Source organism: Cricetulus griseus, chromosome 2 (genome assembly GCF_003668045.3).
Source record: "Cricetulus griseus strain 17A/GY chromosome 2, alternate assembly CriGri-PICRH-1.0, whole genome shotgun sequence".
In the NCBI taxonomy this organism is placed as follows: Eukaryota; Metazoa; Chordata; class Mammalia; order Rodentia; family Cricetidae; genus Cricetulus; species Cricetulus griseus.
Window position 1 is genome coordinate 23,540,037 of NC_048595.1, and position 66,734 is coordinate 23,606,770.

A 66,734-nucleotide genomic window follows, 5' to 3' on the forward strand; every position below is an offset into this window, starting at 1 on the left:
AGCACTTTCCAATACAGCTGACTCAACTCTTTCTTTTCTTTCTTTTCTCTTTCTTTCTTACCTTGTTGTAATTTTTTCGAGATAGGGTTTCTCTGTGTAGCCCAGGCTGTCCTGGAACTAACGTTTTAGACCAGGCTGACCTCAAACTCACGGAGATCTGCCTACCTCTGCTGGGATTAAAGGTGTCCACCACCACCACCTGGCTAACTTTTGCTTGTTCAGTGTTGGGGATGGAACCCATTTATCTGAGATAGCCCAAACCCATCCTTAAAATATATGCTCCAGCACTGAGGTACAACCCAGCCCACTGAGATATACCCCAGCCCAGCAAGATACACCCCAGCCCACTGAGCTACACCAGTGTCCACTGAACTATACACCAGCCCACTGAGCTACACCCCTGACCAATTTTTGTTGAATAATTAAGAGAAAGAATGAAGGGCTTAATGAGATGTATCCAAGCCTCATGATGTATGCCAATAATCCCAGCACTCAGCAGGCAGAGGCAGGAGGATCTCTGTAGGTGTGAGGCTAGCTGGCCTACAGTGAGTTCCAGGAAAGCCAGAACTACAGAGAGAGACTCTTTCTCAAAACAAACAAAAAACCAACCCCCAAACAAAAGGCAACCAATCAACCAACAACAAAACAAACAAACATGCCCCACTTGGCTTTGTCACTCTCAGTGGCCCTCTGTTTCTCTTAGGACACTGTCTGTACCTAACAATTAAGATCTGCACTGTCTGGTCCCTGTCACATGCTCTGGCTTCCAGCCCAGCCGTATCCCCTCTTTCCTGCCTTTGCTCTGTGACCCCCTCTGCCTGATTATTTTTCTGTGCTGTGTCTTGAAAGGAACAGGGTGTCGGGAGAGGTAACCAACACCAGCCAACACTGGCACTCCCTGAGCCCCGAGTTCTCACTGTCTAAGGACTGGAACTCAGGGCATAGCCTTGGAGCTGAACTTGAAGACAACCAGAGAAGTCCATGGAGAGAGCAGGCTGGCAGTTACTGGATAGAGGAGTCTGAGCTGAAAATGCCCTTTTCTCAAAGTAACACCTGGGGACAATGCCACATTTGCAGCTACAGGGCACAGTGGGACCCTTTGGAGACAAAGTATGGCCACAGAAGGCAGAACAGGAACTCCAAGCATGGCACCTGGAGGAGAGCCAGTGGTGGCCAGCAAAGAGGGAGGGAGTGACCCTGGAGCAGGGGTGTCCTCAAGGCTGAGGACAGAAACAGTTTCTGGAAAGAATGATCTGTTCACTTGGCAAATGCAAAGACAAGCCATGGAAAAGGACAGAAGAGGAAGGCTGAGGGAGGCCCTGAGGCTTGGGTCAGTAGGTAAGGGTTGCAATGTGACCTATCAAAGCCTAGAGCAGAGCAGGGGGCTGTGTGTGGAAGCAGGATAGTTTGGGTCAGGATGACTTGAAGTACCTTTGGGATGTCACTAGGATCTGCGAGTTAGGAGTAAAAATACGTATTGCAGAAAGGGAGAAATAATCTGTTGGTCTGTCTGTGTCTCCTCTCCCCTTCTCACACGTCTATGAGAGACTATATGGTGGTGACTGAGATCTCTCTCCCCAGTCCAGACCTGTTCTGGCCCCAGCTGCCTTTAGAGATCACTCTGGATTTTCCCACAGGGACCTATAGGACACAGACAAACAGGTCCAGGTAATCAGAGATCGGAAGGGACACTTCGAAGCAAGACGTCCAGAGCAGAATCAGTTGCACTGGTCTAAAGAAAGGGAGTGGTGGGTGACAGCTCTGGGTGAGAGCGGTTGTAAAGTCTAGACCACAGGGGACTAGTTGGTGACAAGTAGCTGAAACATACTGGGGTCTGCTGGTCTCAGGAGTTGGGCACTGTCACTGTCATTACTTTTTTTTTTAATTTAGTGATGGGGTCTCACTGTGTAGTCTTGGCCAGCCTGGAACGTGCCTATTTGGACCAGACTGGCCTCAGACACACATAGATCTGCCTGCCTCTGCCTCCTGAGTGCTGGAATTAAAGACGTGTCACCCCCCCCCATGTCTTTATCAGGATGGCAACTCATGGGCACTTTTGACCACACCTTTTAGGGAGGTAAGGGTAGGACCACTAGTACCACATAGAACCTGTGTATGAGAAAGCACAGAGAGTTATCTTTTTTTGTTTTTTGCGGGGGTGGGGGGTTGGGGTGGGTTTGAGACAGGGTTTCTCTGTGGCTTTGGAGGCTGTCCTGGAACTAGCTCTTGTACACCAGGCTGGTCTCAAACTCAGAGATCCGCCTGCCTCTGCCTCCCGAGTGCTGGGATTAAAGGCTTGGGACACCAACGCCCAGCAGGAGAGTTATCTTAAGACCATGGACTAAACTGACATTCGTGCACCATGGCCCTCCCCACTTTAAACCTGTTCATGGCTCTCAGTTTCCTCCTACGCCATGTTCATCCCTGTGTTCTTTAGAGCTCTGACCCTCAGCTGACGGTAACTGGCAGGCAAACCTAGTTAGTTGCACTTCTGGTGGCCCCTCACTGAGTGGGCCCAGTCTGTCCTCCCCACTTTGCCCTCCTACCTGGAATGGAATGCTCCTGCTCTCAGTGCTCACCCCTGGCGGGGGTGGGGGGGGTTGTCACAGATGGGACATGTTGAGTCGGGGGGCCATGGGGTAGACTTCCTCCCACACAAACACACAAAGTAGAGACAGCTCAAGGGAAACACAAGCTGTTTAACTGGGGCATGAGGTGCAGAAACTCACACTCCTGACGGAGGGAGGGAGGGAGGGAGGGAGGGAGGGAGGGAGGGAGGGAGGGAGGGAGGGAGGGAGGGAGGGAGTCGGATAGTCATCATACAGAGGGGACACCTGATGGATTGTGCAGGGCTCCCAGGCCACCTTTGCTCATCTTTGGCTTGGCACAGGCCAGCCTGGGGACCATCATGCAAACAGCCTGAGGTCTGTATCCCCACAGGAAAACAGACACCTGTGACATGCCTCTGGAACCGCAAGGCACAGGGAGTCTAGTTGAGCATTCCAGGTGACCTGCACTCCAACAGCCCTGCCACAGAAGAGCTGATGTCTTTGGATGAGTCATTCAGTGTCTGTGGGTGGGCCTCAGGCTCCTCATCAGAGGACAACTTAGGTGTTGATGGTTCCCTTCTACAGGTGGAGATATGCTGAGAACAGAAACTGGTGAAAAGCAAAACTGATCCTCTGTCTTGGTTGTTATCCCCTCCCCTCTGTGCCTTGCCAAGTTCCCACCCATACAGTGAGGTCTTTAGATGCAATGGATGTTTGTACGATCGATCGGTCACTTCTGTCCTTCGAGATTTACCTCCCAGGAGTTTCAGGCAGTTGTCGCTCCCACACTTGTCAGGTCTTCCCTGAACTTTCTGTCTAGACCGAGCCTGCTACTGCAGACCAGCCCATCTCCTCCCCTTTGCCCACAAGGCAACATGACAGGAAAGGCTGGGGTTGCCTCAGCAAGGGCTGTGGTTAAACAGGACGAAGGACTTCCTTCAGGGCTTCAGTATGCTACTCTGGAAAGCAGCCAAAGTCCTGGAACCGTGCACTTCTGGGAAGGGCTGCTTCCGGGAAAAGTTAAGTATACTTCCGGGAAGGGCTACCTCCAGGGAAAAGCCAGGTCTGTCTAACTAGGCAGTCTTTTGCTGGAGTAAATCATCTGGGCAGTTGTCCTAGGGACCCTCTGGGGCCTTTTAAAACCCAATCCATGTTCCCTAAGATCACAGAGAAGGCAGACAGGAGCACAGCCACAAGATACGGGCTATACAGCAGGTATGTCACCAGCCAGACATATGTTGTTGCGTCCATCTAGAACACTCCCTAAGGGCTAGAAATGGCTGATCCCCTCAGCCTTCGTGCTGATGCAACTCCTTGACCAACCGATGCACTCATTCAACATTACTGAGTCGAATATGTTTCAGGCACTGTCTAGACCTGTGGGCAAGATGGTCCCTGCCCCTCCTGCATGAAGCAGCACCTAGCCCATCCCTGTTCTCAAACACCACACAGGCTGCTTATCTCTCATACCTTTTTATGGCCTGTTTCCCAGAGGAGCATAAGCTCTAGGGGAATAGGGGCCTCACCAGTGTGATGACCAAGAACTTAGTGGGGAAAAACAAAACAAAACCTGGTGGACTGCCAAAACAGTACTGATATATAAATGGACATAGAGACCAAGGGCAGTTCAGATACACAGACTTCAGAGCTGCACGGGAATATAAAGCAAAGACAGACAGACAGACAGACAGACAGACAGACAGACAGACAGACACACACACACACACACACACACAAGGATCGCCTCCACAGGGTCCTTCAACTCTGAGCTACTCTTTTCTTTGGCCATTTATCGTGCCTACTAGGCCCTGGGCTGAAATCACTTGCTCTGGGCCTACCTAGGTAATGATTCAGGGTATCTTGGTGCCTAAATTCCTTGTGCTGGGCATACAGCTGGCATTATGTTTGGGACTCTTATTTTTGCAGACAGTACTTCTATGTAGCCATGGCTCTCCTGGAACTCACTCAGTAGACCAGGCTGGCCTGGAACTCAGAAATATGCCTGCCTCTGTCTCAAGGTGTGCATAGGATTAAGAGTTTATGCCACCACGCTGGGCTCTTGTTTTTTAAAAAATGGGTATATGTGTATCAGTGTGTGTGTATCACTGGAGTAATGACGCTCCCAGAGGTCAGAAGAGAGTGTAGGATCCTTTAGAGCTAGAGTTACAAGAGGTTATGATCAGCAAACACACTCATTGGGAACTAAACTCAGATCCTCTAGAAGAGCAGCAAGTTCTGTTAACTGCCGAGCCATCTCTCAGCCCGTTAACTGTTTTGAGCCCCTTTTTTGGTGAACAGATATTTCAGTGTAGCCATGTTTGCCAACCTTTAAAGTAAAACGTTCGTGTGCAGGAAAGATGGCTCAGAAGGTAAGGGCATTTGCCGACAAGTCTGACGATTTAAATTCAATCCCCAAAATCCACATAGCGGAAGGAGAGAACAGATTCCCGCAGATCAGGTTGTCCTTTGACCTCCACACACAGGATGTGGCTCACACCTACTTCTCAAAAAAAAAAAAGAAAAAGTGACCTCTGCCTCCCGAGTGCTGGGATTAAAGGCGAATGCCCGGGTGAAGCTACTTTTTAAATCTCGGTGCGGTGGCGGCCAAAGCTACAGAGGCTGGAATTTCTTTTCTGCCGCGCCCTTCCCCACCCCCACTTTGGCCACGCCCAAGTCCCCGCCCTGGCGGGCGCGGGGAAACCCGATGTCTTCCTCCTGCCTAGGAACCGGTAGTTAAGGTTTCTCCACCGATTTTTCCATCTGGAGGGGCCTGGAGCTGGGCAGCCACGGTGGGGACCAGGCTGCCCGCCCTCCTCTCTCGGCCCCGCCCCCTAATCTGGCCCCACCCCTTTTCCCCGAGAACCCTTAGCCTGCTCAGGCCGCGCCCTTCCCCAAGAGCTCGAATCCCGGGAGGGGCCCCGCTCCCGGCCCCGAGGGCCCCAGCTCCCTGCCCAGGCCCCGCGACTTCCTCGAGGGCTCCGCCCCGGTCCGGCCCCGCCCAGGCCTGGGCTGCCCCCGCCCTGGTGCCTCCTGGGCTTGGGCACCGTAGCCAGGGCCCCGGTGCACCGACGGCGGGTGGCCCTGGCAGAGCAGCCTCTTGCGCTCGCCGCAGCGCCAGGCGTCACCCGGCGGGCGGTGGCGCTGCGGGCTCAGTCGGTAGTTGCACCACGGGCTGAGACGGGCTCTAGAAATACACTTCAGGTCCAGGCATTGCGGGATTGGTCACTTCGGGAGAGTGCAACCCAGAAATTCTTCTTTCACCAGCCGAAACCACTGTAGTCGACCTAGAGAGATAGGGACTCAGGGGCATTGGAAGCCCTAACCTGGGCACCTCATTCCACCCCCCAGACTTTTACCAGGTCAGGGTGTTTTATCCAGCAGCACTTCCCTCAGTCCTCATCCGGACAAGAAAATTCACCACGAAGCAGTGTTCAGTTCTCTTGACCCAGCGTTGGACTAGTTAATACCCACCTAGATGTGGAGGCGGGAGATTGAAAACCCATAGTTCCCTGGGCTCGCTGCTTTGGGCAGAGGGACTTGGGTCTGAGTTGATCTTTGGTGGGACCTAATCCCCACCAGTCTCTTCAAATTCCCCCAAGATACGACCACCAGCCCCTTAGGCCCAGGGCCTAAAGGAAGGGCGGGTGGGGTGCTGGAAAGAGAGAACCCCTCACTCTACCCAGGGGTCTCCAGTCTCTATTCCCACACCCCAGTTGCCATGCTCACAGGGACCCACATCGCAAAGGCCTTTTCTGTCCGCATAGTCACAAACACATGAGGTTAAAGAAGAGGTGGACTCCGTGATACCTCCCTCACCGCTACTCAAATCATTATTAAAAATTCTCCATCTGTTCTAATTCATTCTTTTAGCTGAAGAAGAAACTGAGGTTTGCAGAAGGACCGTAAAAAAACAGAAGGGTGAGAGATGTCTGTGTGCCTTTGTCCTGGTCGAAGCATGGTGCTCAGGGCTCTGTGCCCGGGCTGGGCCCTGCTCCCTGACCTGAGATCCCGAGGAATGTCCTGGCCTAGCTCCCTTCCCCACACTGCCAGTTTGGGCTACTATTTACCCCGTAGTGACTCACACAGGCTTGGGGAGAGAGTGGGCCGCTGTATTGAGGCCCTAGAGTCCAGGACAGGCCCTGACTTGCCCCTCCCCAATCGTGCAGCCATATTTAGAGAGCCCTTCCCACCCCACCCCGCCCCCACCCCACCCCGTTCTCCCTCTACCAGTCCCTACTGCATGCCCCTTCCTTCCGCCTCTCCCTCCAGGACGGTGCCTTCCCATCTGCAAATAGGCTCTGGTCTTGCCTATCTCTGAGAGAACAGAGAGCCTTCCTGTCTCCCTTCTCCAGCTCCCTACAGGCCAGCACTCTTGAAGAAGTGGACTTGGCTATGCCCCCCTGATGCAATCTGGTTTCCTCCCCTACCATTCCATGGGAACAGCTCCTCAAGGTCATCACTGACCTCCTTGTTGCTAAATCCAAGGGATGCACAGAGTCTTTATCTGACTTGACCCCACAGTGGAGGCTGACTCGACACTCACACAGTTAGAATCTGCCTCCCACTTGAGATACCTTGGAGCCCTTGTTTTGGGGACACTGGGCCCTCCTTTTCTTGCTGTCCGTGGCAGTCCTGGGCATGGGAAAGCCGGAGCCTAGGTCCCCATGCTTTGTGTGTGTGTCACAGACCCCGCTGTTTTTGAAGCTGGCCTCTTCCCCACCCCTACCTGCCTCCTGGAGCCTCCCAGGGGAGTGTGACCCCATCAGCCTCCCATAGAAATACTTGCTTGAACCAGAAGCCTAGGCGTGGTTCTTTTTTTTCTTCTGTTTTAGCTGAGGGGGACATTTGATGTTTCTCTGTGTAACAGCTCTGGCCTTTCCTGGAACTCACTCTATAGACCAGGCTCACCTGGAACTCACAAAGATCTGCCTGCCTCTGCCTCCCATGTGTTGGGATTAAAGGCGTGCGCCACCACTGGCTGGCTTCTTTTTTAAAAAATAATTTACTTTTAGTGCATTGGTGTTTTGCCTGCTCATGTGTGTTTGTGGAAGGGTGCCAGATCTTGGAGTTACAAGTTGTTACCTGTTATGTGGGTGCTGGGAATTGAACCCAGGTCTTCTGGAAGAGTAGTTAGTGTACTTAACATCTGAGCCATCTCTCCAGTTCTTTTTTTTTCTTCTTATTTATATGCTGTATGTGGTGTTTTTCCCGCATGCATGTCTGTGCTCTACTCATTTGCCTGGTGCCCAAGGAGGCTAGAAGAAGGCTTTGGGTCCCCTGTAACTGGGACTTCTGTGTGGGTGCTGGGAATTAAACCTGGGATCTCTGGAAGAGCAGCCAGTGTTCTTAACTGTCAAGTCATCTCTCCAGGCAAGCATCTTAAGAGAAATGTATAAAGCACAGGTGACTGGTTTATATCTATCTATCTATCTATCTATCTATCTATCTATCTATCTATCTAGAGACAGGCTCTGGAGATTAACAATGTGTACATCACACTTATCTTTTAAAAAGTATTTATATCTATGTATGTATACACACTCTAGGTAGAAGCTAGAGGAGGGACATTGTGAGACAAGAGCCCCTCACTGCCAGCAAATCTCAGTGATCCTGTCACTTATTCCAGGGCTAGGGTTAAAGGCAGGTTTAAAAAAAAATCACAGCCAGGCAGTGATGCTGGCCTTTAAATCCAGAACTCAGGAGGCAGAGACAGGTCAGTCTCTGAGTTCCAGGCCATCCTGGTCTACAGATCCAGTTCCAGGACAGCCATGGCTACACAGAGAAACCCTGTCACACCCCCCCCCAAAGAAATTTCAACCAGCTTTTCTTGTGGGTGCTGGGGATTTGAGCTTAGGTTCTCATGCTTGTACAGCAGTCACTCTTAAGCTGCTGAGCCATCTCCCCAGCCTCCAGGTTTTCTTTTTTTGTCTTAGTCTGCCTTGTCTCTCCCTTTTCAGAGTCAAGCAACTAGAAAGACTTGGGTCTCTGGCTTCTTCTTATGCTATGTACACTTGACTCAAGGACCCTCCACCTCGTGGGAGGGGCCTCAACAGTCTCCCATCTCTGCTGTCACCCTTCAGCCCTTATATGATCTGTCCCCATAGGATAGCCAGCATTGTTCTTCCAAAACGTGATTACATCCCGTGTTTCTTCTTCTCCTTCTCCTTCTCCTTCATCTTCCTCGTCTTCTTTGTCTTCTTCATCTTCTTCTTCTTCTTTTCTTTTTTCCTTTTGGTTTTTCGAGACAGGGTTTCTCTGTGTAGCCTTGGCTACCCTGGCACTCACTCTGAGACCAGGCTGGCCTCGAACTTACAGTGATCCACCTGCCTCTGCTGGGATTAAAGGCTTGCGCCACCAACACCCAGCACACCCGGTGTTTCTTAACCATCACCCATGGTAGTCTCTTCAGCAATAAATTCACACACAATGCTAGTGCCTGGGCATTTCCCACCCCCATGACTGGCTTGTTCAAGTGTACTTTCCTTTTGTGACTCATTCCCGACTCCCAGCTAGGCCATTCAGCTGTGTTAGTCCACCTGCTCACTACATCAGGGCTTTGCTTGCTTCTATGGCTGTATCAAGCTGTCATTCTCTATCTAACCTAAAGACTTATGAGCGTCCCTCCACCCCTTCCAGGCCCAGCAATGTTAGGGTGAACTGGGCAGCTCTACGCTTCAGTGAGTGCACAGACAGGCACCACACAGATAAGAAAGTGGTGGTGGTCAGGGTACCTTTTCCTGACAAGCAAAATCTGGTAAAGACCTGAGATGGAAGTGGGATCTGAGAGAAGCCATTACAAGCATAAGGCACACATGCCTGGAAGATTAAACAAACAAACAGAAAATACAAAGTAGGTTGGGCACGGTGGTGTACACCTTTTATTAACCCTAGCACTCAGGAGGCAAAGGCAGGTGGATCTCTGAGTTCAAGGCCATCCTGGTCTACAGAGTGAGTTCCAGGACAGCCAGGGCTTCATAGAGAAACCCCGTCTTGGGGTGGGGGGCGTGGAGAAAGAAAGAAAGGAGAAAAAGAAAAAGAAAAAAAGATAGGAATATTGCTTCGTGAGATATCTGATATGGCTGGACAAGTGACATAAAGTCACTGATGAGATTTAAGGAGGAGTGTCTGCTGGGGCTGTAGACTAGAACAACCAGGCAAGGAGGAGGTTGTAAGTGCTTGGGGGGCTGACTGAAGAGTCTGGATGGTTGGTGACAAGAGTCTCACTCAGAATGGCACTGGGGAAACTTGAACAGGACGTGTTTGCCTGGAATGGGGGTTGAGGGAAGGGGCAGGAACAGAGTACCTCTGAGGCTCAGTCCCCAGTGGTGTGTGGGGAAAGGGGAGTGGGCGTGGAACACCATTTCCCCGAGCTGTCAATTTGTTCTACCCATCGTCTCCCATTCATCTTTTTTTGCCTATAGGAGCTGACGGAGGCTCAGGGAGTTGAAGGCTACAGACAAAGCTTAGTACAGGGCATAGGGGAGCGGGACAAAGAGGAAGCTGGGTCAGAGCCCGGATGTGATGGGCTTCAGGGAAAGTGACATCTGTGGTTTCCTCAGAGCCTGGAAATTCCACTGGCACTGCCTGCGTCAAGAGCACACATCCTGGGGTCTGGTCCATGATCATCCTGGGGCCCCCTCTAGGGGTTGGTTGAGTCTGTATCTGCAAGGCCACCACTCCCTGACAGATCCCAAGACAGAAGCTATCACGCACACTTCCCGTGGCCTAGTCCCAATGTGTGACCTGCACCTCCTACAACCCTCAGACAGAGGCTGGCAAATCCCTGGTTGTACCTATCAGGCTGGAAGGGGTTAAGGAATCTGCTCAAGAGTTACACAGCCAAGATGAGGCAGAGCGAGGATTTGAACTGAGGTTTGACTGACATCAGAGCCTGTGCTTTTTACCTCCTGTGCTATATTAAGTCTGTCCACCCTTCAGTCGATTGGCTCAGCAAGGGGAGGAGGCTTTGTGGGGGATCTGCTCGTGGTTGGGGTGGCTGCCCCCCTCTCATATCAAGAGATGGGAAATAGTGCTGACGTCAATTGTTGCCATGGTGACACAGCAACCCTTTCCCTGCCGTCTCCATGGAAACATGGGGGGTCCATCTGTACTTCAATTCGCCCCCTCCTTCTAAAAGGGGGTCCCTTAGGGAGGGGCTGGCTAATAAGGTATCTGAGAGAGAAGTCAAGGAAGGCAGCAATTCAAACATCTTTTTCTGGTCCCTTGTCATTGCTCAGGCCCAGAGGCTAAGGCTTGGGAGCAGGAGGTCTTGTACCATAGTCTCTGGGCAGCTCTACCCTTGAGAATGAAGCACGTAGCACTGCCTTTCTAACTAGGGATTTTTCTAGAAGCTGTCTCTCCCCTAGGCTCCAGATCCAACCCTCCACAGACTGGTGACAGTATCCTTGGCTGCCTGGCTCTATGCTGCCCCTTGAAATCAAAGGTCAGAGGACCAGCAATGGCAGCCTCACTTTTTCAAAGGTTAGCTGAGTCCAGCCTCCTGTCTGGCACTATATAGATATGACCTTACCAAAGCCTCGCAGGGCGAACATAACCCCCGGCCCTTTCCAGATATGGACACGGAAATTCAGAGAGGCTTAGATATCGGCCCAAGGTCACACAGTGAGTGGCACAGACAGGACTTGAATGAAGGATTAGAGTGGAAGCTGGAGGCTTTTCTGCATAGGAGGAAGGAACAGAGCAGAATGGAGCCCTGCTTAGTCTGTTGTCTGCAGAACAAAGTTCAAACTCCTCTGCTTGGGCCTCAAGGCTTCCTTGATGTACCTTTTCTTCTGTTGACCTGTTCCTTGAGCAGTAGTGTGGACTCCCAGCATGCAGCATGGTCTGGGCTTGAGGGGGTGAAAACTTAAATTCCTGAACTTGCTTTCCACCATCCTGCCTTAGAGCCTTTGCCCACAGTGTTTTACCTGGAATGTCCCTTTCTCTGGCTCACTGGCGTTCTAGAGCTAGTTAGCCACATGGTCTGTCTTGGCAAGGTCAGTGCCAGAAGGCAGCGTCCCTTACGAACCAAGTATATAGGAGGTGATAGGAAATGCTTATGTTATAGGGTATTTTGTTGTTACTGTTCTTGTTTTTTAGCATTGTTTATTTAGTATTTTTATGGTCTTTTTAAAAGAAGGTTGAGACAAGGGCAGGACAGGGAAGGATGTACCAGAGATGAGAGAAAAAAAAGGGAGAATGAGAAGGATTTGGCCTTTCAGGGCTGGATGAGTCTACAGAGCCTAGCATTTAAGGACCACCTGGGAGAGCCTGCGTGGAAATCAACAAGGGTACTTTAGTTGGGTGTGGTGGTGCACTGTAATCCCAGCTCTTAGGAGGTGGTCGAGTGCCAGGCTCAAAACCTGCATAGAAAATCTGTCTTAAAAAAACAAAAAGGGAGGGCTGGAGAGAAGGCTCAGAGGTTGGGGGCACTGGCTGCTCTTCCAGAGGTCCTGAGTTCAATTCCCAGTCAAATGTATACATAATAAATAAATAAATAATCTTAAAACAAAACAAAACAAAACAAAAAGGGGTTGGAAAGATGACTCAGCAGTTAGAGCACTGGCTACTCTCTCAAGGTCCTGGGCTTGACCCTCCCTCCGCACAGCATACAATGGCTCACAACTGCCTGGAACTCAGGTTCTATGGGATCTAAGATGCTCTTCTGAACCCTGCTGACAGCGCCTGCAGCAGATATGCATGGTGGAAAACATCCGTACATATATACTTAAAAACAAATCAGTTTTTTGAAAAGTGAATAAACAAACAACCATTTAACAGCAATCAGGAGGCAGAGGCAGGCAGATCTCTGAGTTTGAGGCTAACCTGGCATACAGAGCAAGTTCCAGGAGAGCAAGAAAAACCCTGTCTTGAAAAAAATTTTTTTAAAGGATGGGTTGGTAGAGTGTTTCCTTAACAGGTGTACCGCACTGGCTGGATCCCCAGCAACAAATCAAACTGGTAGTGGCACAAGCTGACAGCTAGCCTTGTCTACCTAGTGAATTATTTATTATTATTATTATTATTATTATTATTATTATTATTGGTTTTTTGAAACAGGGTATCCCTGTATTGCTTTGGAGGCTATTCTGGAACTCGCTCTGTAGACCAGGCTGGCCTCGAACTCACAGAGATCTGCCTGCCTCTGACTTCCGAGTGCTGGAATTAAAGGCATGTGCCACCAACACCAGGCTATTATTATTTTTTTATAAACAAACAAGCCAACAAAAAATTAAATTGCCTTTTTCAGATGACCATGGGGTCTGAAATATTCTATCAAGGGGGCTGACCCCACCTTGTGTGGGTCAGGGGAAAGATACTTTAGAAATTTACTCAAGATCTCAAGGGGCTGCTGATCCAGCTAGATCTTTGGGTTGCATATCTTTGTTTGTTTTTTAGATTTATTTATTCTGTATAGTATTTGTCTGCATGTATTCCTGAAGGCCAAAAGAGGGCATCAGATCTCACTACAGATGATTGTGAGCCACTATATGGTTGCTGGGAATTGAACTCAGGTCCTCTGGAAGAGCAGCCAGTGCTCTTTTTTTTTTTTTTAAGATTTTTAAGATTTCATTTATTTATTATGTATACAACATTCTGCTTCCATGTATATCTGCACACCAGAAGAGGGCACCAGATCTCATAACGGATGATGGTTGTGAGCCACCATGTGGTTGCTGGGAATTGAATTCAGGACCTCTGGAAGAGCAGTCGGCGCTCTTAACCTCTGAGCTCCAGCCCGCAGCCAGTGCTCTTAACCACTGAGTTATCTCTCCAGCCCCACATATCTTCATATTTATTATTTATTTATTTATTCCTTGGTTTTTCCAGACAGGGTTTCTCTGTGACTTTGGAAGCTGTCCTGGAACTAGCTCTTGTAAACCAGGCTGGTCTTGAACTCACAGAGATCCGCCTGCTTCTGCCTCCCCAGTGTTGGGATTAAAGGCGTGTACCACCAACTTCCGGCCCCATATCTTCATATTTAAAGAGAAAAAAATACCCCAACAAATTATAGGGACTGATGTAGTGGCATATACCTGTCATTTACTTGGGAGGTTGAGTCAGGGAAATCAAAGTTAAAGGCCAGCCTGGGCTACAAAGTAAGATTCTGTCAAAAACAAAACCTAAACTAAAAATCCAAAATAATTACCATCACTACCATCATTTCTATAGAATGACAACAGCAAAGTTGGCATGTGTTCCACTTAAATGGGCTCCTTTCTTGGGAACCTTTCTGTCATGGCTCCTGCTGTGGAGTGGGGGTTTCATGGCATTTAGTGTGAGATGGAATAAATAGTTGTATGTTCCAGCATTACCCATTATTCGGGAAACCTTGGGCAAGTCCTTTAATTCCTCATCTATAAAACAGGCAATTAAGAAATTTGTGGGGGAGGGGCTGGAGAGATGGCTCGGTGGTTAAGAGCACTGACTGTTCTTCCAGAGGACCTGGGTTCAGTTCCAAGCAACCACATGGCAGCTCACAACTGTCTCCAATTCCACTTCCGGGGGACCTGATACCTATGACAAAACACCAATGTACATAATAAAAACAGAAAAAATTGGGGGGACAGGAAGGATGGTGCACACCTTTAATTTCAGCACCCAGGGAGCAGAGCAATGTGCATCTCGGGTTCAGAAACAACTTCATCAGCAAAGCTAGCTCTAGGCCCTGTCCAAAAAAAAAAAAAAAAAAAAAAAAAAAAAAGCCTTGGGCAAAGCAGGTGGGGTCATCCCCTGACTCCTACCTATAGCAGGTCAAGAGACAGCAGAGAGCTGAATCTAATTCTAGCTTGGGAGAATTACATAGACTTGCTGTGGTCAGTCTTTTGCTTATTTATTTTCTACATTGTCCACTCAAATTTCCATCCCTTGCTTCAGTCCTGAACTGCTGTGAACAGCCAGTGTCCCGCAGAGAAACCCAGGCCAGGGAAGGGGAGACTGACAACTGGAGTATTCTGCGGCCGAAGGGGGAAAAGAGTAGCAACCTCCTTGGAAGAGGGTGACAACCCCCTAGAGCCATGGTTCTCAACCTTCCTAGTGCTGTGACCCTTTAATACATTTCCTCATTTTATGGTGACCCGCAATCATAAAATTATTATTATTAATATTTGGTTTTTCGAGACAGGGTTTCTCTGTGTAGCTTTGGAGCCCGTCTTAGAACTTGCACTGTAGACCAGGCTGGTCTCAAACTCACAGAGATCCGCCTGCCTCTGCCTCCCGAGTGCTGGCATTGAAGGCGTGCGCCACCAACGCCCGGCTTTCCAATGGTCTTAAGCGACCTCCTGTGAAAGGATCCTTCGCCCTCAAAGGGTGGAGACCCACAGGTTGAGAGGGAAGCTGGCTGGGAAGTGGAGATGGGTGGAGGGCTGGTCTGAGGGAGGAGGCAGCCCGAGGGACAGTCGGGTGATACTGGGTAGGGCAGAGCAGCCCGTGGGCCCAATCCGACGGATACACATACACGGCCAGCCCGGAGTGGAAAGAACAGTTTATGCTGTGCTTTATTAAAATGTGCATCATTCTTTTATTTTAAAATGTGCATCATTGTCTCGTGCTCGGCGCGTGCGACCTCAGCGTGGTGGCCCGCGGCTGGCCTCGTCCTGCCCGGCTCCTGCGGAGCTGCCGTGCGCAGGCGCACTCAGGTGGCACGGGCCCGAGGGCTCCCGCCCATGGCCAGGTAGACGTCGATGGGCACGTGCAGCAGCGTCAGACAGTGGCAGCCCGGGCAGCGTCGGAGCGGCCTGGCGAAAGCGGCAGGCGACAGGGGGCGCATAGTGTTGGAGCGTGCCCGGGGGGCGCGCCTGGGGTCCTCTAGGGTAGGGCCGGGGGATGGCGATGGGGCGGGGCCGAGGGGCAGGGCATCGGCCTCACCTGACAGGGTTATGATCCGTAGCTACAGGCTCCGGGCTGTCCTGGGACTCGGGGGCGGAGGCAAGGCCAGGGGAGTCTCCGGCCTCAATGGGGAATCTTCGACCCTGTGGGGTCTCCTGGGCACTCATGTCCAGGCCCCGGGGCACTCTGCGCGGGGAGTGGCGGTCAGGCGCCTGGGGGCCCCGGGCGCTCCCTGCCCGTGCCGCCTCCTGTGTGTGGCTTACCTGCCGGAGGCCGAGGCCGGTCCCAGGCTGGAAGCAACTGCCCGAGCCCTGGCCGCGGGAGGACGCTCCGGTCCAGGCGGAGCCTGGCAGGTGTCTGCTGCTCGCTGGGGCCCCGGCGTCGAAGGGGAGGGCTGCATTGTGACCCCGGTCTGTGGGTGCTGACCTCACACAGCCTGTTCTCGCTGGAATTCTAGGCTGTCCCAGGCCATTCGGGCATTTAGTGAGGGCCTGAAGCCGGAGGGCTCTGGCGACTGCATCTTGGTGACCGGTTTGCACTATCCCCCAACAGCTCGATGAAGACTTCGGAGATGAGGGTGACCGAGCCCACATGGAGAAGCCCCGCATCCCTGCTCTACACAGCCACCCAGGCCCCTGCTCTGACACTGTTACCACTCGGTGCCTTACTCATGAATGACTTAAATGAGGCTGGGTTTCCTGGTGGTGGTGAGGGAAAGTAGGGACACTGCCCATGTTGTCTGAGGGTCACACAGCATTTACATCACAATTGGGCAGGAGTTTAAAAATGTCTGGTCCTCTCCCTCCCCACCACCTGTGGCTGTGTCCAGACGGAGAATGTTCTAGCCCTGGAGGCGGCTGTGGATGAAGTCCTTGGGGGGAAAAGAAGCAGGCCAAGGGCGATGGTGGAGTAGAGCTGCCTCGAAGAGGCAGCATGAGCTGAGAGGGTGACAAGAAGGAGGCGCTACACAGCATGGAGGACTTTCTACTCTCCAATGGGTACCAGCTGGGCAAGACCATTGGGGAAGGGACCTACTCAAAAGTCAAAGAAGCATTTTCCAAAAAACATCAAAGAAAAGTGGCAATTAAAATTATAGACAAGATGGGAGGGCCAGAAGGTGAGCTGGGGCCCTTTGGAGGGTGGGCTAGCCAATGTTGGCAGGTGCTTTTCTCAAACAGTTCTTCTTTCCTTCTAGTCAGAATGACAGTAAACAGATTACTGCCCTGAGGTCTGTAGTAGCCCTAGGCACGTGGAAAATCCAGGATCATTGCATCTTCCCACGTCCACAAAGCACAAAGCAAAGGGGCCTCAGTTTTTCCTTTCCCAGAAGGTGTTGGCTAGAAGATGACAGGAGCCTGTGCCAAGAGGTGGGAAAGGGACAGGAAGACAGGGCTTCTGGGAAGAACCCTGGGATTCGATAGCTTTGTCTGGTTTTCAAGCACCCCTTCATCTGTGGTCTCATGGGTTGCAGGGAGGAGGTTCCAAGGGTGAGTTAACCCTGAGATAATAAAAGGTCATACTTGCCGCTAGAACATCTGAGACTATTCAGGCAGTCAAGGAGGGACAGACAGAAATGGTGAGTGTCCAGAAGCCAGAAGACGGGAGTCAGGAGGGAGGAAATTAGACCCTTCTGATTTTGATAGCCCCCTTTGTCTCCCCGCTTCCCCCAAAGAGTTTATCCAGAGATTCCTGCCTCGGGAGCTCCAGATCGTCCGCACCCTTGACCACAAAAACATCATCCGGGTGTATGAGATGCTGGAGTCGGCAGACGGAAAAATCTACCTGGTGATGGAACTGGCTGAGGGAGGGGATGTCTTTGACTGTGTGCTGAACGGAGGGCCACTTCCCGAGAGCCGGGCCAAGGCCCTCTTCCGCCAGATGGTTGAGGCTATTCGCTACTGCCATGGCTGTGGCGTGGCCCACCGGGACCTTAAGTGTGAGAACGCCTTGTTGCAGGGCTTCAACCTGAAGCTGACCGACTTTGGCTTTGCCAAGGTGCTACCCAAGTCACGCAGGGAGTTGAGCCAGACCTTCTGTGGCAGCACAGCCTATGCCGCTCCCGAGGTACTACAGGGCATACCCCATGATAGCAAGAAAGGTGATGTCTGGAGCATGGGTGTGGTCCTGTATGTAATGCTCTGTGCAAGCCTACCTTTTGATGACACAGATATCCCCAAGATGCTGTGGCAGCAGCAGAAGGGGGTATCCTTCCCCACTCATCTGGGCATCTCAACCGAATGCCAGGACCTGCTCAAGCGGCTCCTGGAACCAGACATGATACTCCGGCCTTCAATCGAAGAAGTTAGTTGGCACCCATGGCTAGCAAGCACTTGATAAAAGCAATGGCAAGTCCTCCCCAATAAAGTAGGGGGAGAAAGCAAACCCAAAAACCTGCTTCTAAAATGGTGATATATATCTTACCCTTTAAGTTCACTTACTCCATAGCTTACTCCCACCTCCCCAAGGCGGCCCAATAGGCCCCTTACCAAGACATCTTTTCCTCGAACAATCCTCCTGGAACCAAGGGCCTTACACCCAGACTTTTATTAATTGTTCTCTATGTTTATAGATGTTTAAAGTTCATTAAGTTAGACCCTAAAATCATCATGGGCAGGGAGAAGAGAGAAGGAACATGACCCACTGGAACCACTCAGGTGCTACAACTTGCTTCCCAAATAAAAGCATTTGGGATGCAGAGATTGAGAGGCTGGTTCTCATCCCGTTCTCAGACTAAAGGCCTCAGGAGACGGGCTATATCCCACCTGTGCTGCCAAGGTCAGGCTCATCCCATTCTCAGACCAGAGCCTCAGGAGCCAGGCTATACCCCACCTGTGCTCCCAGCTCCAGGCAGGGAGTCACAGCTGCAGCTGTAGAAGCCTTTCCAGTATGGGTCCAGTATGGCTGCAAAGGGGACAGAAACATCCCCAGACACTTCTGGCTTCTGTTCAATCACTTTAATGCTGTTATGTCAAATCTGTAAAAGGTTCAGGACAAACTTTTTTTGTTCCTTTTTAATTATAAAACTAACAGCTGTTAGAATTTTTCTTTTTCCTTTTTTTTTTTTCCCTTTTCTTTTCCCAGCTACAAAATACTCTGGGGAGATGCATTATAATTTAAAATATATAATATTGCACAAACAACCAAAAGGTTAATTAAACTAAAATAATTACAAAGAGAAAACCCCATCCCATCAAAAAAAAAAAAAAAAAAAAGAATTTAGCATTCTTTCCGTCCTATCCCCTTCACTGAAGGTTTGAAGTGAAGTGCCAACCATTCATGGTGCCCCTGACAAGATCCCTTTAAGTAAGTCACTGGTGTATGCACTAGCGCATAGAATCATCAGAGTGACCTCTGTGGAGCACCGCTTCTCTGTGTGGCCTTCACTGAGCCCCAGGCTGAATGTCTTCAGGAAGGAGGACCTCTGTCTGAGACAGCCAAGTCTCAGGAGGCTTGCCCAGCACACCCCTTCAGGAGCAGAGGACTGAGGAGGAGCCGGCCTGCTGATGGATTGTGAGTACTCGCCTCTGCTCACAGCTGGCTTGTGTCCTAAGCTATAGGAGTCAAGGTAGGCAGCTGCTCAGAGCAGGTATCCAACCAGGCAACACACAGAAGGGCCTGAATGTGGCTTCCTCCTTTCTTGGGGAAGGGAAAAAATACAAGAGCAGACTCTTGCAGTGGCACAGCTGGGCTAAGGACTTGGGTGCATGTGACATGAAAAAGCCCTGGGAAGATGTAGGGATATCCCAGTGTGGTCTAAAGGAGAATCAAGGTATGGTCTTCAGATTCTGAACCCATAGAATTTTTCCAGGAGTGGAAAACGCTTGGGAGGGAGATTCCAGAGAGAGGCAAATTTCCCAGAGACGATTGCCTCTTACTCACTGGGACAGGAACCAAAACACTCTCAAGGGCAGGTGCCATAGCCTTCCTTGTTAGTTTACTAGCTTATGGGGCCTCCTCCGAGACCAGTGCTTCAGCAGCTGTCTGTGCAGAAGATTGCTACCCCAGGAGGTTTCCCAGAAGGAATCCCTAGAACAGCAGAGAAATGCAGGCTCTCCGGTGATGGGGTACAGGTCCTCCCTTTAGGTCATCCTAAGGTTGGCACAAGTCAGACTTCTGGATTTGTATTTAGAAAGGCTCTTCCAAGGTGTGAGCAGAAGGCCAGCAGGGAGCCACCAGAATCTGTACCAAGTTCTGGATGGCAGAGGCCTTTTGGGGGGACATTCTCAGTGTCTTCCAAGGCTGGCTGAGATTAGCGAGCGAGGGAGGTGGGATGTGCGGTGAGAGGGGGAGCTGCTTGTTCTGGCTCCCCTCATTCCCAGTCCTCCCACTCAGCATCTTCCAGCTGCAAAGGTGAGGAGATAATGAGAGCACAAACACACTTACTCCTCTGAGTCAAGCCCAGAGCCCACCTCCCCCTGCTGAGCAAAGCTACCACTGGAAAGGGCCCATCCCTACAACTAATCCCTAGCTTTAGGGATACACTGGGGAACACAGATGCATACTGCCTGAAGGAGAGGCTTGCTGCTTTCATTGCTCCAGATTAACTAAAGCCAGCTCTGGGATGGCCTGCCTGAGGAGTGAGCAGTAAGGCAGCCGCCTAAAGGAGATCCTGCTTCCTGCAGAGCAAAGGCTATGCATGTTAAAAGCCAAGCACTGAGCCGGGCATTGGTGGTGCACGCCTTTAATCCCAGCACTGGGAGGCAGAGGCAGGCAGATCTCTCTGAGTTTGAGGCCAGCCTGGTCTCCAGAGCGAGTGCCAGGATAGGCTCCAAAGCTACACAGAGAAACCCCGTGTTTCTCTGAGAGGGGCACGTGACTGTGAACAGGGCAGCAGCGTGCTGCAAATGCTAACACAGATAAAACTTTGCTCTTCTCTCAACTTTAAAGGAGTCATACAAGCTTTAGGGAGTCTTAACTTGGATCCATCTGTCACAGGTCAAATGGACTCTTTCCTCCTCCTGTTAGATGTATGTTCTCTTTGACAAGGTCTTCTCCAGGGGCTCTGCATCCTGACTTACAGCTCAAGTATCATACCTAGTAGGTTTTGTTGTATGTTTGCTTATTCTTTCAGAGCTGGTGATCAAGCTCAAACCTCCCAAATGCTTTGGGGAGTGCTCGAGCACAGAGCCACATTCCCAGCCAAGCATATCAAGTTCTAAAGAGAGCTAAAAGACAAACTAGCAAATCCTTAAGGCCTAACAGGACATGGGGTCTTCTGTAATAGTGAGAAATAAGTCATTAATTGCCCAGCTTTTCAATATGAAAAAGCAGGTCCCTGTCATTGAGCATGGTTGTTCATGCCTAAGGTAAGAGGATTGATGCAAATTTATGACCAACCTGGGATACAGTGAGTCACTGATAACCCCCACTCCCACTATAGAGGGAAAAAGGAAAGAAATGGAGATCAGGGAGGGAGGAAGCAGGGAGAGAGAGAAAGAGGAGAAAAGGTAACAGACTCAGACACTATGTCTCTCTAATTCTCTAAACTGCCCACTTCTTTTTTGTTTTGAGACAGAACCTCTTGTATAGTCTTAGTTGTTCTAGAACTCGATACGTAACCAGGCTGTCCTTGAACTCAAGCTCAGAGATCTGTCTGCCTCTGTCTCCTGAGTGGTGGGATTAAAGGTATTTGCCATCATTTCTGACCTAAACTGGGCCAATTCTTGATTTGGGGAGGCAGCAAGGAATGAAAACAACAAATGGCTCATTTAAACTGAATAGCAGGAATGGGTTTTGTCTACTGGATGCCATCATATGACAGGCACCAGACTTACAGGGTTTACATGATTTACCTTGGTAAAGCTTCAAAGCCAGCTAGTTTCAATCTTATTATTTTAGATGAGGAAAGAGGTTAAATGACTTGATCTCAAGGGTCTTCTGTCTCCAAGGCCAGGAACCCGCTAAGGTCCTGTAAGTCACAGGACCAGGGTCAGGCTTTAGTATCTAAATATCTTTCTCTGTTTTAGCCCAGGCCCAAGTCAGCCTGAATTTGCTGTGCACTCCAGGCAGTAACCTCTGTGTCTTCCTGAGCACTGTGCTTACACCGGCAATGTGTCAGCATGCCCGGCTCAGCATCTGTTTTCTTCTTGATCCTTGGGCGACTGTGAAACAGACCTAAGGTCAAGAATTCATTCACGCGCACAGCGTAGGACTGAGCAGTGGCAACCCTTTCTGCAGGCATCAGCTCAGCTGGATGCAGGGAGCAACATCAAGGCAGCAGGTTTGTTGGGAAAGGGCTTCCACCCTGACATCACTGGACCAGCTTGCTCTGGCTGACCAGACCACTTACCTCATCTGAGGCATCCACTTTGGAAAGTGCCATCTGCACTTCTTCTTCAGTCATGTCCAAGTCAAAGTCCTTCTCCCAATCCTCACTGATGTCTGTGCTTGAGCCTGGAATCATAAGTCACATGCAATAAGCATTGCATGACAAGGAGGGAGTGTCTAAAGACGCTTATTATGCACACTTGCGTGTGTGTGTGTGTGTGTGTGTGTGTGTGTGTGTGTGTGTACTAGCAATCTTTTTTGTTTGCTTTTTGAGACAGAAACTCTGTGCAATAGCTCTGGCTGTTCTGGAATGTGTTTTGTAGACCAGGCTGGCCTTGAACTCACAGAGATCTGCCTGACTCTGTCTGTTCTGGAATGTGTTTTGTAGACCAGGCTGGCCTTGAACTCACAGAGATCTGCCTGACTCTGTCTCGTGAGTGCTGGGATCACAGGTGTTCACTACTGCTATCTGGCATGCTGGCAGTCTTTGAGGGGATGACATGAATCATTTTCAATTGGGCTCAGTGATCTTACCTGTAGAACTGTAAGGGGAAACCCTGAGGCAATAGAAAATTTAGCATTCCAAGGGATATAACTCAGTAGTAACACACTTATACAATAAACCAAGGTCTATTCAGATCTCTAGTAACATACACACTCTTACACTTAGGGCTGGGGATAGCGCAGTGTTTGCCTATATGTACAAGGCCATGGGTTCTGTCCCTAGCACTGCTAGGGACATCAAACCAGTGTGGTGACATCTGCTGTGCTCTCTAGCACTTGGGAGACAGAGGCAGGAAGGTCAAGAGTCCAGATCAGCTTTGATTACATAGATTTTTCCAGGCCAACCTGGGGCACATGAACACTTATCTTTTTTTTGAGGCAGGATCAACTATATAGCCCTGGTTGTCCTGGAACTTGCTATATAGACACTGGCCTTGAACTCACAGAGATCCATTTATTCCTCTGACCCTTGAGTGCTAGGATTAAAAACACATGCCACCAAGCTCAGCCCCTCCCTGAAGATTTATAGGAATCTAACAACTGCTAGGAGGGAAGGGCTCATGAGTCCCCATCTCTCCCCAGATATGTTCACAGTTAACAGTTGTGGGGGAAGAGAGGCGGTTTCTGGTACTGTAAACTGCCCATGATCCTGTAAATAGCTCCTTACCTAGGCTCTGGTAAGTAATCCTAACTTAACTCATGGATTCACATGAAGAACACAGAGGATGATGGGAGGCGAGTATGTATAAAACACATTGTACATACGCATAAAATGCTGTAACAGCATCGGAGTCTCCTACCTCTTCCAAGTGCTAGGACTAGATACATGATATTTGCTCATTTTTTTTTTTTTTTAAAACAGGTCTTACTATGTAACCCAGGCTGGTCTCAAACTCATAAGCCTGCCCGGTCTCTCAAGTGCTGAGATTATAAGCCTGGAACCACCATCTAGCTGACAAACCTATTTTATCCTATTTATAATTTTTTGGTCTTTTGTTTCAGGGACAGGGTTTTTCTGTATAGTCCTGGCACTTGCATAGACCAGACTAGCATCAAACTCATGTTTCCTGAGTGCAAGGATTAAAGGTGTACACACCGCCGCCGTTGCCGTCACCGTCACCGCCACCACCACAACTAGCAGCGCCCTGCCCAGTCCTATTTATAATTTTTTGAGACAAGGTCTCAAGTGTTCTAGACTGGCCTCAAAACTTACTATGTAGCTGAAGATCCTCCTTCCTCCACTTTCTAAGAGATGGGATTATAGTATGAGCCACTGTGCTTGGTTCATGCAGTGCTGAAGATCAAAGCCAAGGCTTCCTGCAAGCAAGGCAAACTCCACCACCTTATCTTATTGATACCTAACATTCACAGACCTTTTATCTAAGTCAGCAGTTGGACAACTATTGCCCATGGATCAAATCCAATCCACTGTTTCTATGGAACACAGGGGCCTACCGAATGGCTCAGTGGATGCTTGTTGTCAATATCAACTTGAATTCAATCCCTAAAACACACATGATGGCAAAGAGAGAACCAACTCACAAGTTATTCTCTCACTCTGGCACACGTTCGCGTGCACACACACACACACACACACACACACACACACACACACACCCCGTAAAAAACACACAGTGCAACGACTGCTTAAATGTACTTGGGCAATATTTCTTCTAGGCAATATTGAAATTATGTATGTCAAAATTATCAGTAAGAAGTGAACTGCAAAAATAGCTGCCCTGCTGCACATTCTGAAGACCACAAAAGGTCTTCTCTTCCCCACCACACAGTGTAATTAAGGTTTTGGAGCCTGGCAGATCTGGGCTGATCATTATACCGACCATGTAGTATTGGGCAAATTATTCTGTGCTGCCAATTTAATCAAGTTATGGTGGGAAAAGGTCTGGGAAGTAGCTCAGCTGCTAAAGCACTTAGCATGCATAAAGCCCTAGATTCAATCCCTAGCACTGAAATCAAACACCAGGTATGGTGCCATACCCTGTTATCTCAGCTACTTAGTGGGTTCAAAGCTATCCTAGGACACACGAGATCCAGTCTTAAAGCACCCTGTTTGCAAGGATCACTGCAGAAGCTTACCAGAACACAGATGCCTCCCTGCCCTGCATTTGGACTCAGCCCAGGATTCTGCGTTAGATATCCTGGTTAAGTCTACAAAGAAATGAGCTTGTTGTTTGAGAAACAGCAGCATTTGAATTAGAGGTAGAGTGTCAAGTGCCAATTACATGTTGAATGTAGTAGATATTTTTTCCGAAGGTCTTATCTCAGAGTTAAGTAAATTTACATGTGGTCCCACTGCAAGTCAGAGTAGACCCACATCCAAGACTCAAGCTCTGATCCTGTATCCAAAGTCTCCTTGTGCAGTGCCTTCAGGACACCCATCTGTTTATCTGTCAGTGTGGCTTCTTGTGGGTCAAAGGCAGATTCAGGGCCACGACAGCCTCCCCTGATCTCCTTCAGACTTAAATGCCCTAGCATTGCCCAGAGATGCAAATGCATCAACTGACACTTGGGGGCATTTCACATCTACCTTCTAGAATGGGTATCAACAGTCCTGATTTACACATGACAGAATGAAGACTTTATTGGCACAGATGTGAACCGCTTTCTGTCCTGTCACACAAGGGGCATGTTACAAGATCTGTTTAAGAACATTAAGACTTCATGATAGAGGTCCCCCCCCAACCTGGTAATTACTACCCTGAAGGCACTATCACCCACAGTATAATTTTTTGTGTAATAGCTTTTCTACTTCCTCAGATAAATGGAGATTAAAAACAGGTTCCACAGGTAATGGTGAAGAAGGGCCTCTAGCTCAGGGCTATGGGCCACACACACATCCCAAGTTCCCTTTCCTGCGGAGACTCGGAAGAGGCACGTGCCACTTGGAGCAGCTCTGCTGGCCACAGATCCAGCCTTGTGTCAACCCAGGCTGTGGTATGGGTGTAAGAGGAAAAAGGAATCAGTACCCAAGTGTCCACTCTTTTTGTTTCTCCCTCCATCTTGGTGCTGGGGAGCAAATACAACTCTCATGCCCAGACCTGGGGTTCTGCAGACAGGCCTACTATGTAGCACAGCTAGCACAGAACGGCACCTTTTAAGATCTTCTCCTAGCAGAGGAGAGGGAGCAACAAGAACAAAGTACACTCACTCACTCACTCACTCGTGTGTGTGTGTGTGTGTGTGTGTGTGTGTGTGTGTGTGCCGACACACACTTGTGAGCCCAGCACTTGAAAGTTAGAGGCATGAGGATCAAGTGTTCAAGCAAGGCTCAGGCTGTAGAGATGGCTCAGCAATTAAAAATGTATACTATGGTGGATCTCTGAGTTCGAGACCAGCCTGGACTACAAGAGCTAGTTCCAGGACAGCATCCAAAGCCACAGAGAAACCCTGTCCCGAAAAACAAAACAAAACAAAACAAAACAACCCAAAAAAGAATGTACACTGCTTTTTTAATTTCCCAGTACTCATGTCAGGCTTACACAGCTGACCCTCCAGCTCTAGGGGATCTGATACCCTCTTCTAGCCTCTGTAGCTACCTGCACTCATGGAAACATATACACACACAGATAATCAAGAATAATAAAAAACAGGGGCTCAGCAGTTAAGAGCACTGGCTGCTCTTGCAGAGGACCTGGGTTCAGATCCCAGCATCCACATAGCGGTCGGAAACACTATTTTGGCCTCTGCAGGCACCAGGCACACATGCAGGCAAACACAAAAAATAGAGATCTAAAAAAATAACTTACAGTCATAAGGCTGGAGTAGTGGCACAGGCCTTTAATCCTAGCCCTCAGGAGGCAGAGGCAGAGGCAGAGGCAGGTGGGTATGAGCTTGAGGCCAGCCTGGTCTACACAGAGTGAGTTCTAGGACACACAAAATAAATCTTAAAAAAAAAAATAGTACCTAGCATTTGTGAAGTCCTGGGTTCTATTTCTAGTACCACCACACACAGAAACTTTCCCCTCCCTGTACTATTTCCATTGTTCTAGCCTAGTGCCAGACCCTGGCTTTCCCTAACACGTATTTAGAGGATATCATATCCCTAGGCTGAGTGCGTGGACATGTGCACAACTGAACAGTTAAGAGCATTAGTGTTACTTCCCATAAAATGTCAACTCTGTATAGCCTCCAATTATTACTTTCCTCTTTTTCTTTCTTTTTTTTTTGGGGGGGGGTTCGAGACAGGGTTTCTCTGTGGCTTTGAAGGCTGTTCTGGAACTAGCTCTTTTACACCAGGCTGGTCTCGAACTCACAGAAATCTGCCTGCCTCTGCCTCCCGAGTGCTGGGACTAAAGGCGTGCACCACCAATACCCGGCTAATTATTACTTCTTCTGATCACTTGCTTTGCAGCCTAATTTCAAATGGAATCGTAATTCTTTGTGAGAGAGACAGAGAAACTGTGTGTGTGTGTGTGTGTGTGTGTGTGTGTGTGTGTACATGCACGTGTGTGTATGCCAAAGGATAACTTTGACAGGGTTTCTCTGTGTGGCTTTGGAACCTATCCTGGCACTTGCTCTGGAGACCAGGCTGGCCTCAAACTCACAGAGATCCGCCTGCCTCTGCCTTCTGAGTGCTGGGATTAAAGGCGTGCGCCACCAACACCTGGCCAGATTTATTTTTAATTATGTGTATTTGTATGTGTCTGTGGGTAGGTTTGTGCTTGTGAGTACAGTTACTCTCAGAGACCTGAAGAGGGCACCAGATACCTGGAGCTGGAGTTACAGGAGGCTTAATTCTCCTGAGATGTGGGTGCTAGGAGATGAACCCAGGTCCTCTGCAATAACAGTGTATGCTCTCGACTGCTGAGCCACCTCTCCATTCCCACAAACCAGTTATTTACAAAGAAATCATTATTTATTCATATACTTTATGTGTATGAATGTTTTGCTTATATGTTGTATGCATGTTTCATATGTATGTGTACCACATACATGTCTGGTGCCCATTGAGGTTAGAAGAGGGAGTCAGATCACTGGAGCTGGGTTCTGGATGGTTGTGAGCTACCATGTAGGAATCAGTCCCATTCCTTAGCCTGAAAAGATTTCACAGAGGACTGTTCTGATATTTTCCTTCCCCAGAGAGGGTCTCATGTAGCCTAGGATGACACTGAACTCATTCTCTTGCCTCTGCTTCCTTAGTACTAGGGTTAGAGACGTGTACTAGCAGGCTTGGCTTTTGTTTCTTTCACATTCCTGGATGTTTTCTTTTTATTTGACCTGGCTAAACTTGAAATATGATTAATCTCAACGTTCAACTAATCTGTGCCTACAATGAAGCAAGCAAACGTGTCTCGGCCAAAGGACAAGGGCTGCCTTGGCAAAGGCAAAGAATCATGTGTTCAAGGCCAGGGTTAGGGAAAGGGCATGGTGGGGAGGGCTTACTATTCTACCAGAGGACCTGAGTTTAGACCCCAGCACCCACATCAGGTGGCTGGCTCACAAACACCTGTAACTTCAGTTACAAGAGATTTGACTCCATCTTCTGGCTTCCATGGGTACCTGCATACACACAAGCATATACAATGAGATATAAACAAAGACTAAAATAAAACTTAAAAAAGGAGGGGGAAGCCAGGCTGTGGTGGCGCACACCTTTAATCCCAGAACTCGGGAGGCAGAGGCAGGTGGATCTCTGTGAGTTTGAGGCCAGCCTGGTCAACAAAGTGAGTTCCAGAACAGCCAGGACTGTTACACAGAGAAACCCTGTCACAAACAAACAAAACACTCAGAGAATATAACCTATCATTATCACTATGTTGGTTAATTTTTTGTTTTGTTCTTATCTACTTGATACAGCTATGATCAGGGTCATCTAGGAAGAGGGAACCTTAATGGAGAAACTGCCTTGCTTATACTAGCCATTTTGTGGCATTTTCTTGGTGGATGATTGATGTGGCAGGGCTGAGCCCACTGTGGATGGCAATACTCTGGGAAGGTGGTCCTTGAGTATATGAGAAAGCAGACTGAGAAAGCCAATGAGCAGCACTCCTTCAAGACCTCTGCATGAGCTCTTGCCTCCAGGTTCCTGCCCTGAGCTCCTGCCCTGCAGTGAGCATCACTTCCCTTAGTGTTGGACTGGTACCTGGACGAATAAGATGAAATAAAACATCCCTCACTAAGTTACTTTGGGTCATGGTATTTATCATAGTAATAGAAAGCAATCCACCACTATTTCCCCACAGCAGTTGCTCTGAGGGAGGGCTATCTGAAACAATTTCCACTGAGCAAAAATAAAGCAGCCACTTAGAGAAGAACAGTAACTTTTCTCAAGTTGCATGGCTTATGAGCCCAGTTGGAGTTTGTCACAGTTCAGAGCCTCTGCTTAAGATGCTAAGTTCTCAATTGCTACTTAAGAACCTGCTCAGGCTGGGCTTGGTGGCACACACCTTTAATCTTAGCAGTTGGGAGGAAGAAGCAGATGGATCTCTGTAAATTCCAGGCCAGCCTGGTCTATATAGCAAGTTCCAGGCCAGTCAGGAGTACACAATGAGACTCAGTATCAAAATAATGAAACAAAACAAGAGAGCCAGCTTTCCCGCCATTCTGTGTCTCCCTTACCCAGGAAAAGTTTGGGAAGGAGGCCTTAGTCACAACTCTTTAACATGTTCCCTCAAGCTGGACTAAGACTCCCCAGCACCTGCCCCAACTCTCCACCTCTGTCTCCTTGATGAATCACTGCTGATGCTCAGAGTCCTCCTTTCTCTGAATGCCTCCAGAATCAAATCTGTCCCATACTGCTCATGTTTCATCACAAAGGCTGTCCCATCTGCCCCACCCCCCTCAATGTATCATAAAGAGCAGGCAGGAGCACACTGGATGACTTCACTAAACAAAGTGTAACAGAAACACTGTGTTAGAGACTGGAAACTTGGACGGTTCCATCAGGGAGCAGGGTGGGGCTGTGGTGAGCCTATTTATTACCTCCTGCAGCTAACTGTCACCATGCTGCAGGCCAGATCTCACCTGACGGTCAAGCTTTATGGCAGCATGTCTGTCAAAGGGTGACAATCTGCAGTAGGATCTTGGGAGACACAGAAAGCTGACAGCTGTACCTTTGCCTTTAATTCCTGGAGTTGAAACAGTTGCTCTTTCACATAAATGCAGTTTTTGGTCTAAGACTCCATTACACAGATACTGAGGCCCTGCTGTTGATGGTGGCTAGGACCAAGGTTTCAATCCATAGTTCATACCATGGCTCATAACAAGGCTTGACTTTCCCAGGGCTCTACAAGGGAGAAGACCTCTAACAACACACAGGGATCCCCAGCAGGGGCAGAGCTGAATTGTTTAAAAGACTAGAAATGGGCCAAATTTACAGCAAGGGCATAACCATGGACTCAAGGCAGCCACAGACCTGGGTGTGAAGCTAGGCTTTCCACTTCTCAGTCATATTAATTTGGAAAAGTTATTTTAACATGTCTAGACATCATTTTTCTCATCTGTAAAATGAAGATAAAAATATGGACCTGCGGAAAGGGAAACATTCAAATTCATGTGACCTTTAACACAGGGCCTACCATAAACTTTGTTTTGTTGATTTTAAGAACCCTACCATGTTGGGCATGGTGATGATTCATTCCTGTAATTCTACCACTTGGGAAGCTAAGGATCCAAGAGTTAAAGGCCAGCCTAAGCTACTTAGTTTAAGGCCAGACTGAGCTACCTAGTAAGGTCCTGTCTCAAAAAGCCAAAGACAGGGCTAGAAACATGGCTCAGAAGGTAAGCGCACTGGCTACTTAGAGTACCTGGGTTTGATTCTCAGCACCTACATGGTGGCTCACAACTGCCTGTAACTTTAGCCCTAGGGGAGATGCAATACCTTCTCCTGGACTCTGCGAACACTATGTGGTGGTTTGGATGTAACTGGCCACCATAATCTCATAGAGAGGAGCACTGTTAGGACGTGTGGCTTTGTTCGAGTGAGTATGACCTTGTTGGAGGAAGTGTGTCACTGTGGGGGTGGGCTTTGAGGTTTCCTATGCTCAGGATACGCCCAGTGTCTCAGTCTACTTCCTGTGGACTGCATATCAATATGTAGCCAGCACTGCCATGCTCCCCACTATGAAGATAATGTACTGAACTCTGAAACTGTAAGCCGATACCCCAATTAAATGTTTTCTTTTGTAAGAGTTGCTGTGGCTAGGTGGTGGCAACACACACCTTTAATCCCAGCACTTGGGAGACAGAGGCAGGTGGATCTCTGTGAGTCTGAGGCTAGCCTGGCCTACAAAGTTAGTTCCAGGACAGCCAGGACTGTTTCACAAAGAAACCCTGTCTCAAAATACAAGCAAACAAACAAAAAGAGTTGCTGTGGTCATGATGTTGCTTCCCAGCAATAAAAACCCTAAGATACACTGTTATGTATATGGTGCACACAGATATACATGAAGATAAAACAACAAAAGGTCAAAACCAAGCCAAACAAAAAGACCCCAACAATTTCTAAATGCATCTTTCAAAGACCATATAAATGTTAGCTAATAAAGTATGACAATATATATACAACTCTCCCCCCATTATCACAGATGAAGTGTGTCTGCTCCTAGGATCATGACAAAGGACACAGACACACGTGGAGGCAGCTCTTGCTTGCCCCATTCACATAGCCCCCTGTACTCAGGCCTCCAGACCTACCTTTCTTGCCATTGTTGGAGGGTGTAGACTTCCCACTATCTGAGTTCAGCTCAAATACTCGTAAGTCTGTGGGTACCTCCTCTCTCAGGGTCTCTACTCTGGCTGGAGGCCTGGGATCTGGGCCACTGGCTCTGCCGGCAGGGGTCAGAGGCTTGGAGGGAACTGGGGGTGGAGGTCCGGTTTCACCCTCATCCTCAGCCAGACTCTGTTCTTCCAAAGATGCCTCAAGTAGCTTTTGGGACAGGTCTTTGGGAAGCACTGGTGCCTCGGGTGCAGTAGCAGGGTTGGCAATCTGTGTCATGAGGGAGATGCTCTCGCTGCTCTCTGATGGAGTCACCTCTGCAGGGGGTTCTACTGGAGTATCTTCACAAGGGCTCTGGGGGCCAGGTCCATCTTCAGGAGATGTGGAGGTTTTGGTCTCTTTTGGAATCTTTACATCTTTTGGAGATGGTGCAATGCCTTCAAGCTCCTCTACAGAGAGAAAAGTAGGGGAAAGGGGGAGTGTAACCTAGTCAGCCCTAAGACAACCTTGGAATGTGAACATCCTGTCATGTTTACTACAATGAAGACTAGCCTATATCCCTCAGTGCTACCCCAGCACAGGTTCTTTGGCAGATATTCCCTGATAGTCAGTCTTACCTATACAGAGGCCAAGCTGGACTCCAGCAACATAGCCTGAGATGGTGTAAGACATTTGAAAGCCAAAGCCTGAGGTGGGACTGCTCTGGGTTCAGGCCACACTCTATCCCATCCTATGCAAGCCAGTATTTACTTTCAACTTGCTCCCTCACTGTTGAGAAGGGCTACCCACACAGTAAGCTCTTAGTGGAGGCTGGACACACACTGTAAGTATTTAACACCTTTTTTCTTTTATTTCGAGATGGGGTCTTGCTATGTAGCCCTAGCTAACCTAGAAGTCACTCTGTAGACCAGGCTGGCTTTGAATTCATAGACATCTGCCTGCCTCTGCCTCTGGAATATTAGGCATTTAAGCCATAATCCTGCAGTCTTATGTAGAAGGGGGTTGGGGAGAGGGACTCTAGATGTTCAGTGTGCTCCTCAATAACTATGCAACAGCAGGTTCATGTGTGACATGGCAATCTGTTCCAACTGGCAAATGTGATTTCTGTACCCAAACTCCAGGTCCCATGAGCCTTGTGTGACGACAGCTCCTTGTCAGTGCTGATGGCTTAGCATGTATACTGTATCATTTCCTACTTTTCCAGGGACACCAAGTCTTCTCAGGTCTTCTAGAGTACCACAGACAAGCCTGTCACCTGCCCACCTCATTTCAAGGCCTCTTACCTTCTTCCTCTTCCCACCTAGGCTCCTCAGAGATGCTCTGGTCAGCCCGCTGCTTCAGGGCATCCCTCCGGGCCTGCTCCTAAGGGTGGGAGAATAATGACCAGAGGGTTAGGGCACCCTCCTCTCAGGCCCTGACCCTAGACCCCCTGGCACCCCCAAAAAGGACGACAGTCTTCAACTCTTGCCTTGACAAAAATCTAGCCTGCATCCTCCAGGGCTAAGTCGGGGGTCTTCCCAATTAATCCAGCATACCTGTTCAAGTTGGTGAACTTTATAGAAATACCGATGCCAGAATTCTGAATGAGAAACAGCTGCTGGAACCTGGAGAGAAAATGGAGGTAAAAATTTAGAAATGATGTATAGAGTCCTTTTCAGTCTGCTCCCAGCCACTCTAGAGTATAGATACAGGAAGTGGCTTTACTGTACTTGTCAAAGCCCCTTTACCCCACTTTAATTTCAATCAGACCCACCTTCCAGGCCCAGGTTGGCCAAGGAAGGAGACTAGAACTGCCATAGACCTGCTGGTCTTTCCACTTCTCACCATTCTCTGACTGCCAGAAGCCTGGCAGATCAGTCTCTTCCTGGCAGCTTCTTGTCTCAGTACATGGCCCATTTGGCTATACCGAGTCTCCACTATACATGTCTCTCCCACTCCCCAACACCCCAGAGGCTGGGAGCCAGCTGAGGTCCTGCCGGCTGAGCCCTCACCATCTTGGTGTAGAGGGCCCGGATGGAGGGGCTGCCTACAAGGAGCTCTGAGATCTCCCCCTTCTTCTCCTCCAAGCAGAACTGGGAAAGCCAAGCATCAAACAATTCCGGGGGCCCTGCAGAGAGACAGATGCTGATGGTCAGTTCCCTGTGTCTAGGGAAAGAACACTGGGACTACAGAAAACAGGCTGAACTTGAACAGTAAAGAAAGCTTAATGGTTGTTTTCAAAGCCATTTTATTCAAGGGGTAAAGAATCAGGCAAGGTGAAGGGTTGGGTAGGTCTTTCCAAGATCAGAATCTCTAGAAAGGACCAGTCTCCAAGGTCTCCTATCTCTGCTGCCACTTCAGTACTCTGCACTGGCTACTGAAACAGTTTTTTTAATGTGCGGATCCGCACCGTCAGAGTTGTATCTCTGTCCTCTCTTATGCCATGTGACCAAGAGCCTCTGCTCTCCTCTCCCTCTTCTGTTCCTTTCCTCCCCTGATTGTCTAGGTCTGCCTTTGCCTCACTTTGTGTTTTCTCATGAGTCTCCATTAAGTCATTCTGGCCTCCTCTGACAATTCCCATTTCTCTGAAACCCAGAAGGCACCCTAGGCTCCAGACCCAACTGCCACCATGCCATGAGTTCGTGTCTGTTCCCACTCAGCTACTTTGGAAACCCAGGGTAAATCCCAGCTCCTTCCCGACCTACCCACCCTGATTCTACTTCTTCCCTCTCCATCTAGCGTGCTTATCCCCAGGCTCTGGCCTCACCTCTGACATGGAGGGTCCCTAGGCATCCCTTTGCCACCTTCCCATCTTTGTCTCATCCTTTACAACATGGCCTCACAGGCTACTTTACATAATGCAAAACTTGATCAATTTGGGTCTCAAAACTCTTCAACAGACCTCTACAATATGAGCTTTTAAAGCTAGGGTACATACAAAATCTTACGAGATTAAAGAATTCCCACACTTGTATACACACACACACACACACACACACACACACACACTTATGTTTTTGGTTTTTTGAGCCAGTGTCTCACTACATGGCCCTGGCTGGCCTGGAACTTGCTATGCAGACAGACCATGCTGACCTCAAACTCACAGAGATCTGTCTGCCTCTACCACCCAAGTCATGGTATTAATAAAGGCATGCACCACTACGTCTGGTCTTGAACATAATTTGATAGAGAAAGGGCTCATCATTTCCATCAGGTTTTTGTTTTGTTTTGTTTTTACTTTTTACTTTTATGGTATTAGAGGCTGAGCCTAGGGCCTTGTGTATGCTAGGATCATATTCCAAGTCCTTTTTATTTTTACTTTGGTACAAGGTTTTGCTAAATTGCCCAAGTTGGCTCTGAACTCATCATATAGCTCAGCTTAGTCCCAATCTTTCAATTCTCCTGCTTCAGCCTCTAAGTAGCTGGTAGTTTAGGAGTATGCTATTGTACCTGCCTGTCAACAGATTTTTAATGGCCCTGCGACTAAAGAAAAGTCTAGAACTATTAGCATGAATCTTTCATGACCAAACACAAGCTGCTTATTCTGACACATAAAGCCCTCCCAACAGGCTTCCTGGCTGCCTTCACTTCCTCACGAACTTTAATTCAGACTCCCTGTTCTTGCCTGAATAACCTTCCACTCCTAATATTACTCCTAGGCTCCACATGCTAAGGTAGCGAGGTGCATCCCTGTAGACTCCCACTGTCCACATTCTGCAGAAAGAGTCAATCCACTCAACTCCCTCTGCTTGATTCTTCGTCTCCCACCTCTCTTTGCAGCCTGGTTCTGAAGGAATGAGCGTCTTGAAGGCTTAGCTCACTTCTGGTCTCTAGTTTCTAGCATGGGGCGTAGTGGACAGGAAACCAAAGCGGGGAGGGGTAGCAGGGACGGCAGACAGCTGACCAGAGAGGACAAGGGATCATAAGAGCAAAGTTTCTAGAGACAGAATTAGGGTTAAAATACTTGAGGTTCAGGGAGGAAGGGAACAATAACCTGCTGCATATTATAAGGTAATACAGGTTCTACTCTGTCCCCAGTATGTAGGACTACTTGGCCTGTGCCATCTAGAATAGAGACCCTAGAGTCTGTATCTTCTCCATCTTCCTGCCCCACAGGCTCACCCCCACTGCTACCCCTTACCATCGGGTTCGTTGCAGTACGTTGCCGGATCTGACTGCAGACTGTAGAGGCGAGCCTGTAAGCAACAGAGAAGAGAAATTCTGAGGAGGTGGATGCAGAGAAAATCCCCTCTGTACACAGTATCAAAGCAGCCACAACCCAGCTTCCCCCTTGTTGGTCACTAAACCTACAGGACACTTATTAATGATCATAGCTTTGTTTTTGTTTTTGTTTTTTTCCCAGAACCATTCTACCAAATAAATGCACTGTAAACCTATGCTCCACTAGGGCCATAGAAAGCTCAACTTCAGCTGATAAACAGAAAGGCCCTTCTTCCTCATACCACACAGAACATACCTGTCTGCGTGGGAACTTCAGCAACTGAGTCACTGTGATAACTTAGATTCTTATCATTTAAAATCTCAATGTTCTGGCATGTTAGTAAATAGTGCCAGTAATGCAAGTTTGGAATGGCAATCCAATGTGATAAGATGCAACAAAGGCCTGATCGCCATGATATGACCCTGTGAATTCAACAAAGACTGCCCAGGAAACAGGAGACAGCGGCACAAACACACTGCTCTAGTTGCTGTTCATGAGTTCTGACTGGTGCATTTATTTTCAGTGGAGTTAGACTTAAAGAACCCAAATACGAAGCAAATTATGCCCCAAAGATGTTCTTCTCAGTGTTCTTATTATGATTGAAAGCCAAAGGGAACTCAAACGTGCAACACCAGAACGTAATTGAGCAAATAATGCTCCCTCTACTCATTTGCAAGGGTTTAAAGGCACTGAAAAGTGGTCAGAAGCTGGGCGGTGGTGGTGGTGGTGGTGGTGGCGGCGGCGGCGGCGGCGGCGGCGGCAGCGGCAGCGCACACCTTTAAACCCAACACTTGGGAGGGAAAGGCAGGTGGATCTCCGTGAGTTTGAGACCAGCCTGGTCTACAAGAGCTAGTTCTAAGACAGCCTCCAAAGCCACAGAGAAACCCTGTCTCAAAAACCACCCCTTGCCCCCCAAAAAGAAAAGTGGTTACGAAAAAGACAAAATAAACAAAAAACCCAAGTGATTATCTTTATTATTTTCATTTATTTATTTACTTACTTACTTATGGCTTTTCAAGACAGAGATTTTCTGTGTTGCAGTTCTGGCTGTCCTGGAACTACATTTGTAGGCCAGGCTGGCTCAATCTCATAGAAATCTGCCTGCCTCTGCTTCCAAATGCTGGGATTAAAGGCTTGCTCCACTATCACCTGGATTTTATTTGTTTTTTTTGAGACAGGATTTCTCTGTGTAACAGCCCTGGCTGCCCTAGAATTCACTCTGTAGACCAGGCTGGCCTCAAACTCAGAGAGATCCACCTGCCTCTGCCTCCCAAGTGCATAACCACCAGCCTTCCTTTTTATTGATGTTCTCCAATTTTACAAATTTGTTTATAATTTTACCTGAACACATATTACTTTTGTGATAGAAGATTGGTGGGTAAAGCTTTGAATCTCTAGCAAAGGCTGTCAGCAAATACCTTGGTGCCATCATATGGCTCAGCTGTGCCAGAGGGTGTGCCCATCAGGGTGATGACATCGCAGTCGATGGTTTTGTCTGGTGAGGGGGCAAAGGTGTCTGAGATCACCCCCAAGAAGTCAGATAGCCCCTTCTTCATTTTTTCTGTTGCCCCCGAAGAGCCTTCAGTCTGCAGAGAAAACCAAAGAAAGGAAGCCAGTGTCCTAGGAGCAGGTTGAAATCGGGGTCTAGAAAGGTAAAGCGTCAGGAGAGGAGTACTATGTATGAAGATGTGAGCCATGCTGAAACCCTCCCATCTCAGGCTGGAGGAGGAGGTAGGTAGAGCCCTCCAGTCCCAGCTGGGGGTGCTGAACAGGGCCAAGGGAGGTCTGAAGAGAGCTTCAACTGGTTACATCAAAACATCAAGGCAAACTAGGCTGATGAAAACTTGGCAGGAGAGCTAGGGAGTGCTTACTGTGCAAGCATGAGGACCTGAGTTCAAATCCTACACACTCATGTAACAAGTCGGGTATGGTGACTGAGCTAGGGAGGCGTCTAGCCTAACTGACAAGCTTCAGGCCCAGTGAGAGACACTGTCTCAAGAAACAAGATGGTGGTTACACAACAGCCAACATCCTTTGGCTTCTAGACGTAGGTGAACTGCACATATCTTCAAGCCGACATGAACATGTGTGTATGTGCATGTATGCATTCACACACAAAGAAGATGGATGTCATTTTAGTAGGAAAGAGAGCCTGGGATGAGTAGTAGCTTTTGTATCCCATGTCTAATACTGATGGGCTATGAGACCAGAATCTTCAGAGTCTGTCTTTTGTGAAATGTGGATGATTAAGACCAGCACTCAGGAGGCAGAGGCAAGTGGAACTCTGTGAGTTCCAGACCAGCCTGGTCTACAGAGTGAGTCCCAGGACAGCCAGCCAGGGCTGTTACACAGAAAGACCTGTCTCGTAGTAATAATAATAATAATAATAATAATAATAATAATACCAAAATAATATCTGACATAAACATAGAGCAGTGCTGTAATACTATAGCTTTTCATTACTGATAAGGAATCAGAATATTCTATAAAGATGCTAGGAAAATAAGCAGGATAAGGACAGACAGCCTTGGCTTGCCAGGAGGCAGTTGGAGGCTAGCACATGAACCCTCTGGAGCCACAGACAGTACATCATGGGTCAGCATGCCTTCTGCTTGGCTTAGATGGTGAACTAAGAGGCAGACCAGACTCCAAAAATCTCATGCAAAACTATAATATCAATTTTGTTTTGTTGAGACAGGATCCAGCTATGTAGCCCAGGCAGACCTAAAATTTGTTATGTAACCAAGGCTGGCCTAAAATTAAACATCTTCCAGCCTCAACCTGCCAAGTGTTGGGATTACAGGTGTATACAGGCATTATCTTCTTTAAAAAAACAAACAAACAAACAAATAAGAGGATTTAGTGTGTGTGCACATGGGATTAGGTGCTCTCCACAGGGTCCACAAGAAAGCACTGAATCCCCTGGAACTGGAGTTACAGGTAGTTGTAAGCTGTCTGACATGGGTGTTGCGGATTTTAGAACTTAGGTTCTCTGGAAGAGCCATCTCTCCAGCCTCCAGCCTCTAGCAGTATTTATTTATATATTTGTTCACTTATTTGTTTTGTTTTTTTCCTGACAGGGTTCCTGTGTAGCCTTGGCTGTTCCAGAACTCACTCTGTAGACCAGACTGGCATTGAACTCAGAGATCTGCCTGCCTCTGCCTCCTGAGTGCTGGAATTAAAGGCGTGCACCACCACCGCCCGGCTAACAGTATTTATTCTTGATTGAGCTGCCTAGGCATTTGCAACCTAGAATCTAGTGCCTGGCACATATGTTGCCATAAGTATACAATCATATTTGTTGAATGGAAAAAAAGATAAGCCAATGAAGTAAGTGGTGCTTGTTACTGGCTAGACTCATAGCAGTTAATCAAGTTACAACTTGTCATTTATACTTTTGACTGGATTTTCAGAGCTTTGCTTCAGCTCAGGCTGGTCTTGAATGCTCAAACCTCATACCTCAGTGGCCTGAGTGCTAGGATTACAGGCATCAGCCACCACACATAATTTGTCATTTGTGATTATCAGCAGCTACAGAAAGCAAGAAGGATTTTATAAACTCAGTCAAGTAACTCTCAAACTGCCTTCCTTCCTTCCTTCCTTCCTTCCTTCCTTCCTTCCTTCCTTCCTTCCTTCTTTCTTTCTTTCTTTTCCTGTTCCATTCTTAATCCCCTTCACCTTTTCTTCCCTTCCATCTCTTCCTTTTCTATTTTATGAGAGGGGGCTTCATTTATGCTGCCCAGGCTGGTCTGAATGTTCAAGTGATTTGCCTCAGCCTCTTATATGGGGAAAACAGTTACACACTACCAGATCTGACTTGAAATTTGTTATAGCGTGGCCTCTACTAATCTCAGAGCGACTGAGTTAGCAGGATATCAACTTAGGAAACATTATTAGAAAACCAGATATATTATAAGATTATCTTTGATCAAACAGTATTTTTGCTTTTTATACTGTGCTGGCTAGTTTTATGTCAACTTGACACAAGCTATAGTCACCGGAGAGGAGGGAGACTCAATTGAGAGAATGCCTCCATAAGATCAGGCTGTAGGAAAACTGTAGGGTTTTTCTTTCTTATTTTTTCCAGGTGAGCTTTGAACTCACAGAGATCTGTTTCCTGAGTGTTGGGGTTAATGTTTTTTTTTTCTTTTTTTTGAGACAAGGTCTCTCTCTGTGTGTCACCCTGGCTGTCCTAGAACTCACTCTGTAGACCAGGCTGGCCTCAAACTCAGATCCACCTGCCTCTGTCTCCTGAGAGCTAGTACTAAAGGAATAAGCCACTACTGCCTGGCTAGTTTTTGTTTTTTAAAGAAAAGTATACATAGGGGTCTATTAACAATTTAAAAATAGTTAAATTAACTATAGCTACCTTCATAGGAAGGGGTTTTGGGTATTTTTAGGCTGGACTTTTCTTTTACACACACATATACACCACATATTTGTTTATCCACATTTTCTACAATGCATTATTTTGCTAATGGAAAACATTTGCTAAAACAATATAGACGTGGAAAACTATTAATCTATAGCTTATTTACTTGACAAACAATTCCTCAAAGTGGAAGGAAAAATATCCCTATCTCCCCAAAGGGGAAAAGCAATCACCTAATGAGGGAAAAGCTGGGGGTCTCCACCAGGATCCCAGGGCAGGCCAGACTGTAAGGGGTGGCCCCTCAAGGTAGGTAGTACTCACAGCCAGCTTCTCCTTGACCACACTGGCTGTGGCTGCTATGGTGCAGGCCGTGTCATGCTGTACCACCTGGGTAAATTCTGTCAGGTCCCGCTTCATGAACTCCAAAGCTTCAGTGGACTATGAAGACAGAGAAGAGTGACAAAGCTAGCAGGTTCCATCCTTGCATGTGTCTGGGCCTCTTCAGCATCAGATAGGTATGTGGAAATGTTAGGTGACAGAAGAGCCAGGGCTTGGGAATAATGCTTAGTTGTCCCAGTTCACGACCAGGGACTACCTGGCAGCAGAGAGGGAAACACCTGCTATTTAGCATACAGACTGAGTTTCAGCCCAAGCACTCATAAACTCATGTCCCCTGGAGTGAGCCACATTTAGTCATTGTTCTTCTCCTAGAAAATGACCTCAAAAGCAGAGTAGCAAAGTGGAAGACATACATATTTTCCAAACATCCAAAACAAATATGTTTTAAGTCCTATATGCTTTGAAATTTCCAATAATATAATAAAAGGTATGCGATTTATTATTATTTTGTTGTTGCTGTTTTTAGAGACAGGGTTTCTCTGTGTAGCTTTGGAGCCTATTCTGGCACTTACTCTGGAGACCGGGCTGGCCTCGAACTCACAGAGATCCGCCTGCCTCTGCCTCCCAAGTGCTGGGATTAAAGGTGTGCACCACCAATGCCCGACGTGATTTATTATTTATTAATTAAAAATATTTTTTGAGGCCAGGCAGTGGTGGCACACACTTTAATCCCAGCACTCGGGAGGCAAAGGCAAGTGGATCTCTGTGAGTTCGAGGCCAGCCTGGTCTACAGAGGAGTTCCAGGACAACCTCCAAAGCAATACAGAGAAACCCTGTCTCAAAAAAAAAAAAAAAAGTATATATATATATATATATATATATACTTTTTTTTTTTTTTTTGAGATAATGTCATACTTTATCCTTGGCTGACCTGGAACTTACTATACAGACCAAGCTGGCTTGATAGAGCTCCACCTGCTTCTGTCTCCCAAGTGCTAGGATTATGGATACCGCCACACCCAGGCAATATATATGTATGTGAGTTTTTTTATTCCCAGGAAGGATGGATTCTCCTCCCAGTCTTTTGGGCTCTGTCTATCCATTAAGTTTCTGTGGACTGAATGGTATCTGCTCCTGGCTAACCAACCTGTTGAGAGCTAGCTCTGTATCTTGCTTATGTCATGCCCACTAACTTCCTGAACCATATGCACTCACCCCATCCTGCAAATCCTCTCATTTTACATGGAGCAATCACATGAACTTTTGTTTTGTTTTGAGAAGGTTTCACTATGTTGGCTGATCTTTCTACCTCTGCCTCCCTCCCAAGTGATGCACATCATGATCTGCAGCATCATGCCCAGCTAAAGCATGGGTTTTTGTTTGTTTTTTGTTTGTTTTTTCCAAGACAGGGTTTCTCTGCGTATCTTTGGCTGTCCTGGAATTCACTCTGTAGACGAGGCTGTCCTTGAACTCACAGAGGTCCACCTGCTGCTATTTCCCGAGTGTTGGGATTAAGGGGGTGCACCACCACACCTGGCTCCCAAAGCATGTTTTTGAGTGTTGTTTTCTTCCCTCTGAGATGGGTCTACCTACTTTTTAATGCGGGCATGTCAGTGAGTGGAACAATGAGGACCCACTAAACGGCTGAAGCAGTGGGACACAATGAGATTTTCATTTTTGTTTATTTATTTACTTATTATTTTGAGACAGGGTTTCTCAACCTGGTTATCCTGGAACTCATTCCTTGAGACGAGTCTGCCTCTGACTCTGGAGTGCTGGGATTAAAGCTGTGCTCCACCTTTTCATTTTTAATATGTCACTCTAGTGACTGGCACAGTTTTGGGCACTGAGAGTCAAGGTGACCACAGGCTATCTGGGTAGTTGTCCAGTAGGAGACAGGAATACTCCCCAAGGGGAGGTGATACATGGTAAGAAAGAGTCTGCAGAGTAGACACAGTTGTGAGCTAAGGACAAAGATCCTCAGAGCCCCATCCTTAAAGGGCAGCAGGGAAACATGAGCTCAACCGAGTAAAGTTTCAAAAGGGGGTGGGTGGGGAGGGCACAAGTTAGTGTCAACTGCTGTAGAACATTCCAAAAAGATAAGGGCTAAAAACTACGCAATGGAGCTGGTAAGTAAGCAACGAGTGTGACTACAGATAAGTGTATAGTGGTGGCTTCAGGGGTGGGGAGGGAGTGAACTGAGATCAAGCTTATTGACCTCATGTTTTTAAATTCCGTGAGGCTATTTAACAAAGATTTCAGGGAAGAGTTTCTGAAGTCAAGGGGAAGAGAAAAATAAGAGAATGAAAAGGTTTGTTGAGGAGTTAGACCAGGGCAAGATGCAACTGTGCCTTCTCTAACACTGTGCCTGTGCTTGGATGTATAGTACAGATGGACAGGAGGCTCACAACAGGAGCTGGGAAGGAGCAGAGGCCCTCTGAAGGTTGTAGGCTCTGGGGCAATGTATGCTAAGGAGCAGGGAAGTGGCTGACCCCAAGGAAGCCAGGATGGGAAGCAATGGCAAGGAAAGCAGGAAAGAGCAAGAAAAAGGTAAAGGGGAAAAATTGGTGATGTTGACTAAGTTTTACCTGCGGTACTTCATAAAAATAGTGAATGCCCTGTGCAGTGCTTAAAGTGCGACAGACGTTCTTAGTGCTCTCTACATCATTTAAACCTCATGATTAAATCCTTACTATTCCACTTTACAGGAGAGGAAATGAAACCTAGAAAGGTTAAAAGACTTGCCAAAGCCAAATGTGGTAGTCTGTGCCTTTAATCCCAGCACTCTAGAGACAGGTAGATCTCTGAGTCTGAGGCCACCCTGGTCTACATATGAGTTCCAGAGCAGCCAAGGGCTACATGCACAAGGAAACCCTGTCTCAAAACAAACCAAAACAACAAAAAAATAACTTGCCCAAGTTCCCATAAATGTAAGGAACTAAAGGGAGAAATTAGGTCTTCTTTTTCTGAGATGAGCCTTGAAACACAGGAAGTCCTCAGTAACACCTGCTGAATGAATGCCACACTTTCTTTGCAGGAGCATGCTACTTTGAGATCTCATAGTAAACTTTAGTGTAAAGACCTCCCTCTTCATCTTCAACAAAGCAAACAGCTCAGGAATTGCTCAACTATGCTGGGTTATAGTTAGAGTGACTACCCTGTCAGGGAGAGAGAAAAAAATGCTCCCGATGTACTGGGCTGATTCAGGATCACAAGCCTCTTGGAGTCTGCCCTAAAGCAGGATTCATTTCATTTGCTCGAGGTAAATAGTAATTAGCTTTCCCACAACTTAGATGGACTGGTTTAAAGAAAAAAAAATGGGACAAGACAGGTGCCTACTACAGGGACAAGCATTATTTACTTCACAGGGATTAGTTTGCAGCCGTTTCCCCAGATCTCCAGTCTCGAAAACCACTCAGGCAGGCAGGGCTCACCAGGCACCTGTGTGTACCTGCCAACCCTCATCTCTCCCTGGGTCCCTGCGTTGCACCTTCTTCGCTACACCTTCCTTGGCACGCTCACGACTCCCTAGCCTAGACAAGACGTTAGGTGCTTTCCTTTCTCAGTATTCACAATAGTAACTGAGCGGCTGTTTTGTCTGACTGCCTCCCCACCGTGCTGAGCTTTCTGAAGAGACTGTGTCTGTCTGGCTAAGGTCTGTACCCTCCCAACCTGTCTTGAGAACAGCGATTATCATGTACTCTAATATCTAAATTGCTGTAAGAGTAAGGAGTTGTTTGCGGTGGTGTTTCATCCTTTACTCCCAAATGGCCTCACAGAAGCTCGAAAAGCCCAGGTAGGGCTAGCTGGATCCGGTTGCAAGGCGACAGCGCGGAGCCCTGCCGAGAGAAGCTCGGCGCTGGCCCTGCTTACCTTTTCTTTGACGGCCTGGTAACTCTGCTGCAGCCAGCTCCGCCACCACCCCACGTCCTCCCTGTGGAAGGCAGACACATCTGAGGCCCTGCAGTATGACTCCTGCCCAGCCTCCGCCGGGGCCGGCGGCGAGGCTTCGCCGGCCGCTTCCCCACCGCCTCGCTCCACGCCTCCACCCTGCCCGCTCAGCTCCGTCCCGCCCGCAGCGGCAGCCTGTCCCCTACAGCGACCCTGGCCCACCACCCAGCCCCGGGAGAACCCAAGCCCCAACGCCAGAGAGAGGAACGACAGGCTCACCCTTCCGCCATCTTGCCTACATGACATCACCACTATTTACCGACCTTTGACTTCCGACACGGCACCGCCCCCTCAGGCTCCGCCCCAAAGCGCACTCCCCAATCCCGACACCCGCACAGCCCTCCCGCCCCGCCCAATCCCCGCCCCTCCCTCAATCTGCCCCGCCTCCGTCTAATCCGAGCCTCAAATTCGATTTCTAGCTCCGCCTCTGAACTCTGGATCCAATCCTATTCAATATTGCCTTCGGGTTCCACCCAACAACCGCTACATTTCCCGGTAGCCCCTGGCTACAGTGGCCTCCCTGGGCCAAGTTCTACAGGCTCTCTAGACCGCGTATTGGAAATGAGGAAGAAAACGGGAGGGCCGGCTCGAACGTCGGAACGCAGGACTAGGACCGCCCCTCTTTGTGGAACCCGTAGCGTAGCAGCCGCTCAGTGTTCTGTTCCGGGCTAGGTCAGCAAGCACCGACTGCGAGTTTGGAGGGTTGTGGGGAAACTCAGAGGCTACTTCAAGCTGTCCTCTGGAGAGGCAGATACGCATTCACACTTGTCACAACTTTGGTGGCCTAACTTAAGACAACGTGAGCTGAATGTGTTCTGGAAAAATCCTGAGATTGATAGAGGGGATTGAGGTCTACTGAGTTGTGGAAGGGGGATTCCATAAATCCTGTGGCCCTACCTACTACCTCAATCGATGCAAACCCCACCCTCACCCCAACACGAATTTGCCACCCTCCTGGAAGGATGCCACTTAGCTAAGGTCACCTCTGCCACTTGTCTGCCTGAGTGAGGATCAAGTTATACTAATCTCCCGGTGCTACCCCATCTAACGAGACAGACACAGTATTGCTGTTATTAATTCTCCTATCTAAAAGATGAGCTTACAAAACACGAGAGAGAGAGAGAGAGAGAGAGAGAGAGAGAGAGAGAGAGAGAGAGAGAGAGAGAGAGAAAGAGAGAGAGAGGTGCTTGCAGGTGCCAGGACTGGCTCAGAACTTGTGTAGTCAAGCTGGCTTCCAGGTTATTCTGCCTCAGCTTGCTCGATGCTAGGATTAAAGGTGTGCACCATTGTGTCTAGTTTAACAACTGATCACCACAGTATTTCCCAGATTCTTCATAGTGGAAAAACTCCTAACTTAATTCTTCACTGTCTCCCATTTCTTTCTTTTATTATGTTTTGAATTTCAGGATTTTTTGTTTGTTTGTTTGCCTTCTCACAATCCGTTGAAGGAAGTTTTGCTAAAGATTCCAAGAAGAATGGCCAATTTTCTATTCTCTAATATCTTACATGGCTCAGTTACACAGTTCCTCCTTTCCCAAAGACTTTCTTCAAGTGATTTTCAGGACATTGAGCCCTCCTGACCTGTCCCCTGGACATCTCTTCCACACAGATTTTTGCTTTCTTGTTTCTAGAAAGTCCAACAGCCCAGTCCTTGCGTCTCTTTCTCCGAATGTATGTTCATCCCTCAGGTGACCTCAAGTCTTAAGATTTTAAAAGCCACCTGTATGTCAGCAACTCTCAGAGTCTCTCTGCATTCCGATGATCATCTCAAAACACCAGGTTCTTTATATCTATTAGGTGTGTAATAAGCATATTAGATGTCACATGTCCCAACACAGACTTCTGATGTGTCCATCTAAACCTCATCTATAAATGGCAACCTCATTCCTCCAGTTGCTCAAGCCAATTACCCTTGATTCCTCCCTTTCAGTTCAAATGGCTCTTAAAAAAAAAAAAAGGCAGAATCCAGTCACTTCCACTGCTACTGTGTAGACACAGAGCTGCCTCCATCTGTCACTGTGTTACAAGAGCCTCTGAGCTGGTAAAGCCTGTACCCACATTCACCTTCCCTTAATCTAGTGTGTCTGTTCTGTAAATAAAAAACTTAAGTTTTTGAGAATGTAGACTGACACAGCTAAACAGCTTTGTTTTGTGATGAAGTATGCACTCCCTCAGAACATCACTATGTAATCTAGCAATTCTATTGGGCACGCACCCCAGAGACCTTGAAAGCAGAAACTTGAACAGACAGTTAAACACCCATGAACATAGAGACATCATTTACAAGAACCAAAACATGAAAGAAACCTAAAGGTTTGTTGGTGGGTGAATGGGTAATCAAAATATAAGTGTTCTTGTACAGGAAAATTATCCACCCTTAGAAGAAAGAGAGAAACTCTGACAAGTGCTGCTTCAGGGGTGTAGGGAGACACCGTAACCACGCCTCCTAAGGGCTGGCTACAGGCGTGCCGACCACACCCCCAGGGTGTAGTCAAGATGATGTCGTGGAAAAGGGTTTAAAGGGATAGCCAAGGCACATGGTAGCTCTCTTTCCCTGTTGCTTTGGCACGCTCTGTCTTCCTGTTGGTTGGCATTTACCTATTAAAGATGTCTTGACCATTCCGGGCTGCGTATTAGTAATTAATCGTGATACATGGGTGCACCTTGACGATGTTATGCCAAGCAGAATAAAGCATAACTATTGTACTACTTCATTTAAGTGAAGCACTTAGACTACTCAAATTTAGAGACAGAAAATACAAGGTTGAGTAGAAGGGCTTGCGGGAGAAGAGAATATAGATTTTTGTTTAATGGGTACAGAGCTTCAGTTTGGGAAGACAAAAATGCTAGATAGGGAAGATGGCTGCACAGCAGTGTGAGCACATCACACTGTGGAACTAATTCAGCTTACAAGTCGTTAAACTGAAAATGGTTAACACGGTGCGTGCATGTATGTGTGTGTGTGTGTGTGTGTGTGTGGTGGTGGTGGTGGTGGTGGTAGTGGTGGTGGTGGTGGTGGTGTTTGACTAGAGGATTTAATCCAGGGTGTTGTAGGTGCTAGGCAAACACTCCTCAGTGAGTTATATCCCCAGCCCAGAAATGGTAACTTAGGTTACCTTACATATAAAAATATCAATCAGATCCCCATCACCCTCCTCCCACAGTCCTTTAAAGTCTTCCAAAAGGCACATCAGTCCACAAAGAGAGCCTGTGAGCTCCACAGTCTCCTGGTCCCCACCTGATTGGTCTGACCTTGTACTGCTGCCCTCCTTGGATGAACTGCTCCGTATACATTGACTACTTTGATTTCCCTGAAAATTTCTGGTGCTTTCCTGACCAAGAGCCTTTGAATTTCCACTTAGAATTTTCTTACCTCAACTTCTTACCTGCTCTGACCACACCATTGAAAACTGAAGCTTGTATCTGAGTATGGCGCTCACCTTTAATACCAGCACTTGGAGGCAAAGGCAGGTGGATCTCTACGAATTTGAGGCCAGACTGGTTCACACGAAATTCAAACAAAACAACACTCAAACTAAAAATACTCAAGCTCACATTCCCAGTACCACCATCTTTCTTCCCTGACTTATTCTTTTCTCCAAATCAATCATCCTAGAAGATACTATATATATATATTGAAGAAATTACCTGCCTCTTCTGTCTAGAAATGTGATTTCCATGATGACAGGCTTTTGTCTCTCTTGGCTGCCTGTCTGCCCCCAGCACCTAGAACAATGCTTGGTGGGAGATACACACCCAACAGCTGTTGAGGGTGGAAGAATCTATGCTAGGACAGTACGGACAAAGACAAGACTGATGTGGAGCACTCTGGAGCAGCTGAAATGAAGAGGGGAGAGATGGAGGTGAGCGAGCGAAGGCTGTTAGCATACAGGTTCTGAGACTTCTAGACACGAAGAGAGTCTGCAAAGGGTTTTTTATTTTATTTTATTTGTAAAGCTGGGGAATGGGACCAATGGCCTCAAATGTGCCGGACAAGTGCTCTACCCATGTCTGCACGTCCATCTTACCTGTATGACATCACCAAAGACTTTGTTTCATGTTTACTTTTGTTTCTGAATTTTGTCAGGCTCCATGGGGGCTGGAGAGATGGGTCAGCAGTTAAAAGCCTGCTGGTTTTTTTTTTTTTTTTTCAGAAGATCCTACTCCTAGTACCCACATGATGGCTCACAACCTACTATAACTGCAGTTCTACGAGATCTAAGAACATCTTTTGGCCTCTGCAGGCATTAAGCACTTATGTAAGCTCATGCATACATGCGTGCAGGGAAAACACCCGTACACATAAAGTAAAAATGAATCTGGCTCCAAACTGTGTAGCCTAGTCTGTCCTGAAGCATCTCATCCTGTCTTCAAAACAAAGCCATCACTAAGTCACTTTTTACCACCTCCATAGCTCCTATGTAGACCCAAGCCACTGGGTTAATTGGAAGAGCCACACAAATTCTGAGATTATAGATATGCACCATTGGATAAGAAAATTGTTTGTGCATAGTGGCATATACTTTTAATCTCAGCACTAAGAATGCAGAGGCAAACTGGGCGGTGGTGGCGCATGCCTTTAATCCCAGCACTCAGGAGACAGAGGCAGGAAGATCTCTGTGAGTTTGAGACCAGCCTGGTCTACAAGAGCTAGTTCCAGGACAGCCTCCAAAACCACAGAGAAACCCTGTCTCGAAAAACAAACAAACAAATAAAAACTAACAACAAAAAAAGTGTGTGCATACAACCTGTGTTTAGCACAGGCACATAGGTATCATGGCACCTGTGTGGAGGTCAGAGGACAGAGCTACACAGGGAAACTCTGTCTCGAAAAACAACAACAACAAAAGAGGCAGACAGATCTCTGAGTTATAGATCAGTGTGCCCTATACAGCAAGTTCCAGGCCAGCCACAGCTGCATAGTGAGACCCTGTCTGAAAAAAAGAAGTTGGTTGGGCATTGGTGGCACATGCCTCTTAGTACCAGCACTCGGGAAGCAAAGACAGGTGGATCTCTGTGAGTTCAAGGCCAGCCTGGTCTACAAAGCTACACAGAGAAACCCTGTCTTGAAAAATAAAAAAAAAAAGTGTTTTTTTTTGTTTTTGTTTTTGTTTTGTTTTTTTTTTGCCATGTAATGATGTTGTGACCAAATCAGGGTCATTTATTAAACAAAAAATCTCTTATAAATTAAGGAGTTGATATTCAGAGACATAGAACCTCTTCCCAAGAACACAAATGGGGAAGGCTAGATTTCTGGTGTGAACCTGAAGCTGTCTATTAAAATCAAGTTTCTGGGACAGGAAAGGTGGTTCGGTTGTTATGAGCATGTGTTGCTCTTGCAAAGGACCTGGATTCAAATCCCAGAACCCATATGATGGCTCACAACCATCTATAAGCCCATACTGTGTGGTATTCACCAGAGACGACTACTCAGACATGGGTTTAAGCCAATAGAAAATCTTTACTAGCCAACCAGCGACTGCTCTGGTTGTTTGGGATCCCAGTGTAGCACCGAGGCTTTCTCAAGCTGAACTTTAAAGCAGAAAAGCCATGTCCTGGGTTGACATACTTCAGTTAACAAGAACAGTTACCCAGAAACAGAACTACAGAAGACAAAAAGCAAGGTTAGTACATTTAAAGACTTTCCCATAACTATGGGCTTTGATGGATTAGGGCTTTGTTTTAGTTTTGGCGGGTGGTGCTGTCTGCTTGCTGAGTTTTACAGCCTGAATGGCACTTCCACCATGGAGTCAGTTGTGTTGAAGTCTTGGGAGCCTACTGAGGTCTGAAACACTGTTACACCCAGTTCCAGGGAATCCAACAAGCACACAAGTGGTGCACATTTATGAATACATGCAATATATTCATTCACATGGTAAAAAGAAATCAAAAGAAAATTTAAAACATCAAGTTTCTGCCCCTCTCACATGTTATGTCTTAGCTTTTTCCTGCCCATCGTCCCAGATAATAAGCTATGAACAGGCAAGGACTACTTCCTATCCATCAGTTTATTCCCGTTTAGTTCACAGCTTCATCCTCAAGCCTAGCACAGTGCCTGCTCACAAAGTCCTCGAGGTTACTAGACAGAGATACCACGAGTGCTCTGATCTTCCTCATTTGTCCATTCCTGAGCCTTGGTCCTGGACTCCTGCCATTCACTGGTGTCACCTCCAGCATCAAGTGAATTTGGACTCAAATCCCAGATCAGCCACTTTCCAACATTGTGCCTTTCCAGACTTCCGAGTCTTCGTCTTTAAGATGGAATTCAAACTGAGATTGTTGTGAAGGTTACATATGTTAACTCTATGTTAACTCTCCTTGTCTTACTTTTTTTTTTTTTTTTTTTTTGTGCATTTTTGCCATGGGTGTTGGGTCCCTTGAAACTGGAGTTACAGACAGTTTCAAGCTGCCACGTGGGTGCTGGGAATGAACCTAGGTGCTCTGGGAGAGCAGTCAGTGTTCTTAACTGCTGAGCTATCTCATCTCTCCAGCGCCTTGTCTCATCCTCGTAGCCGTGTCCTCAGAGCCTACACAATGCTGAGTGAGCACTGGTCAGCATTCTTGTCTTAGGATCTCCGCTGTTCCTAAGACGTCCATGCAGGCATTCACCACTAGATGGTGGTATGGGTTCATTTATATGAAGCGTCTCCACCGACCCTAACAGGGCGTGGTCCTGGGAAGACTTCCAGATTTTGGAGAGACCTGGTTTTCTCAATGAAAGGCAGCCAGGCCTTGGATGATCCTCGAGGTGACTCAAGCCTTCTAGACCTTCTGAAGTTTCAGTGGCACAAGCCTACTCTGGAGACATCAGTATAGAGTTGGCAGGAAGAATTAAATAAATTATGTAATCTAGCACGAAGTGAATATACCAAGCTGGTATAGGTAACAGAGAAAGCCAACTGAGTGTTTCTTGTTCAGCCTTCAAGAACTGACAGTTAAGTTCAGAATTTGAAGCCAAGTGGTGGTGGCGCACACCTTTAATCCCAGCACTTGGGAAGCAGAGGCAGGTGGATCTCTGTGAGTTCATGGACAGCCTTATCTACGGAGCAAATTCCAGGACAGCGAAGGCTACACAGAGAAACCATGTCTAGAAAAACCAGTAAATAAGTAAGTGATAATTACATTTGATCTATTAGACAATCAGAGCTACATGGAGAAACTCTGTCTTAAAAACACCCAAAGCCGGGAGGTGGCGGCGCATGCCTTTACTCCCAGCACTCGGGAGGCAGAGGCAGGCAGATCTCTTTCTGTGAGTTGGAGACCAGCCTGGTCTACAAGAGCTAGTTCCAGGACAGCTTCCAAAGCCACAGAGGAACCCTGTCTGGAACCACCCACCCCCCATGCTGCAACAACAAAACAAAACACCCAAAGAAGACAAAAAGGTTTTAATTTATTTGTGTGTGTATGTGTGTGTATTTGTGTGTATGCGGGTATGTGTATGTGTGTGTGTGTGTGTGTGTGTGTGTGTGTGTGTGCACGCGCGCGTGTAAGCCAGAGGTAAATGTTGACTCTTAATCTTATTTTGTTTCCACCTTATTTTTTTCTTTTTTTTTTTTTTTTGAGCTAGATTCTCTCACTGAACCTGTGACTCAGCTATTCAGCTAGACTGGCTAGCCAACAAGACCAGGGATCCTCCTGTCTCTACCTCCCGGTGCTGAAATAACAGGTACACACTGCTATACCCAGGTTTTTTGGCCTTTTTGTTTCGTTTTGTTTTGTTTTGTTTTGTTTTTTGAGACAGGGTTTCTCTGTTGCTTTGGAGCCTGTCCTGAAACTCACTCTTTAGACCAAGCAGGCTTTAAACTCACAGTGATCTGCCTAGGATTAAAGGCAAGTGTCACCACCGCCCTGCCTATACCCAGGTTTTTAAGTGAAAGACCATGTGTACTGCAGGTGCTAGCTGAAAGGGCTACCCTTTGTAACTCAAATAATGTCACATGCTATAGACACTGAGTGTGGGGTTCCTGCTTCGGTTCCCTCTTTCCTTACTATGTCCCTTTTGGAAGAGGAATGTTTGACCTGTACTTTTATATTTTGGGAATACTTAACTTATTTTTTGATTTTTCAGGAGAAAATAGTTAAGAGTTTGTGTTGTGTAGTAATTTTCCTGAAATTAAAGTCTTCCACCTTTGGGGGCTGGAGAGATGTCACAGTGGTTCAGAGTACTTCCCGCCCCTATAGAGGATGCAGGCTCAGTTCCCAGCACCCCCATGACAGCCTGCAATCATCTGTAACTCCAGTTTTGGCATCTGGTGCACTCTTCTGACCTCTGTGGTCACCAGATATTCACATGTTATACATACATAGACACACATGAAGGCAAAACATTCATACACATAAAATAAGTAAAACCAAAAGAAAAATTTCTAAAAATCTTTCATCTTAAAGACTCTCCTTAAGACAGAGGATGTTAAGTGGGCAGTGAAACAACAGGATAGTCCCAAGGGAGCAAAAGTGCTCCATCCTGCAGGGAAACTTGGTAAGCACAGGAAGTAAACAACTCAAAGACTTCAGGAAGTCCCTGAAACTGACCAGATTCATTAGATCCCTCCCTCTCCAGTCATATATAAGCAGTAAGGACTGCTGAAAGTTTCTCACAGTCACCAAGCTACCTGGAAAAGACATTCTCTGTTGTGTTGAGAGGCTGTGCAGTGTGCTCTAGGTTTCTAGTTTTTATGAAAGGTCACCCATGCTGGGGGAGGGGGCGGCTTTTGGTGATGCAACTGTCTTTGAGTCATTCCTGTAAGTAGCCCCTCACCATAATCCTGTAAGTAATCCTAATAAAATTTGTTGGTTGGCCAAGATGGACTTTGGTGGTACTTTGCTCATTGCCTCTGCATCTGTGGCGAGTAGACTTTTCTTCATATCTCTTCAGGAAGAGTGTCACGCAACAAGGTCTTAGAAGAAACTTCCAAGGTTTTTATTTTTATTTTTATTGAGACAAGGTCTCACTGTGTAGCTCAGACTGTCCTGGAACTCACTATGTAGACCAGGCTAGCCCACCAGACCTTACCAAACATTCTGGACATCAGAAACTTCACCATGCCTTTCCCTCATATGAAGCCACAAACCAAAATGAATCCTTCCTCCCTTGCATTGTTCAAGGATTTTGTGACAGTGGCAAAAACTAATAGGGTTCTCAAGGAAGACACTCCAAAGCCTTGGCATTCCTCCACCAAATCTTCACTATTTTCTGTCAGGATCCTGTGATCTTTTCTCTACGTGGTGACATCATCTCCCTGGAACAACAGCCTAGAAGCAGTAGTGGTGGAAAGGGAAAAGGAAGAGAAGAAAAATTCCTTAAAACATGTAAGTACACTGAGAAAGGAAATTCAAGTGCAGGCTGTAAATCCTCACCTGCTGTGAGGCTGAACTTGTGCTTGGGCTTTCCCTCATCACTGTCACTGTATGGTAAGTCCATCGCCTTGAGCCTTGAGCCAGCAGCAGATGGAAAAGGGTTTTTGCCCAGGAGAGAGATCCAATTTTGCATTACTGAGAGATCTGTGTCCTAGGGAAAAAAAATTTTAAATAGAGCACTGCACTTTGTTTAATCTTAATTTTTTAATCTTAATTTTTATTAGTGATATTAAAAAACAAAATAAGTTTTTTTAAGGCAGTTTTCTTTTTTTAGGATTTTATTTATTATGTATACAACATTCCGATTCCATGTATATCTGCACACCAGAAGAGGGCACCAGATCTCACTATGGATGGTTGTGAGCCACCATGTGGTTGCTGGGAACTGAACTCGGGACCTCTGGAAGAGCAGTCGGTGCTCTTAACCTCTGAGCCATCTCTCCAGCCCCACAAGTCACACTTTAAACAATTCAACATTTTCCCTTCACTTTTACCTGAGTCAAAGTCATTGCCAACAGTGTGCAGAAGTGGACACACTGAAAATGTGAACAATTTGCTTCTTGTTCCTTCAGGACTGTTTGGCCCACACTCTATAAAGATGAGAACTGCTGAGGGTTGGGGCCAAACACACTTGGCTTGTGATGGACCACACAGACTGCAAGGTCACCTGGTACCCACCCTATAGTCAAATGTACCAGGACATAGTAAAAGTCTGGGAGATTTTTGCAAAAGAAGTGCTCCTTATGAATGAGAAATGACTTTTGTAAGTCAGGGCTCTTACAAAAACCACAAAATAGACTGATCTATAGGTAGAAAGAGAGGTTTATCAGGGATCAAACTGCCAAAGCCATAGGGAGAGGGGGACACAGATACAAGAGAAGAGCAAAATGGCAGAAAAGCAAGATTTTATGTGATAGTCGATAGGGTTGGGAACCTTTGTGCTGACACAGGCTGTTTGGATTGACCAGGAGATGTGTTAGCCTGTGGTAGGAGATGGGCTAGCCTGTGGTAGTTGACTCTGAAGGTGGACTAAGCCAGGTTCCTGGTAAACAGATGCCTGCCTTATGAGATCGGAATGCTTTACCCAGTAACAACCCTCTCATGTAGTTGGCCAAGTCTTGTTTCAGACAACATCACAAGCATTGCCATTTTGGTGTGATGCTTTAAAGCTAACATTCCAGCCTCTTGTTGTTGATAAGGACAAGGATAGTCCTCTGGCTACTTCCTGCATATTGGGAGTTGAGAAAGGGGGAGGGGAGTCTAGAATGCAGGTTTATAAAAGGGATTCAAGCTGGCAGGTGATGGTAGGAGACCCAAAGAAACTCCATCAGAAGTATCTGGTTCACTGACCATTGGGTTATTTCACTAATTTTCTCCTGAAGGAACCTGAAGAGACAAGGGCAATCATTATTATGAGAAGATAGAAACCAGTAGGCTGCCGGGCGTTGGTGGCGCACACCTTTAGTCCCAGCACTCAGAAGGTAGAGGCAGGAGGATCTCTGTGAATTTGAGGTCAACCTGGTCTACAGAGCTTGTGTTCCAGAACAGCCATGGTGGTTACACAGAGAAATCCTGTCTCAAAAAAACAAACAAAAACGAAACCAGTGGGCTGAGATGGGTAGAAACCAGGTGCCTAAGAGAGACCAGACAGAGAGCCCAGCAGAGGAGTAAGTCCTTGGAAGCTGTAGTGTGTGAGCCAGCTTGTGTAAGTCTTTTTTTTTTTTTTTTTTTTTAAGGTTTATTTATTGATCATGTATACAGTGTCCTGTCTGCTTGTATCCCTGCAGGCCAGAAGAGGGCACCAGATCTCATTACAGATGGTTGTTAAGCAACCTCTGGAAGAGCTGCCAGTGCTCTTAACCTCTTCAGCCATCTCTTCAGCCCTTGTGTAAGTCTTTCTCTAATCCTCTCATTTACCTGACTGAACTGGTTCACATTGGCTTTCAACATAAGGGTGTTGTGGAAGCTAAGAAAAGTTCTGGACAATGAGCTGAACATGGGTTCCTGGTCTGGCAGTCTCTCAGGCAGGCTGGTGCTCTGTAGTAGAAAGAGACGCATCCTCCCGGCTGCTGCCTGTGGATTAGAGCCAGCTGCTAGCACCATGTGCCATCATCATGCACTAAGCTGAGCCGCACAGCGGCTGACACAGTGGTTTAAGATTTGTCTCACGTGGTTAGAAAACTCTGCAGAGGCTTACTACTGCCAGGTCCAGACACAGAAAACCTCTAAAAAGGAAGAGTATGTTTAAAAATGTGCTTAGATGCTGAAGAAAGAAAAGAAAATGAGTGTAAACAGTCATAGAAAAAAACAAATAGTTTAAAAATAATAAAATCAGCGGGGTGGTGGTGGCACACACCTTTTGTCCCAGCACTCGGGAGGCAGAGGCAGGCGGATCTCTGTGAGTTCGAGACCAGCCTGGTCTAAAAGAGCTAGTTCCAGGACAGACTCCAAAGCCACAGAGAAACCCTGTCTCGAAAAACAAAAAAAAAAAAAAAAAAAAAAAAAAAAAAAAAGAAGAAGCCCCTAGCCCTCAGCTCGGGGTCCAGCTCCTCAGCTCCTGTGTAAGTAACATGCTGGGCCTTGAAGCACTGCTCCACCAGTTACTGAATAATAAAGCCTCTTGCTGTTTGCAATAAGGCAATGTTTTTAATAGCATAAGGCTTTTCTTGGCAGTGGAACATGCCTATTCCTGGCAGCACCAATTTACTTCAAAAGAGGATGATGGGCATTGAAGAACCTCCATATGGAGTTTGCTTTCATTTGTAGCAAAAATTAGCTACTGAGCAAAGAAAGTGTCCTTGCCTCAACTGCTGACAGAATTCTGTCCAAATTGGACAAGCAGGACACAAAAGAAGGCAACTGCCAAATTTTGCCAAAACAAGTTAGTACAGTCCTTCAAAATTCCTGCTTCATAAAAAAGTCTGTCAGATATTTTAGGCTCATAGGCCAAAGATGGATGCCCCAGTGTTGCAGAGAAACCTTGGGTGACTATCTAGGCAGCCAGCTATTTCTGTCATTTCTTATAGTTTTGCTTGCTCTGCACTTCCTATTTATTCAGGTAACATTATATCTCTCTTAGGTCTTTGATGGGGTTGAAGACTAGATAGTTATAGTTACAACTTTCCTTAGTCATAGAAATAAATTAGTTACAAAACTCTGGACTCATAAAGAGAGGATAGGGAGTTTCTGGAAAGTCAAGCTTAGGTAGTGAACATGGAAAACAGAAAGCTGGTGAAGATGCAATTGAACCAGGGGCCATGTTCCAGCACCAGAAAGCACCAGAACTTGGCAGCTTCGGCTGCAAGGTTCTGGATTTAGAGTCAAAGACAGAAGAAAGGGGTTATGGAATTTGCCTCCACAACTAAAGAAAGCCACTGAGGCCAGGCGTGTGTCAGGTGTGTCCCTGAATGGAGGCCTAGAGATGCCATTTCATGAAGCTGTGAAGTGAAGCCTGGATTGCCTTGAAGACCCCAAGATTTGGAGATGCCAGAGTCATGGAATACCTGCCAACGAGAGCTGCTAACAGGGAGTGGAACCAGACCAAGAGAAAGAAGTATGGTGTAGTTAACAAAACTGAAAGGAGTTGAAGATCTGAAGAGTGTTTTGACATCTGACATGGAGATACAGAGTTTGGAGTTTGCCTAGCTGGTTTTGTTTTTGCTTTGGTCCAGTATTTCCTTACTATGATTCCTTCCATATGTTTTAAAATGGTAATATATGTCCTGTGCCATTATATGTTGGAAATACATGATCTGCTTTTTGATTTTGGTTTTACAGGAGATTCCAGTTAAGAGATTGCATGAATCTTAGAAGAGATTTTGAACTTTAGACTTTTAAATAGATTTGAAACTGTTACAGCCTATGGGGACTTTTGAAGTTGGACTGGATGCATTTTGTATTATTACACAGCTACAAACCTTTGGGGGCCAGGGAGTGGAATGTGGTGGTTTGAAAGAAAATGTCTCCCAAAGGGAGTGGCACTATTATGAAGTGTGGCTTTGTTGGTGTAGTTGTGACCTTGTTGGAGGGAATGTGTCACTATGGGGGCGGGCTTTGAGGTCTCCTGTGCTCAAGCTACCCTTAGTGTCATACATAGTTCACTTCCTATTGCCTGCAGATAGAGATGTAGAACTCTCAGCTCCTTCTCTAGCACCATGTCTGCCTGCATGCTGCCATATCCCACCGTAATAGTGGACTAAACCTATGACATTGTAAGCCACCCAAATAAATGTCTTCCTTAAAAAAAAAAAAAAAGAGGGCTGGAGAGATGGCTCAGAGGTTAAGAGCACTGGCTGCTCTTCCAGAGGTCCTGAGTTCAGTTCCCAGCAACCACATGGTTGCTCACAACCATTCGTTATGAGATCTGGTGCCCTCTTCTGGTGTGCAGATAATTATCCTTATTGTATACAGTTTCATCTGTTAAAGTAATGCCTTTCCTTTCCATTTAGACAATACCTGATAATTTGTTTTTATTCTATATAGTTTTACTGGGTTAGAGTTAAAAACTTTTCTTTTTATTTAGGGTAAAATATTGTGGAATAATCGGTTTGTACACTGCGAAGATGTGTCTTTGCCAAGGTCCCTTCTGATTGGTTTAATAAAGAGCTGAATGGCCAGTAGCCAGGCAGGAAGAGGTTAGGCAGGACTTCTGGGCAGAGAGAGAGAGAGAGAGAGAGAGAGAGAGAGAGAGAGAGAGAGATTAGAGGTGATGAATCTGGGCACAGGAGAGATGTCAGAGAGCAAGCAGCAGGTGCAAGAGGTAAAAAGCCATGAGATAAAACATAGACTAATATACATGGGTTATTTAAGTTACACGAGCTAGTGAGACAAGCCTAAGCTATAGGTCAAGTTTTCATAGTTAGTAATAAATATCTGTGTCATTTGTGTGTGTGTGTGTGTGTGTGTGTGAGAGAGAGAGAGAGAGAGAGAGAGAGAGAGAGAGAGAGAGAGAGAGAGAGAGAGAGCTGGAAGCCCAAAGAAAACTCCATCAACCTAAGGGCTTGATGGTTTTGCAGGACCACCAAGGCCAGAGAAGCAAGCTGGTTTTGGAGTAGTTGCAGGGCTGCCATTAGTTCCTGAATGGTGTCTGTCAGCTGAGTGGAAGTCTTCTGGGGCAGATATAGACCAGGGGCAGAAAATAACATTAAGGAGCTTAAGGAGACTTTATCTTGAGAGTATGCATGAAATTTCTGCCCTGAAATCCTCATTGTAGAGAAAGCAGTTAATAAGTGTCTGTAAACAGCATGAGCAGAATCATGTCTTTGACCGATAGCTAATAAAGCCTGAAAGGTTTATCCACATGATAGAAACGCGATCAGTCATCTGTGATAAGACAAAAATTTCCTGGCAAGAAAGACAAGAAAGGGGAAGAAGGACTTGAGGACCCAAAGAATGCTTCTGGGGCAGAATCATGAATATGCTTCAGCCAGGACATAGAACTGTTACTGAAAGATTTTAGTTTGCTGAGAGAAAAAGTTTTGAAAGATTTTAGTTCACAGAGAGAAAAGTTTCCCACGGGCCTCGGCCCATTACAAGGAAGTTGGCTCCAACCCCGGGCACATCCTATGGTTTAGACGGGGGCAATTGCCAAGGCAACCCTCTTTGGGTCACACCTGGCTGGCCAACAGACAATCAAGGACTTTTCAAGGTACGTTCTGTGGTTTTTCCTTTGTAGAAAAGCAGGTCACTCCTGGGTGACCACTCTAACATGAGATCATACTTTGTAATCAATCACTTTGTGCCCCTTGCCTGTATGCTGATCTGCGGTTTTTTTCATATGTAAGGAGCTTGCACCCCATGCTGGGGTGTGCAGCTTCCCCGATATTGCTGACACCCGAATGTGCATTTGTTTAATAAACCCTCTTGCTTTTGCAGCTCTTGGTCTGGTTTCTGGCCCTTAGGGGTCTGGGGGTCTTTCATTACCAAAAGCTTTAGTAGCCAGAATTCAGGGCTGCTGAATTGTCCAATGACCAGATGGCCTGTCATTGGAATTCGGAGTGGGCAGGGGTTAAGCATGGAGAAGCCGGGAGAATAGAGGAGAGTGGGTAGGGGTGATGGCTGGTCTCTTTAGCAGTCCTATTAGGGAAAGCATTTCCCAAAGCAACAATTAGTAGAGGCCTGGTGGTAAAGGGCAAATTCTATAACCTGGTCAGGAGAGACTATGGCATGGCCTACTTGGCAGAAGTCAGCGGAGATGACAAATGAGCTTCCATCTATCAACCAAGTGTAGTCAGGACACCACAGAGGGGAAATAGGAAGTAGTGAGTTTTTGTAGGTAAAGGGTTTCAGGTGGTTCTTGGAAGGAGCAGGTTAGGGTGGTGACCTTGGAAAGTGTGGAGCAGGGTTTAGAGGAGGGCAGGAATCAAGTGAGAGCATTTTCTAGGAGGGTGATAAGAAAAAGATGAAACTTAGAAGGAGACAAAGTAGAGAGGCTCTTGTGTGACAGGAAGTCCTTGAGCCGGGGTGGTAAGAGGATGAAGAGAGGGTGACCAAAGGTGAGCTTGGAGTCCTCCTGGGGCAATATGAAGGCAGCTGCTGGCGCCTGTGTAGGTAAGGTTGGCACCCGCTAGCTGGTGCATCTAGCTGTTTGGAAAAATAGGCAACAGGGGCAAAGGTAGGTCTTCTCATCTGCTCCAAATCCCTCAGAACCACTGCCCCTTTTCAGTAGTATATAGGAGAAAGGGTTGTTCTGTGTCTGGGGGAGCCAGCACAGGGGGCCTATATAAGTGCCTCTCAGAGGTGGGAGAAAAAGCAGGCATGGCAGGCTTGGTGATAGAGGCTAAGATGGAGCAGTGGTGCAAGCCTTTAATCCCAGAACTCTGGAGGCAGAGTTCTGAGCCAAACTCAGGAGGATCTCCATGAGTTTGAGGTCAGCTTGGTCTACAGAAAGAGTCCCAGGATAGCCAGGACCACACAGAGAAACCCTGTCCTGCAAAACAAAACAAAAGATCCAGAGGCTCAGTTGGGGAGCCCTTAGCTGCTTCATAGAGGGTGCAAGGAAAGTAGGGAATTCAGGTTCTGATGTGCCCTGCCAAGCCAAGAAGAAAATCTCTTCCTTGCTGGATGGAGGTGTGAGGGACCGCAGATCAGCAGATACGCTGTGACTGCGAGTGAGTTCATGGCTGTTTGGGGACAAGAGAAAGCCTAGATACCCGATAGGAAGAACAGGAAACTGAGGTTTGGAACAGAAGACTCTGTATGGCTTGCTTCCTAGAAAGTTAAGAAGCTGAGAGTAAGTATCTGGGAGACGGGTCAAGAGAAAGGAGGTAAGTGGCCAACCTGGCTGAAGAAATGGGGGAGGGGAGGTGTATCTTGGAACCCTCGGGGAAGGACAGTCCAAGTAAGCTGAGAGAGATACTTACTGTTCCAATGGTAGGGTTCTCTCCAGGTGAAGACAAAGGGGGCATGTGAATCTGGGTGTAAAGGAATAGTAAAGCAAGCATCCTTGAGCTGGAGAGATGGCTCAGGGGTTAGGAGTACTGGCTGCTCTTCCAGAGGACCAGGGTTCAATTCCCAACACTTCATAACTGTCTGAATCTCTAGTTCCAGGGTACCTGACACCCTTATAGAGATATACATGCAGGCAAAACACCAATGCACATAAATATTTTTTTAAAAGAATACTATTTAAAAAGAAAGTGGGCACTCAGGAGGCAGAGGAAGGCAGATCTTTGTGAGTTCAAGGCCAGCCTGGTCTACAGAGTCAGTGCCGGGAAAGGACAGCCAGGACTGTTTCACAGAGAAACACTGTCTGGAAAAAACAACAACAACAACAACAACAAAACAGTTGTATGTGTATGTGTTCCCCTGTATGTGGTGAGCAACAGTCAATGGCAGGCGTCTCCCTCTACCCCTCTACTCCTTATGCTTTTGAGACAGTCTCCTACTGATATTGGAACTTAGTATTTTGGTTAGACTAGCTGTCTACTGAGCCCCTGAGGTCCACCTCTCTCTTACTCTCAATACCAGGATAACATATGTGTGTATCCATACCTGGCCATTTTGTGGGTTCTGGGTGTAGGGAAAAGGGGCCAGCCAAAGAAACACACCCTGAGCAGAGCCAAAAGAAAGACACTTTGACCATGCAACTAGAACCAAAGAAATGCACCCTGACTCTGAAACCAGTACCAAAGAAACACATTTTGTCCCTGGAATCAGAACCAGTGAAAGAAATATACCCTGGCCCTAAAATTAGAGCCAAAAGGCTAAAAAGGACCAGTGAAAGAAACACACTTTGGCCCTGAAATCAGAGCCAAATCTGAACCTAAACCTGTGCAGAAAACCAACCAACCCCCAAGCAGGAGATCTAGGCATTCTGAGCTCAAGGATTGAAAAATGACCAATCCCCACCCTGGAAATCTCCCTGGAAAAACTCTGCCCCTAAGAAGCCCTATATAAACCTGTGCCTATGTAGCTCGTGGCTGTCCAGCTGCCCATCTGTCCTCTGCCACCCTGGAAGCGGGCAGCCACTCTCCTGAATTTTTCCCTCCCAATAAATCTCTTGAATGAGGTTTGAGTGAGACCTTCCCTTGCCAGAATGGAGCAGAGGAGAGAAGTAACTTTTCCCAGAGCACAGCTGAGTGAGCTGAGCCAGCTGGGTGGGTGGGTGGATCAGGGCTGTAAAAGAACAGCTGGAGCAGAACTAACTGTTACACCAGGGCAGCCTTTCCCTGTAGCAGGACTGTAAGCTGCTACTCTTACTGTGACCTGTGGTATTATTTGGCTCCCTCGTGACAGAATACCTTTCTATCCAAGCTGTAACACTCAGTATTCTTAACCAGGCCTTGGTGGTGCACACCTTTAATTGCAGCACTCGGGAGGCAGAGGCAGGTGGATCTCTGTGAGTTCAAGACCAGCCGGGTTTACAAGAGCTAGTTCCAGGACAGCCTCCAAAGCCACAGAGAAACCCTGTCTCAACCACCCCCCAACAAACAAACAAACAAACAAACAAACAAACAAACAAACAAACAAACCACTCAGTATTCTTTGGTTCCGGAGTGCCAGAATCCCTGTCCATTCCATCTGGGCCGCTGCAATGCTTACACTAGGAATCTAAACTTAGGTCTTAATGTTTGTGAATAAAGCACTTTACTCTTTGGGCAATCATTCAAAACCCCACTTAGTTTTTCTTTTTAATGTAACATTAAAAATTCTGTGTACATGTATGTCTGTGTGTGAGTATGTACACGTGCGTGCAGGTGCCCCTGAGGCCAGAAGGGGCATCAGATTACTTGGAGCTGAAGTTACGTGTGGCCCTGAACCTGAACTGAACTCTGGCCCAATGCAAAAGGAGTAGATGCTCTTAACCATCGGACCGTCTGTCTGTCTCTCCAGCTTTTATAGGGCCCCCCCTTTTTTTTTTTTTTTTGCGCTGATTCCTATCCTTTTGGGCATCTTGGTACTTGTAGTTTTGTCCACTAGCTCTTTCCTTAAAAGAGAGCGCTGAGACCACAACTCCCATCACCCCGTCAACGCAGGAGCCCTCAGAGCGCATCCTCCGGAGGTGGGTGCGGGGACCATTGAGGAACCTGCTGGCTGAAGGACCCGCCTTCCTCAGCCCGCGGGCTCCCAGCATTGGCCGCCTCCCCCGCCTCTCTCCGGAGGGTGCAGGTGAATGAAAGGGGGGCGTGTCGGTGCGCGCAGCTCGCTGGCGGCGGCTGGAACCGGGTGTCAGGTGAGCGAGCTCAGCATCCGGTGGGTGCCGCGGCTTTCGGTGGTTTCGGAGGGAAGTTGGTGGCGGGCATCTCGGGCGGCAGGCTCAGGGGACCGGGTGTGGGCAGCAAGCGTGGTTGCCTTGCCCGGCCAGCTTTGGACCGCCCGGCCCAGCAACTCGGGGACCCGGCTGCGCGGAGGGGCAGACTCCTCTTCTTCTTGCGTGGGGCGGGCGGACAGAGGCAATGCTCCCCGCCCTGGCTGTGGGCGGCCCACCCCGCGTCCTCCAGCTTCTGCTCCTTCTGCTCCTGAACCATACCCCAGCGGCCCGGCTTGGCAGGCGGGGCCAGCGTCCGCCTCGGCCGTGGTCACTCGGTCACTCGGCCCGTGGGGAAGACACGCGGGAGGCAAGGCCTCGGTTTCCACATCCAGACACCAGGGGCTGCGCCCTCCACTGGCCTCCTCAGGTCGTCTGACTCCGGAGGGATGGTTTCCTCTTTCTTGGGAGCACTTTAGCACGAGAACCGAAGATGCAATTGGTCAGAAATTCTACCCCTGCAAATGGAAACTCTCCCGTTGCCTCCCTCCTTTCCATGGGTCAGAGGAGGGGGTGGCTTTCCGGTCTTTCGCTGGACTTGTGAAGGGTCTGGGGAGATCGGTCAACTGTGGTTAAGGATCTCCTCTCTGGAATCAGTTGTCTATGGAGGAGTCTGAATCCTGGACGTTTAACGTGTGTCCTTGACCCGCAGTTTCCCCCTCTGAAAAATGCAAACATTGAACGTGCTTATCAAGTAGTTGCTTAGCGCTTTGTTTTCCCCACTCCCCAAAATAGTATCTCTGTGTTAACAGTCCTGGCTGCCCTGGAACTCACTCTGTAGACCAGGCTGGCCTCGAACTCATAGGGATCCTCCTGCCCCTGCCTCCCGAGTGCTGGGATTAAAGAGCACTTCTTAATAATGATGTACAGAAAATTCTAGTGTTCGTGAGTAATTTTTATTCTCAGGTTGGTGAGACTGGAGGAGAGTCTTCGGAAAGGGGGTGCTGGCCGGCCAGGTGTGTGTGGGGGTGTTGCACCACTGTAATCCCAGGACCAGGGAGGCAGGGGCAAGATGGAAGCAGGCTCAAAGCTAGCGTGGCCTACATGCCACACTATCTCAAAGGGAAAGAAAAAAGCAAAACGAATGGGGGTAAAAGGGAGACAGAAGAGAAAGTCAGGCTGTTTTTTGTTGGGTTGTTTTTTGTTTTTTGTTTTTTTTCTTTTTAGTTTTTCGAGACAGAGTTTCTGTGTGTAGCTTTGTAGGCAGCCCTGGCACTCGCTCTGTAGACCAGGCTGGCCTCGATCCGCCTGCCTGTGCCTCCCAAGTGCTGGATTAAAGGCCTGTGCCACCAACGCCCTGCCGTTCTCGGCTCTTACTTAGAAGCAGTCCTGTAAACTGGCTAGGATTCCCTTAAGGGTCCAGAAGTTTGTACTCCGAGTCATCTACAGTCCCTCTGGGGACATGCGCTAGACCTAATTAGCTTTGCTATTCCTGATAGCTTCCTTTTGTCAGGCAATTGATAAGTTTTAAGTTCCTCGTTGTTGGAAACCCGCTGCTGCTGATGTAATAAGCCGATCAAACCGAATTAATAAATACAGGGTTAATCTAAGCAAAGAATTCCAGGGTGTTCCCAAGGGAAGAGGGGAAAACCATGAGGTGGGGGGGGGGGCTTTTAATGCCCTCAGTAGGTGGAGTCGCTGATGGCGGCTTCCTCAGGGGCAGAGTCTGGACTGAGGCGATTCTGTGGGAAGGGGCCCACTGCTTGGCATCCTGAGGGTTGGGGTTTAACAGCAATATACATAATAACTTTTTTTTTTTTGAAGACAGTTTCTTATGTAGACCAGGCTGTTCTTATGTAGACCAGGCTGTAGTGAAACAGGATTTATAGCTAAGGATGACCCTGAATCTTGACTCTTCAGTCTCTACCTCTTTAGTGCTTCTATTGTAGGCTTGCACCGTGACACTCAGGTTATGAAGTGCTGGGGATCAAACCCAGGACGTTGGGCTGGAAAGACAAGCACCCCACCAATTGGGCTACATCTCCAGCCCCCATAGTTAGTATTCTCTGTGTGTAGTCTAGGCTGTCCTGAAACTCGATCTGTAGACCAGGCTGGCCTCCAACTCACGGAGATCCACCTGCCTCTGCCTCCTGGGCGCTGGGATTAAAGGCGAACACCACGATTGCCCAGCCACTATAGGTTTGTTTTTTTTTTTTAAACCTCGTTTTATTTATTTGTGTATTTTGAGGACATTTTCAGTTGACTATAGATAATTCTACATGATTGTGTCTTTTTAATTTTTTAAATTTCTTTTGTATGGATATTTTGTCTGGGTGCATGTTTGTGTGCCTGGTGCCCTGGTGTCCTGAAACTGGAGCATTGGCTCCCCTGAAACTAGAGTTACAGACAGTTGGGAGCCACCATGTGGCTTTATCTGATTTGATGTTTGATGCACCATGGACTTCATTTTCACCGTGACTACTTAAATAGTGTGTTCATGCTCCTCTACTAACAGCTATAGCCTCATTTAGCATGTACTCTGTTGGTGGACATTTAGATTGTTTCTAATTTTGTGATAGTGCACGGTAGTGCATCTGCCTTGGAGGCAGAGGCTGGAGGATTGACGCCAGTTCTAGGCCAGCCACCGATACTTACTGCGACCCGGTCTTAGCAAACAAAATAAGGTTGCACAATGCATATGTCTGAATTCATACTTCTATGTTTGTAGGATGCATCCAGAAGGGTAGCTAGCAATGAACGTGGAGGCAAAGGCATGAGACGGGGGTCTTAAAATGCTTTGGTTCCCAGCCTCAAACTTCTGACCTAAAACTGTCCCCCCTCCTCTACTTCCCAGTAGCTGGGACCATGCGTGTGTGCCACTCCGCCTGGCATGCATTTTGTTTTTCAGGATAGGATCTCTCTGTATAACAGTCCTACTTGTCCTGGAACTCTCTCGGTAAACTCTCACAAGTGCTGGCATTAAAGGCATACCCCACCCCTTCCTGGCTCCTGGCTTGAATTTTAAGTTTTGATAAATATTGCCAAATTCCCTAAAATGACAGCTAAACTATATCCCCAATCACATTAGGATATTAACAGAGATTTGAAGTTACCAATTTGACTGGTTTACTTTTAGAACTTCGGGAGAATCAAAGTAGTATTTAAATACAGTGTTTTTTTGGGATCTCAGCACTCTGGATGCAGAGACAGGAGGACCAAGGCAAGTTTGAGTCTAGTCCGGTTTACTTAGAGAGTTTACTTAGAGAGTGCTTAGCCAGCCAGCTCTTCCTTTTAAAACAGTGTGTACTTTGGATGAGGAAACTTTTTTTAAAAAAATAATTTATTTAACTTTATTTTATTCGCACTGGCATCAGAGCCCCTGGAACTGGAATTTCAGACAGGTATGAGCTGCCAAGTGGGTGCTGGGAACTGAACCCGGGTCCTCCAAAAGAACAGCCAGCGCTCTTTACCGCTGCGCCATCTCTCCAGCCCCTGGATGAGGAAACTTTTTAAAATTAGGATATAATTTTGTTGAGTTTAAGATAAACCTAAAGGCGGGGCGGTCATGGTACATTCCTTTGGTCCTAGCACTCAGGAGGCAGAGGCAGGTGGATCTCTGTGAGTTTGAGGCCAGCCTGGTTTACAGAGCTAGTTCCATGACAGGGTCCAAAGCTATACAGAGAAACCCTGTCCCAGAAACCCCCCCCCCAAAAAAAAAATGAACCTAAAAATACAGGAATTGGGCTGTCATACAGTTCTGTGGGTGAAGGTGCTTGCTGCCAAGTCTGATGACCTGAGTTCAATTCCTAGGAACTAACCTGGTAGAATAGCATAAACATAATCCACAAGCTCTCCTCTGAACTTCAGATGAATACTGTGGCACATATGCCCGATAGTACTGCTCCCAGTGAGTGAATGAATGACTCAATCCATCCATCCATCAATCAATCAATCAATCAATAAAGCAGGTTTGACTTTTTTCCCCCTTGAATATCTTTAGT

The 66,734-nt window shown here is 47.4% G+C and overlaps 3 protein-coding genes and 1 long non-coding RNA gene across 6 annotated transcripts; 2 read left to right on the top strand and 2 right to left on the bottom strand.

Annotated features, from left to right (window-relative positions):
• Window positions 1–15,021: 15,021 nt before the first annotated feature.
• Window positions 15,022–17,455, bottom strand: LOC113833855 (protein FAM229A). The gene is made up of 3 exons (XM_027399385.2): window positions 15,641–17,455; window positions 15,417–15,563; window positions 15,022–15,286 (listed from the first exon to the last, which is right to left on the bottom strand). Exons 1-3 carry the CDS (start codon window positions 15,775–15,777, stop codon window positions 15,184–15,186), a joined length of 387 nt encoding a protein of 128 aa, XP_027255186.1. The 5' UTR covers window positions 15,778–17,455; the 3' UTR covers window positions 15,022–15,183.
• Window positions 16,350–17,711, top strand: Tssk3 (testis specific serine kinase 3). The gene is made up of 2 exons (XM_035439601.1): window positions 16,350–16,494; window positions 17,050–17,711. Exons 1-2 carry the CDS (start codon window positions 16,350–16,352, stop codon window positions 17,709–17,711), a joined length of 807 nt encoding a protein of 268 aa, XP_035295492.1.
• A 605-nt stretch (window positions 17,712–18,316) lies between these two features.
• Window positions 18,317–43,977, bottom strand: Bsdc1 (BSD domain containing 1). 2 transcript variants are annotated; one of them, XM_027399382.1, is made up of 11 exons: window positions 43,908–43,977; window positions 43,611–43,671; window positions 39,720–39,836; window positions 36,445–36,612; window positions 34,946–35,000; window positions 32,817–32,932; window positions 32,361–32,429; window positions 32,109–32,187; window positions 30,804–31,274; window positions 21,667–21,770; window positions 18,317–19,719 (listed from the first exon to the last, which is right to left on the bottom strand). In XM_027399382.1, the coding sequence occupies exons 1-11, from the start codon at window positions 43,916–43,918 to the stop codon at window positions 19,687–19,689; spliced, it is 1,284 nt and encodes a 427-aa protein (XP_027255183.1). In that variant the 5' UTR covers window positions 43,919–43,977; the 3' UTR covers window positions 18,317–19,686. The 2 variants fall into 2 exon arrangements, with proteins under 2 accessions (XP_027255183.1, XP_027255184.1); XM_027399383.2 differs by lacking the exons at window positions 43,611–43,671; window positions 43,908–43,977 and having other exon boundaries at window positions 39,632–39,771.
• A 6,401-nt stretch (window positions 43,978–50,378) lies between these two features.
• LOC103163718 lies at window positions 50,379–55,371 on the top strand. Of its 2 annotated transcripts, none has more exons than XR_004768156.1 (3): window positions 50,379–50,795; window positions 52,889–52,997; window positions 54,833–55,371. It is a non-coding gene; the product is annotated as an uncharacterized LOC103163718 (long non-coding RNA). The 2 variants fall into 2 exon arrangements; XR_003482031.2 differs by lacking the exon at window positions 50,379–50,795 and adding an exon at window positions 51,292–51,354.
• Window positions 55,372–66,734: the final 11,363 nt, after the last annotated feature.

Coding starts and splice junctions, on each gene's coding strand:
- LOC113833855 (XM_027399385.2), bottom strand. CDS start 15,777: ATGCAGCCCTCCCCTTCGACGCCGGGGCCCCAGCGAGCAGCAGACACC. Junction 15,564..15,640: donor CCGGCCTCGGCCTCCGGCAG/GTAAGCCACACA, acceptor CTCCCCGCGCAG/AGTGCCCCGGGGCCTGGACA. Junction 15,287..15,416: donor ACGGATCATAACCCTGTCAG/GTGAGGCCGATG, acceptor CGCTTTCGCCAG/GCCGCTCCGACGCTGCCCGG.
- Bsdc1 (XM_027399382.1), bottom strand. Junction 39,837..43,610: donor ACCAGGCCGTCAAAGAAAAG/GTAAGCAGGGCC, acceptor CTGTCTTCATAG/TCCACTGAAGCTTTGGAGTT. Junction 32,933..34,945: donor GTACTGCAACGAACCCGATG/GTAAGGGGTAGC, acceptor GTCTCTCTGCAG/GGCCCCCGGAATTGTTTGAT.
- Tssk3 (XM_035439601.1), top strand. CDS start 16,350: ATGGAGGACTTTCTACTCTCCAATGGGTACCAGCTGGGCAAGACCATT. Junction 16,495..17,049: donor CAAGATGGGAGGGCCAGAAG/GTGAGCTGGGGC, acceptor CTTCCCCCAAAG/AGTTTATCCAGAGATTCCTG.